The sequence below is a fragment of the Quercus suber genome, unplaced genomic scaffold, assembly GCF_002906115.3.
Source record: "Quercus suber isolate HL8 unplaced genomic scaffold, Cork oak 2.0 scaffold_455, whole genome shotgun sequence".
Taxonomy (NCBI): Eukaryota; Viridiplantae; Streptophyta; class Magnoliopsida; order Fagales; family Fagaceae; genus Quercus; species Quercus suber.
In genome coordinates, this window is record NW_027069906.1 from 439,439 (window position 1) to 511,527 (window position 72,089).

At 33.9% G+C, this 72,089-nt stretch overlaps 5 protein-coding genes across 5 annotated transcripts; 3 read left to right on the plus strand and 2 right to left on the minus strand.

Moving 5' to 3' along the window:
* The first annotated feature begins 10,435 nt into the window (after window positions 1–10,435).
* LOC111989242 (alpha-dioxygenase PIOX) lies at window positions 10,436–40,943 on the plus strand. The gene is made up of 11 exons (XM_065762370.1): window positions 10,436–10,611; window positions 10,733–10,996; window positions 12,879–13,028; window positions 13,134–13,268; window positions 37,722–37,934; window positions 38,080–38,225; window positions 38,558–38,785; window positions 38,897–39,099; window positions 39,195–39,438; window positions 39,959–40,128; window positions 40,897–40,943. Exons 1-11 carry the CDS (start codon window positions 10,489–10,491, stop codon window positions 40,941–40,943), a joined length of 1,923 nt encoding a protein of 640 aa, XP_065618442.1. The 5' UTR covers window positions 10,436–10,488.
* Window positions 40,944–47,281: 6,338 nt separating this feature from the next.
* On the plus strand, window positions 47,282–48,709 carry LOC111989241 (uncharacterized). The gene has a single exon (XM_024021027.2). It carries the CDS (start codon window positions 47,966–47,968, stop codon window positions 48,515–48,517), a length of 552 nt encoding a protein of 183 aa, XP_023876795.1. The 5' UTR covers window positions 47,282–47,965; the 3' UTR covers window positions 48,518–48,709.
* Window positions 48,710–50,165: 1,456 nt separating this feature from the next.
* On the plus strand, window positions 50,166–51,474 carry LOC136062807 (uncharacterized). Its single transcript, XM_065762374.1, has one exon. It carries the CDS (start codon window positions 50,731–50,733, stop codon window positions 51,280–51,282), a length of 552 nt encoding a protein of 183 aa, XP_065618446.1. The 5' UTR covers window positions 50,166–50,730; the 3' UTR covers window positions 51,283–51,474.
* Window positions 51,475–56,452: 4,978 nt separating this feature from the next.
* On the minus strand, window positions 56,453–59,521 carry LOC111989213 (xyloglucan O-acetyltransferase 4). The gene is given in 4 exon segments (XM_024021003.2): window positions 56,453–56,927; window positions 56,929–57,134; window positions 58,833–59,119; window positions 59,236–59,521. Coding segments are annotated over 4 exon segments (1,254 nt in total).
* An 8,772-nt stretch (window positions 59,522–68,293) lies between these two features.
* Window positions 68,294–71,295, minus strand: LOC112031892 (xyloglucan O-acetyltransferase 4). Its single transcript, XM_024064601.2, has 3 exons — window positions 70,696–71,295; window positions 70,261–70,547; window positions 68,294–69,353 (listed from the first exon to the last, which is right to left on the minus strand). The coding sequence occupies exons 1-3, from the start codon at window positions 70,967–70,969 to the stop codon at window positions 68,571–68,573; spliced, it is 1,344 nt and encodes a 447-aa protein (XP_023920369.2). The 5' UTR covers window positions 70,970–71,295; the 3' UTR covers window positions 68,294–68,570.
* Window positions 71,296–72,089: the final 794 nt, after the last annotated feature.

Consider the following 72,089-nt stretch of genomic DNA (forward strand, 5'->3'; position numbering starts at 1 on the left):
AACACATGAAAATATTTTCCACACCAATTTTCATAATACAACCAAACACTTAAAAATATTTTCCTTTTCCGGAAAATATGTATTTTCCAGAAAATATTTTACGGGAACCAAACGGACCCTTAAAGAAGGAGATACATAAGCTTGGGGTCATGTGCAACACACATGACCCATTTAGGTGTAGAGCTATTAACCCTAACAGCGTTAGCCACACTTTCTTCTCAAACAAACACACAGCCTCACCCCTCTCTCTCATATCCTCCACATTTGTTTTTTGAGCAAACTCAGACCGACAAGGGACAACTGGATAGCCCCTCTCTCTCTCTCTCTCCTCAAACTCCTCAAACCCGCATCTCAACCTGAGCTTGTTTTTTGAGCAAACTCAAACCGACAAATTCTAAGAAAATTACTATTCATAAAAATAAAATAACATTCTCAAACTTCCTCTCACTAAATTTCGGTTTCTCTTCCTATCTCTCTCTCAGCCACCCACTGCCACTGTCCATAACCATCATCGATTAACCAAATCGCACCACCTACCACTGCCGAGCAATTCAAACTCAATATCAATACCCAATACCCAAACAAAAGCCAATACCCAAACCCAAAACACCCACAACCACCACCAATCAACCAAATCACACCACCCACCACCACCGAGCAATTCAAACCCAAAGAAAACCTAATACACAAACCCAATTTGAACCGCTGGACCACCCACCTCAGAGAAAGCTTTTCTGACCGAGTTGGACTTTGATGTCTGAACTATGTTGGCTCAAAGTTCAAGCTTCCCAAACCCTTTTGCTCTCACCAACTCTTCCTCATCATTATCATCATCATCATCATCATCTTCACCGTAGCAAGCACTGAAACTCACCACCAAACAGACCCAGCAAACACCGAAACCAACCACCAAACCCATCGGAACAAATCACAACCATCGGACATAAATCTAACCACCCAATCTCCACCTAAATGCTGACCCAAACGTCACCCAAATCCGACCCAAACACTGACCCAAATCCACCAAACAACAACCACAACCAAACTGTTTTCTATTACAATGAGCAAAATGATTTATATGGGAGATGATTTGAGAGAGGAGAGATTCGGTCATGAGAGGGGCTGAAGGAGAAGAGAGAAGGGAGAAGGGAGAGAGAATGCAGTTTGAGGAATTTGAGGAGAGAGAGGGAGAGAGAGAGGGGCTTTCCAGTTGTCCCTTGTCAGTCTGAGTTTGCTCAGAAAACAAATGTGGAGGAGATGAGAGAGAGGCATGAGGCTGTGTGTTTGTTAGAGAAGAAAGTGTGGCTAATGCTATTAGGGTTAACAGCTCCACACCTAAATGGGTCATGTGCAACCTTATGTGTCTCCTTCTTTAAGTGACAGGTGCCCCTATTTGTAGGATTTCGTCCAAACCTGTTTGGAGGAAATCCGTGTCCTATAATTTTCTTCTACCAATTTTCAAAAGTTGAAATTGTTACATAATCTATATTTATACTATATATAAGAGGCTTCTCATCTTTCAACTAGACTTTTATATGATTCAAAATATATTCATTAATGAAGAATAACTTTATTCAGAAATAGGGTTATAAATGTCAAATAACAAATTTCATTTTGAATTAAAAAAAAAAACTCCTAAAATTTTGGATTTTTTTCCATTGATGTTAAAAAAAATTATAGTTACTGCATATCTATAAAGTTTATCCTTTTATTTATTTGAAAAAAAATATATATATATATATATTTATAAATTATAATAGATGCAAATTATTAACTTTTACCCAAAAAAATAAAAGAGCTTGAGCACGCACTAATGCGCGTGCTTAAAAACTAGTTATATATAAAAGGATTCCTCTCTTTTAACTGGACTTTTATTTGATTTTAAAATATCCTCATTAATGAAAGATAACTTCATTTAGAAATATGATCATAAATGTCTAATAAAAAATTTTATTTTGAATTCAAACAAAGAATTCCTAAAATTTATGATCTTTTTCCTTCACGTTTAAAAAAGAAATTACTGGTTATCTCTTAAGTTTATCATTTTTATTTGTTTGAAAAATTTTAAAAAAAAATTCTAAATTATTATAGATGCAAATTATTAACCTTTATCCAAAAAAAATTGAAAAACCTATATATATATATATATAAGAGGATTCCACTCTTTCAACTGGATTTTTATTTGATTTAAAAATATCCTAATTAATGAAGGGTAACTTTATTTAGAAATAGAGTCATAAATGTCAAATAAAAAAATTTCATTTTGGATTCAAAAATAGAATTCCTAAAATTTATGATTTTATTCCTTCACATTCAAAAAAGAAATTACGGCTTGTCTTTAAAGTTTATCATTTTTATTTGTTTGAAATATATATATATATATATATATTTCTAAATAATAAATTCAAATTATTAACCTTTACCCAAAAAAAAAAAAAAAAAAACCTCTAAGCACGCACATGAGTAATACTATAATAGAGTGTAGCATCACCCTTATATATATATATATATATAGAGAGAGAGAGAGAGAGAGAGAGAGAGAGAGAGAGAGAGAGAGAGAGAGAGAATGAATTCAAGTTCTATCTAATGTAATAATGTTACATCACTCAGTATTTCTTTATTGGATGCAAATTTTAATAAATCCACCAATGGATTAGATTATCTTCTTATACTCTATATGCTTGCAAAATTTCATGATGATCTAAAATTGATAACTATGTCATTGATCATATGTTTAAATCATAAGTTTTTTAATTTAAAATTCTTCATAAAATATAGGCTTTTAGATCGAATAGTAAATGACATCTGATTAGTATAAAACTTGATGTGCGTGTTAAAAATATAAAGAACATATAATCTGATGGTGTGATTTTTGAAATATTAAAATAATAAAAGATATTAGGTGGTGTATTATTACATAGTGTTACACTAGGTATAACTTGATTCCAATTATATTGTATATATATATATATATATATATATATTAAATTTGTGCTTATAAGCCAATAAATAATTTTCAAGTATATTTTATCCTTTGAAAAATGTGCTGTGGGAGGACGAGAATCCGAGAACAAGGACAAGTAAAAGAAGGCCAATATCAGAAGAATAGACCTCGAAAAGCACTAATAGCAAATCCTTGGGAAAATATAAAGAATACATCACAAGTACAAGGAGACTACAATATCCGAGGACCTCGAGGATATTGAAGTGTCCTTGGAAGGGCCGAGGACTAATTCTGAAGACCATCAGGCACAAACTGAGGAAGAAGAGAAAGATTTGTCATCAAGCAAGAAAGAGAAGAAGGTAGATAAAACACCCATTACCTTCACATTCAATACTCTGAACCCACTTAGCTGACCGCATTAATGAAGAAATGACCCTTGAATAGTATCATCACAGCTCATAGCCTGGTGTAGAAACCTTCTACTGAAGCTCTGATTTGACAAGTATCAAGGGAAATGAACCCTAACCCTACAAGTGGAAGCCCAAGATACAACCTAGAAGACTATATAAGGTAGAGAGGCCACTGTGAAGACGGGAGAAAAAAGATTTGAGAAAAGAGAGAAATAGAGAATCATCATTGTACTCTTAGAACAAGTGTAATTTGTATCTCGGACCAATTCCGAAGAACATAATATAAGCAACCCGAGGATATTTTTAACCAATTCTCATGTCTCATACTTGTACTTAGCATTTATCATTTCATTTGTAGCTTAGTTAACTTAAATAAGAGTATCAAATGTTGATTGACATCTCATCTCTATAAATTAATTGTGCGAGGATAAAAAAGTTTGACTTAATTTATCCCGCCACATGTGCTTTACAAACAATGATTGGATATCCATTAAATATTAGAAGAAGATCCGTGTATCACATGAGATAGAGAAAAAGAGATGGGTTTGAACTTTGATTTGACCGTTGAGAGGGGAAAGGTTGCTTTCATAGTAAGATGTGGATGCAAAATCGTGTATAATAGAAAAAGACACAACTTTTACACATTTTGCCTAAAAAATACTCCACATTAGTGCTTCTAAAAATGTGTAAAGATGTGTATATTTATTCACGTGCTATAGTAACCGTGTAAATTTACATGGTTACTGTAGCTCGTCCATATATTATTTTATTAATTTCACGTTTGCACATTTTTTTCTCTCTCTTCTCCGTGTGTAACGAACTTAGTAACTTCTCCTCTCTCATCTTCTTTTTCCTCAAATGCTTACAAACACACCCACACACAAACACAAACACATCCACATAGACAAATCAACATAGAGATACACAAACACACCCACACACAAACAAACCCACACGGACAAACCAACAAAGAGACAGATCGGTGCTTGATTGGTGCTTGACTGGAACGATTGGAGCTCGTGGGTCTTCCTTGATCGGAGCTTGTGGATCTTGTCTAATCAAAGCTAAGGAGATCTGACCGAGATGGGCCTTTCCTGATCAAAGCTAGGGAGATCTGAACGAGCTTGATTAGTGCTTGACTGAGTTTGATCAGAGAGTTGATCTGTGTTTGAGAGTTTGATCGGTGCTTAACCGAGTTTGATCGGAGAGTTGATTTGTGTTTGAGAGTTTGATCAGAGAGTTGATCTGTGTTCGAGAGTTTCACTAGGAATAAAGCATGGCTTGATCGGTGCTTGACCGAGTTTGATCGGTGCTTGACCGACCTAGGGAGAGTTGATTTGTGTTCAGAAATGGGTATAGAGATGGGTAGAGAGATGGACATAGAGAGAGAGAGAGCAACAAATCAGAAAAATGGGTAGAGAGAGAGAGAGAGAGAGCGCACGTATGTAAAGGGGGTAGTTGAGAGAAATAATAAAAAAAATTGAAAAAATTTATTATTTAAATAAAAGAGATGATAGAATAGATAAACTGATGTGAGTGTTTTGTAAAAATGGATGTGTAAAATAGAAAAACTAGATTTTTAGTTTAAAAGTGGATGTGTAAAATACACTAATTGATGTGGTTGCTCTAAGTCTAATTAAACCTTGCAAAGCAACAAAGGTGAACCCAAAAATCAAGAAAGCCGTTTACCAAAAAAAAAAAAAAAAATCAAGAAAGCCTTATTTGTAATAATTGATTCTCATAATGATATATTTTTATCCAGCTATTTCTTGTGCAGAACTCATAGATTCAACGTTTTATTGGGCATGTACTAGGCATAATCTAAAACATGCAACACATTTACGTGGAATTTGATTGGTCATTAAAACTGGTTTCATGATTTAAAAACAAAACTGGTGTTGGATCAATCCCTNGCGCACGTATGTAAAGGGGGTAGTTGATAGAAATAATAAAAAAAATTGAAAAAATTTATTATTTAAATAAAAGAGATGATAGAATAGATAAACTGATGTGAGTGTTTTGTAAAAATGGATGTGTAAAATAGAAAAACTAGATTTTTAGTTTAAAAGTGGATGTGTAAAATACACTAATTGATGTGGTTGCTCTAAGTCTAATTAAACCTTGCAAAGCAACAAAGGTGAACCCAAAAATCAAGAAAGCCGTTTACCAAAAAAAAAAAAAAAAATCAAGAAAGCCTTATTTGTAATAATTGATTCTCATAATGATATATTTTTATCCAGCTATTTCTTGTGCAGAACTCATAGATTCAACGTTTTATTGGGCATGTACTAGGCATAATCTAAAACATGCAACACATTTACGTGGAATTTGATTGGTCATTAAAACTGGTTTCATGATTTAAAAACAAAATGTGGTGGTGATGGATGGATCCCACTTTAAATTATTCGATTGAATTTGAAAATCAAATCTCATCCTATTTTAAGCCATTATTGTCCCACTTTAATATAACGCTCTTGATCACCACCCTTCGAAATCAGTAATGGGAAAAGGAAAATTTATCAGCGTTTTAACAAAGTGATGGTTATTAGAGCATTCCCATCAGGACTGCTATTAAAGTCCAAAAACCAACTAACATTTGAACTTGTAAACCCAAAAAAATTTACAATTATGCTCCAATACCATCACAAATTTGTGATAGTACTATAGCACAATTGTAAAAGTAAATAATACTTTTTTAATCCTCATCTTCCCTCACTCTCTCTCTTCTGATAGATCAGTCCTCAAAGTTCCCCCTCTATCACATCTCTCTCTCTCTCTCTCTCTCTCTCTCTCTCTCTCTCTCTCTCATGTTCAAAGCTTAACACCAGATTATCAAAAAAAAAAAAAAAGAGCTTGACACCAGAGCTGGGTTGGGCTATGGCGTGGATCGGTGGGTGACGAGATCGGTGGATCAGGTTTTGATTTTGCTATGAATTTTGGGTTTTGATTTTGCTATGAATTTTGAGTTTTGATTTTGCTATTGATTTTGGTTGGATGGCGAGACTGGGTTTTGATTTTGCTTGGAGAGAGTGACACCGGGTTTTGTTTGGTTATTTTTTAATGGGTTTGTGGTTGGCTTATGGGTAGGTATTTGTTGGGATTGTGGTGGGTTTAGGGTCATGGTGGTGGATGTCTGGAGGTGGTGTGGTTGAGACGATGGTTGCTGTGTGGTGCTATGGTTGAGAGAGTGATAGAGAGACAGAAATTAGAAAGGAGAGAGATATAATTTGTTTATTATTTTATTGTATAATTTATATTATTTTAATGTGTGGTATTGTAAAATAAAAGTTAGGATGTTAGGAGTACTGTAAAATAGTATGGTATAATTGATAAAGTAGTTTTTTGAGATGGTAAAATAGAATAAAATACAATTTTTGGATGGAAATACTCTTAAACTAAGAATTGAGAAATAGAATCTTCTCAAAAAAAAAAAAAAAAATCCTGAGAAATAGAAATGATTTTTAAAATGTTTCCTCTTAGGCGAATGTTCGACTCAAAGGATAAGGGCAATCCGGTGAGTACATTGCAAGTGCAATACAGTTTCCAAAGCAATCTTTTAAGATCGCTTCGCCATTTTATTTGGGATAATATGGTCCTCTCCTTTGATCTCTTATGATCCAATGAACTATTTTTCCTAGGGAAAAAAAAAAGGGAACAAATATACGTATATGAAATGAAACATAAATATTACACATTATGATATTCATATTCTTTTTACCAGACACATTTAATGAAACAACCTCATATACATATACATATACATATATATATATACACACACACACGTGTGTGGTTATTCTTATATATATATATAGAGAGAATAAGAATTTTTTAAAAAAAATTGGGGTTTGGGGGGGGGGGGGGGGGGAGGCACATTGCCCTCCACGTCCAACAATAGCTCTGTCCCTGCATATATATACACACACATTTTTTTTAGGGAAAAACCACATACATATATGAAACAACAACATTACATTTAATGATATATTATACATTTGGGTCATGTTAATAAATCATATTAGGAACGTTTTAACACCACTGTCACTGGAAATATAAAAATTTATTAAAAAAATTAATTGCTTTATAATTTTCCCATAAAATGTTTTTAAAAATAGTTTCTAAACTAATGCCTTTAGGTTATTCGTTAACATTTTCCTATACATGTAAGAAACACTCTTTTTCCTAGACAATTTAATCATTGCAATATTATTTTTGCATAAGACAGACAAAAAAATAATTTTTCTATTGTATACAAATCACAGTTTTTCATCTCAGCTATTAAGGAGAAAGTATGAAATTTATTGAATCACACTTATTATGTGAAATGTGTGTAAGAAGGGGAGGTAGTGAGTAAAAGTACTACTGCTTCTTTATCTTATACTTTTTTGAATATTACACAATGATATTTTATTTTATTTTATTTTATTTTATAATTCAATAATGAGGGATGGATTGATCACTCAATGTTTTCGGTAAAAGTATCAAAAAGTACCACAAGTTAAACTACAATATATACTCTTGGGCAAAGATATTCTAAGTGCAACCTTCCAATTTGATATTAGTTTTACTATTTTTTATGATTAACATTTTTTGAATGGTACATGGAATGATCCAATTGGGTAATCTTTCAACTTTATATTAGCTATGTTAGATTTTTAGACCCTTGGAAAACATAGTTTGTTGAACCTAATTTAAAGCCAAGATGTTACTTAGGTCAATTAAACAGATATAGGTTAAATATACATCAATAATATCATAATTAGCGAAAAAGTAAAGAACAAAACAATATGATAATTCAGAAAAATTAATAAAACAATCCTGTTTCAAGGTAAAAAAACTTGGGGCGGATTTAACCTAAACAATCCATAAGGTAACAATTCACTAATAAAATGAAAGTTTTTTACAATAGACTTAACCCTAAATCTACTATTACCTTATGCAGTACTTACTCACGTGACCACACGCAGTTTTGAATTCACAGACTCTTCCATTATGGATTCGTTGCACACAAACACTTCGGGCAGTTTGTAACTCTGAGAACTCTACTCAAAGGTTTAGATCATCAACTGTAGTTGATTTAATTATGGCAATTTCTACAACACCGGATCTTGAGTTTCTTCAAAGAATAACACTGGTAGAAAATTTAAGAGAGGTTTGAGTACAAAAACCCTAGATCTACAATGGGAGGCACAAGAAGCACTCTACTCTTTTTTTTTTCCTTAGGGTTTCCTTTAAATACTATGTAAATTAAATCTGAAACCCTAATCACTTAATGAGCTTAGCGGTTGGGCTTTAATTAAATTATGTAAATTTGTGTTTTGATCGGTCGAACCATAGTCTTGATCAGTCGAACCTAACATGCTTCGAATTTCCTAAACATGTAGCTTCCTTACTCTTGTATTCTGACTTGCAACACCTTAAGTATTGTCCAATCATGCCTATAGACTTAGGAATCTATATCTAGACAATTTTGTACTCACGGTTTGCTAATTGTTTTAAACTTTTAAAACCTAACAAGCTAGTAAGGGCCTAATTAGGGGTTACGTAAGTTATTTATCAATTTATCAAATGGTCTATCTCTCAGAGTCCAAGGACTCCATTTCTCAAGCTTTCAACATCTATTGTCTACCGCCAAACTATATGTTGTAAATTACAGGCATCAATTTATTAATGATATCTCAATTGATCCGTGCAGCAAATCCCACATGCCAAAGCACTACTACATTCACATAAACTTTTAAGGGTTTTACTAACGCATGATCTAAGGGCACATGTTAGTAAAATATTTGAGAACTTTTTATAGAAAAATGAAAAAAGTAACTAACTGATTTGATAGCTTTTCTAATTTTCCAAAAAAAGTTTCTTAAAATTTTACATAAAAAATTTCCTAAAAATATATGCCCTTAAGGCATACTAACTGGACCCAAACTTTAAAGTGTATCAATAGGAATATTAATCCAATGGATTATTTATTTATTATTATGTCAGAATCCATGTTCTTACAATCTAAGGACCCCAAAACATATAAAACAATTTTATTAGGCCATTTTATCAGTCGGATGATGGTATCTATAAAAATAGTTGTTTGGTTAAATAAGGAAAATGTTAGGAATAATAACCAATTAACACAACAACGTACAGCGGAATCATTTTCCTTTCTTTGTGCAAATTCAATTAGTATTCCTAATAAGCTATACAAGGACAATATAGACTCAAACAAAAAATTCAGTAATAACACACAATCAACTATCAAGACATCGCTTCCTCACCCCCAAAAAAAAAAAATATATATATATATATATNTTTTTTTTTTTTTTTTTTTTCAAGTTTATTTATATTAAAAATTAATAAAATTTCACATGAATAAGTTTTATAAAAAAAAGAAAATAAAGAAATTGCTACATCATGACTTTTCCATGAAGTGACTCTGCAAATATTTACGCTGACTTTTGTTAAAGGATTAAAATTGTTACAACTTACATACAAACTATTTTTAAAATTACTCACATTTCTAAAAGTATTATAAATCGTGACTTTCAAATAAGAGAGATGCTACGTTTACAATAATTTTACAACATTTTTATAACAAATCATTGGTGGTTAGTTGTTATTGGTTCAAATTTGAAACTAACATTAAGATTATTTTTTTGCCCTAACAATAACAATCAGTAATAACCTGCCATTTAGAATTTGTTGTAAAAATTTTGTAGACATATCATTTCTCTTCAAATAAACACTATTCTTCTATTAGTTACATCAATTACCGCAAAAAATCAAGATGATACACCATAAGTTTTGATTAAGCAAACAAATAGAAGGACTTCATTACAACGTTTGATTGTAACGCTACTTTCAGGGATATCTTGAAATTCAATGTACCTTTGGAATTTGGACCTTGAACCTTGAAGGAATAATTCAAACAAACGGTTTTTATATTTAGAATAGGCTGTCACTTATGGTGTCACTTCACATGCACGAATGTTCCCATTATTCTTGGTTTTCTGCTCATATCTTAAGGCAAACTCTATGGCATGTCATGTGGCCCTTTCTTTCTCTTTTAGAGTTGCTCTCCATGATATATAGATGCCCAAGTTCTGATTAATAATAAACGAGTAACAGGGAAAGATAGACTATATGTTGTCTGTAATAATGGCGTCACTTAAGGCTCTCCTATCTGCACCTTTCCATCAATTCATCCACAAAGACTTCCATGAAGCTGTTGCTAAGATGACTTTCACAGATGCTTCCCTCTTCCTTGTAAAATCCCATGCTCCTTGTCAAGCTTATTATGACTTATCTCTACTGCCATGTTATTGTTTCAAGCACACCTTAATTTAGTGAACTTTTCTTGTTATCATTCATATTTTCATGCATGCAGATTGTGCACTCCATTGACAAGTCGGGCATATGGCCTCGGTTACCAGTGATCTTTGGTATCTTGTATCTGGCTATTCGCCGGCACCTTCACAATGAGTACAACTTGTTCAACGTCGGTACATCTCGGGTCGGCGTTCGGTTTAACCCCGTGGATCATCCATTCAGGACAGCTGATGGAGAATTTAACGATCCCTTCAATGAAGGTGCAGGCAGTGAAGGATCTTTCTTCGGCAGAAATGTTCTGCCCGTTGATCAAAAGGATAAGGTATATATTTCTCTCTTGGGATATAATTTCTTTTTTTTTTTTGTGCTGAATATGGGATATAATTTCATGTATCATATCATTTCTAATCTAATATATTATATAATGTTTCAATTATCTCAATTAGTAAAGTTTAAAGAGTTATTATTAAAAGCGGACACTCTAAGTTAAAACTTTCTAAAAATCTAATATATTATAAGCTAAGCCTATAAAAAAATGTAATCTAATTATTCTTTTTTGGTTTTAAATCTAATCTAATTATGATAGATATAATAAAAAGTTTGGTTCTACATACGTACATGTACTGCTACTGGCCTAGTGCTCGTCAATGGCTGAGCTAAGATTTAGTGCAAGAGCCCAAGATTAAAAAATTGAAACTAAAATTAACTCTTAAAAAAAGTAATTGTTTAAATGACCAAAAAAAAAAAAAAAACCAGAAATTTAATTGGCATACAAAATTTCTACTTTTTATTGTCCATATTTTGATTGCATGATTTCTTCATTCCTAATATTTTTGAATATATCATTATTAATTAATGTGCGTATGTATATTATTAATAAAATAATCCTTCATTTTTTTTATTTGTGGGCCGAGCGGCCCGAGCTAGAAGAAAGGAGACTCCGTAGGAAAAGGATTATAACATGAGAAAACTAAGGAAGAAGTACAAAATAAGCACCTTAATTTATTTTAAAAATACAATATAAATCATGAGCTGACCTTTCTTTCAAATCCCAAAATAATAAGCATGAAAGAAGAGTTGTATAGATTCTAGGTAATAAAAAATAATTCGATAAATAAAAGAAGTGAAAATTCACAACTTAATTAGCATAACCTAAATTTTCATATTAAAAAAAAATCATCAAATCAGTTTTATATAATTTATATTAAAATATAGTTTTTTCATTAAATCATGTGAAATTATAATATAATTTAAATTAAAATTTTTAAAAGTTTTAAATCAATTTTTTTCTTAAATAAATTAAATTATACGTTAGAGTATAATAGGCTTAAAAATACAAAATGGTCTCAATAATCAGTATAGAACCAACTCAATACATTTTAAGACTTAAGACAAAAAAACTTCAGTGTATTTTTTAAAAAATATTTAAATATTAATTAAATATAATTTATTTAACTTTCTATATTATTATTATTATTTTATATGAAAAATTGCTAATTAAATTTTTGTGTTTAAGTTTTATTAACATATCTTTTACAAGTTGTTAAATTAATTATTAATAATTATTTAGCATAGTCATAACATTTTTTGTAAAATAATTTAATATATATTTTGGACATTTTTAGAGATGGGGAAAGAATGTAAAACCCACTCATAGTTTTTCTTAAAAATAATTATTATTCTAAAATTTTGGCAGCTTTTATTTATTTATTTATTTTTTACATTTTTTAAGGCCTCTTATTTATTTAATAGGGCCTTAGATACCTTTGTAAATTTTGGGACAAGTGGGGTTTTAGACCCCGGCTCTGGATCAACACTTTTTGCTTTTTTCATTAGTTGAAACTTGAAACTTGAAAAAGCTTTGTTTCCATATAAATATATATATTAGATAAAAATAAACATCTAAGAGTATAACTTATGTAAAATGCCCTACTGTAAAATGTTAAAAAAAATGGTTTCTAACACTTGGGTGGATCAGGAACCCATTTCCCCCACTTTTTTAATTTTTTTTTTTTATTTTTTATAATAATAATAATTAAGCTCAATACAATTTTAAATTATTTTCATAACTACATTTGCAACCGGTACAAAATTTATAACTCCATTTTCAGAATGCATTTCTTAGGCAAAGTGATTAGCATATTTTATTCTGCGATTTTATTTATGTTTTGATTCCGATAACAATTTAGTTGCAATATGTGCAGCTATTGAAACCAGATCCTGTGGTGGTGGCCACCAAACTTCTTGCTCGAAGAAAATTCAAAGACACTGGAAAACAATTCAACATGATAGCAGCCTCTTGGATTCAATTTATGATACATGATTGGATAGATCACTTGGAGGATACCAAGCAGGTCTGCTGTATTTACAACACAATTATAACAATTTCTTTACTTTTTGGAAAAATTGACAATGCTTAAATGTGTGAATGTTTAATCTATTGGGTAAAACCATCATAGATTGAGTTGACTGCACCTAAAGAAGTTGCAAACCAGTGTCCCCTTAAGTCTTTCAAGTTCTACAAGACAAAGGAGGTTCCAACGGGCTTTTATGAGATCCAGACTGGTGCACTAAACATTCGTACACCATGGTGGTAAGAAACTAGTTTACTTTTTTTAACTTAGGGTGTACCAAATTTTAAACAAAAAGGCCTAAATTAAATTAGTTGATTTGAATTTTGACTCTTGTCCCCCACTGATTTCACAAGAATTTTGTACTTGTGAAACGACTATTAAGTCAAAAGTGCATAGTAGTCAAAGGTGCACAATGGTCAACTTCAAAGTACTATCGAAATATTTGTGATTAGTGAGAAGAGACAAGAGAGGAGAGGAAAGTGGTAGATTAATTAATTTTTACACTATTATCTATAAACCCACAAGAGGCTAAGCCTTGGTATGGTGGAAAATGTCCCCTACCTAAATGAGGAGTCTTATGGTGTGGTTGGTAGGTGTGAAAATAGAGAGGGAAGAAAATTTGGGTAGGTGGGGGGCAGTTCACCCGAACTCACCATTTTTTCCTTCCCAATTGGAGAGAAAATAATATAGAAAATGTCTATGAATATGAAATTAAAAAATTACCCTTATTTTCCAATTGTTTCAAACTATAGTAATTTGATTTATTTACCAAAAAAAAAAATAATGATAATAATTTGATTTTTATCCTTCAACCTTTCTATCCTTTATACCAATAGACATGATAGAAAATAAAAATATTTATATTCTCCCACTTTTTGATCCTCCCAACTAAATAAAACCTCAAGTTCAAATTCGAGTATTAACTTTTTTAAAATAGAAAGTGCTAAAGTTACTACAAGCTTTCCTACAAAATGTTTACAAACTTATGCGGCAATAAATGTGATTGATGGATTTCAATATCCTAATAAATGAATTCAAACATCAATTTGCAAATTTTATGTAGTAAAATTTGTAGTATCTCTACTTCACTCTTTTAAAACTAAGAGTAAGATGACCTATCACCATCTCTCCTAGACCTCATAGAAACACAATCTTTTCTATTGCGTTTGATATTTTTTTATTAGTAAACACAAAGCAAAAACTTAAGTTTAGTTGTTGCTAGCATAGTTATCAAAATTTCAAAACCATATAGAACTGACGCTTAAACTATCAAACCAATGGTGAATTGTAGAAAATTCTGGGTCGAAAAAAAAAAAAACTTATATTTTAACACATCAGAAATGTGGGCCTTGTGGGGTAGTGGGCTGGAGTTTAAATCCACTTAGGCTTATCTCTTTAGTCTCCAAGAGGCCCATAGAATATCTTTCTCTTTTCTTTTTATTTATTTTAATTGCCTCACTAAATTGTATGCACTAAAACTTTAATTTTCTCACCTATTTGTAGCACCACAAAATTGTCTACTCCCATCTTACTATGCACACACATACAATACCTCAACTCTATATTAAAATTGACAAGGTACAGTGATAATCATAAAATCAAAATTGGGGTATTACACTTACCATTGGCATTTTCCTCCAAACTTAAATCAAGTTTGTTTGTTTGTTTGTTTGTTTTTTTTTTTTCACAAAATCTCTTTGCTATTTGTGTGTCAAGGACTTTTAAGGGTCCATTTGGTACGTGTGTTTAAATAATAATTTTTAGTTTTTTTGGAAATACGTATAAGTGAAAATATGTGTGAAAATGCGTGCAATATTGTTTAAAAATTAAAAACATGTGTTTAAATACATGTACCAAACAGCCTCTAAATGTTAGCGTTTTTGACCAAAAACGCCAACATTTTATTTTGGACAAAATTCTTGGCTGGTAGCATTTTGTACAAAATTAACTGAGTTTTTTTTCCCCCACAAATATCTTTGCTCTTTGCTATTTGGTGAATTTGTCAAAATTCATTTCCAATAAAAAAAGATATTGAACAAGGTTATAGTCTAAGGTTACAACTAATTTTGTAACTAAATTTTGTCATTTTAAAAATAACTTCACAACTCTCATTAAAAAAAAAAAATCATAACATGAGAACCTCTCCTTAAAACTAAAAAAAAAAAAAAAAAAATACAACTATTTACTAGTTGGAGGAAGGAAAATTTCAACCAATTAAGCTACAAGTAAAATTCTAGCTTCACAAGCTCTTGTATTTTTTTTCTTTTTTTGGTTAACGATAATAATTTGCATTAATTATAATTTGATATTACTACACTTACCATATTAAAAAAATAAAATAAAAATAAACCTAAAGTGTGCGTTTGCCTAGCATTTGCGTTTAAGCTGCATTTGCGTTTTTTGGTTGGTCCCATGCATGGCACTGTTTATGAACTAATCAAAGCACAAAAACACATTCACAGTGTTCGTAAACAGTGTTTTGCCTTTTAAAAAATATTTTGCTACAATGTTTTTTTTTCCTCCTCTATTTCGGCAATACCATTGCCACAAACCAATTGCAACAAAAAAAAATTTTCCCTCCTATTTCGGCAATGCCATTGCCACAAATTCATTCCCACAATTTTGTTTCCCTTCTATTTCGGCAATGCCATTATCACAAAAAAGTAATATCAGTGTCAAATTCAAATTTGAACTAATAACAGCTAATTACATGTGATTTGTTGTGAAAATGCTGTAAAAATATTTTGGACGTAGCATTTTTTTTAATTCCTCCCCAGATTTCGGCAACCACTTTTTTTTTCTCTCCCATTTTTGGCAACTTGGTTGCCACAATTCATATTTTCTCTCTCCTCAATTCCCTACAATTTCGACAACTTGGTTGCCACAATTGGTAAATCATTCGGGCATTGGGGCAGTTCATGGGCAGAGGTTGGGCAGTGGAATGAATTTCGGTAATCACATCACTCAACTTTCTTCTCTCTCATACTTTTCTTACAATTTCGGCAATGGTATTGCCGAAATTCAGTCTCTCTTCTCATTTTGCTAAATAACTTTGAACAGTATTTATAACAATAATAAACTCCGTTTTTTACAATATTTAGCCAAAAGACTCAAATATATCCACAAAATTAATAAGACACACAACAGACAAAACTAAAAAAAAAGAAAAAGTTTTTAAAAAGGCAACCCTCAAAACCCTCGAATTTAATGCGTTTTCTTCCATTTTAAGCAGTATTTTTTATAATTACAAATTAAGTTCCCAATTTAACCATGTGTGCGTTTGGATACAACTTATTTTGCTTAAAACTAAAAACAATAAAAAAAATATTTGTAGATTACTGTTCACAAGAAAATTACTATTCACTTGCCTTCTTGCACTGTTCATGGGAGGACATGAATAGTGCAAGAGGTGCTAGATAAGTAAAATAAAAGGGGGCTGAAACGCAGACGCCAATCCTAACCAACCCTATTGCGTTTGGATACCGTTTATTTTACTGAAAATTGAAAATAATAAAAAAAATATTTTTTTTCCAATTTATTACTGTTTAGCATTGTTTATTGGCCTAAATACACTGGTTAAAAAAAAGAAGCCAAAAACGTGAGATAGGTCTATATGCGGACGCAAACATTCAAATCCAAACGGAGTTTATCCACAAAATTAATAAAACACACAACAGACAAAACTAAAAAAAAAAAAAAAAAGTTTTTAAAAAGGCAACCCTCATCGTCTCTACCTATATTCCGCCTCCTTCCAAACAAACCCCGATAACCCCAAGAAAATATCTCAAAACACTATGCGCAGTGAAACGCCGTCGCTGCCAGCACCGCCACCCACGGCGTTGGCACCTGGGTTCAGGTTCCACCCCACGGACGAAGAGCTTGTCATATACTACCTTAAACGCAAGGTTTGCGGCAAACCCTTTCGAAACAATGCTATTTCCAAGGTCGACATCTACAAGAGCGAGCCTTATCCCTATTGGCAAACCCTTTTGAGTCATTTTGATTTTAAAAAATAAAATAAAATGCTAAATTTTAGAGAAATTTAAAAGATTAACGTGGGGAATTGATGTGACCCTATCCTTATTTAAAAGTTTATAAAAAAGAAAAACTACACGTTTAAAAATTTCAAATTAAAATTTTTTTTTTTTTAAATCCCACGTTCTATCCAAAAAACACTACCCGGCAACCCATTTTTTTCAAATTCAAAGTTTAAAAACAATACACATTTGTAGATAACTACATGTACTGTTATAATCCTAAAAGTTGGCTACTTACTACTAATCCGTAACAAAAGTGAAAAAGAGTTTAAATTTCAAATATATTTATTTTACGGTATAAATGATCAAATTTAGTCTTAAAATATAGTGTTTTAATCATAATAGTTAGCCACTTAGTGCACATCCATAAAAAAGTTAAAAAGAGTTTAAATTTCAAAGAGATCAACTACCCTTAAAACTGAGAAAAGGTACGTAACATTTTTTTATGGAGTAGTAAATTAATAATTATAAAAAAGAAAATGTATATTGAATTTCACATAGAATTATACAAATGATAAATATAATTTATGTTACAAAAGAAATTTTTTTACAACAATTTCTTAGATAACAACCACTTCATGTGATGTTTAAATAGGATAACCATTATCATGATACATCAAAAATATTATAATACCTTTTTAAAGAAAAGTAGCGTAAATTACATTAAAAAAAAAAAAGTAGAGTAAATTAAATGGAAAAACTTGTTTACATAATACCCCCTAAAAAAAATAGCGTAAATTACATTAAAAAGAAAGCATAAATTACCACCCCTAAAACCCAACACCTAATTGACCAATCATGCTCACATCCGCTCTGGCCTGCAATGCCTTCATAAATTCCTTGGTCCTAGACCTTGCAATTGTACCCAAATTGTTCACCAAATCTCTAACCCAAAAACCAGAAAAAGTGTTAGCAATCTAAATCACTTTAAATTTTAAGTTCTTGGACCAAAACAGAGAAGAATAATATATAAGTACCTGCACACATAAATAGAGAGAGTCTTGTTGACTTTGTTTGTGAGGCTCTCAAATCGATTCTTATCCAATACCTCAAGGATTTTGGCTGTTTTTCTCCGTTTCCATGCCGGATTCTCGCCGTTTTCCAGATTTCCGACCCCAACCAACCCACCCGGGTCCTGCTGAAGTTCCAACCCACCCAAACTGATCATCCTCTTAGTCGGCTGCGGGTTGAGATTCCGTCCACCCAATCTAGTCGGGTCGAATGCAGGTTGAGCACAAATCCGTTGTAGGAAAGTAGGAGCTCCTTAATTGAGTTTTTGGCAAAATTGCCCTGTAAAAGTACAAGCTCGTCAATCAGCTTTTGTAGAGGATGTAGACTCTAGTTATGTTAACCGGACTTAATAAAAATCTAAAAACCACATTTAATGAAATATAATATTTTTTTTTCCAAATACGGTGAGTGAGAAGTGAGCATTGGATTCGATAGGTTCCTATATACCCTTCTTTCTTTTCTTTTCTTTTTCTTTTTGTTTAAAATTCTCAAAAGTGTGTTCAAACTCACTTGCCAAAAACCCCCCTTCACTTTTAAGAAAAAAAAAATATAGGGCCACTACATTCCTAATCCTTGGATTTTATTTCTCAAATTATATTATTTATTTATTTACTAAAATAAGCTGATTGGGATTTGCCACATGTTTGTAGGGAAAAAATTAATAATACTGTATTGTTAGAGAAAATTTTTTTGTTTTTGTTTTTGTGGGGATGTACTATTTAATAGTAAAAAGAAAAGAAATGGAAAGCCACTATGACCTGAGGATGGGAAATTTACTGGCTCCCACCAAAGGGTCATGTCACTATCTATAGAGCTAGGACAAGCCTTGGGTCACATGACTCTAATACCAGCCAAAATGTACATTTGGGCTTTTTGGGTATTTGATCCAAAATTGGGTTTGTAAGCAAATTTTTGAGGTTAGCTTTATTTTTTACTTTTTGAATTATCCTTCTAAAAAATTCTAATTATGCTTTATAAAATCATAAAATATTTACCTTAACCAAATTAGCCTATGAACTTTAGGGGTCAGGCATGTGGTCAAGTTTGGGGGAAAAATTCTTACCGTTGGCATTTTCCACCAAACTTAAATCGAGTTTGTTTGTTTGTTTGTTTGTTTGTTTTTTTTTTTTTTCACAAAATCTCTTTGCTATTTGTGTGTCAAGGACTTTTAAGGGTCCATTTGGTATGTGTGTTTAAATACGTATAAATGAAAAAATGTGTGAAAATGCGTGCAATATTGTTTAAAAATTAAAAACATATGTTTAAATACATATACCAAACAGCCCCTAAATGTTAGCGTTTTTGAGCAGAAACGCCAACATTTTATTTTGGACAAAATTCTTGGCTGGTAGCATTTTGTACAAAATTAACTGAGTTTTTTTTTTCCCCCACAAATATCTTTGCTCTTTGCTATTTGGTGAATTTGTCAAAATTCATTTCCAATAAAAAAAGATATTGAACAAGGTTATAGTCTAAGGTTACAACTAATTTTGTAACTAAATTTTGTCATTTTAAAAATAACTTCAAAACTCTCATTAAAAAAAAAAAAAAAAATTCATAACATGAGAACCACTCCTAAAAAAAAAAAAATTACAACTATTTATTAGTTGTAGGAAGGAAAATTTCAACCAATTAAGCTACAAGTAAAATTCTAGCTTCACAAGCTCTTGTATTTTTTTTCTTTTTTTGGTTAACGATAATAATTTGCATTAATTATAATTTGATATTACTACATTTACCACATTAAAAAAATAAAATAAAAATAAACCTAAAGTGTGCGTTTGCCTAGCATTTGTGTTTAAGCTGCATTTGCGTTTTTTGGTTGGTCCCATGCATGGCACTGTTTATGAACTAGTCAAAGCACAAAATCACATTAACAGTGTTCGTAAACAGTGTTTTGCCTTTTAAAAAATATTCTGCTACAAATTTTTTTTTTTCCTCCTCTATTTTGGCAATGCCATTGCCACAAACCAATTGCAACAAAATTTTTTTTCCCTCCTATTTCGGCAATGCCATTGCCACAAATTCATTCCCACAATTTTGTTTCCCCTCTATTTCGGCAATGCCATTACCACAAAAAAGTAATCTCAATGTTAAATTCAAATTTGAACTAATAACAGCTAATCACATGTGATTTGTTGTGAAAATGCTATAAAAATATTGTGGACATAGCATTTTTTTTAATTCCTCCCCAGATTTCGGCAACCAATTTTTTTTTCTCACCCATTTTTGAAAACTTGGTTGCCACAATTCATATTTTCTCTCTCCTCAATTCCCTACAATTTCGACAACTTGTTTGCCACAATTGGTAAATCATTCGGGTATTGGGGCACTTCATGGGTAGAGGTTGGCTAGTGGAATGAATTTCGGTAATCACATCACTCAACTTTCTTTTCTCTCACACTTTTCTTACAATTTCGGCAACGATGTTGCCGAAATTCAGTCTCTCTTCTCATTTTGCTAAATAACTTTGAACAGTACCTATAACGACAATAACCTCCGTTTTTTACAATATTTAGCCAAAAGACTCAAATATATCCACAAAATTAATAAAACACACAACAGACAAAACTAAAAAAAAAAAAAAAGTTTTTAAAAAGGCCACCCTCATGACCCTCGAATTTAATGCATTTTCTTCCATTTTAAGTAGTATTTTTTATAATTACAAATTAAGTTCCAAATTTAACCACGTGTGCGTTTGGATACAACTTATTTTGCTGAAAACTAAAAACAATAAAAAAAAAATATTTGTAAATTACTATTCACAAGAAAATTAGTATTCACTTGCCTTCTTGTACTATTCATGTCCCATGAACAGTGCAAGAGGCGCTAGATAAGTAAAATAAAAGGGGGCTGAAACGCAGACACCAATCCAAACCAACCCTATTGCGTTTGGATACCGCTTATTTTACTGAAAATTGAAAATAATAAAAACATATTTTTTTTCTTGTTTATTACTGTTTAGCATTGTTTATTGGCCTACATACGCTGGTTAAAAAAAAGAAGCCAAAAACGTGAGATAGGTCTAGATGCAGACGCAAACATTCAAATCCAAACGGAGCTGATCCACAAAATTAATAAAACACACAACAGACAAAACTAAAAAAAAAAAAAAAGTTTTTAAAAAGGCAACCCTCATCTTCTCTACCTATATTCCTCCTCCTTCCAAACAAACCCCAGTAACCCCAAGAAAATATCTCAAAACACTATGCGCCGTGAAACGCCGTCGCTGCCAGCACCACCACCCACGGCGTTGGCACCTGGGTTCAGGTTCCACCCCACGAACGAAGAGCTTGTCATATACTACTTTAAACGAAAGGTTTGCGGCAAACCCTTTCGAAACAATGCTATTTCCGAGGTCGACATCTACAAGAGCGAGTCTTATCCCTATCGACAAACCCTTTTGAGTCATTTTGATTTAAAAAATAAAAATAAAATTCGAAATTTTAGAGAAATTTAAAAGATTAACGTGAGGAATTGATGTGCCCTATCCTTATTTAAAAGTTTATAAAAAAGAAAAACCACACGTTTAAAAATTTCGAATTAAATTTTTATTTTTTTTTAAATCCCAAGTTCTATCCAAAAAACACTACCCGACCACCCATTTTTTTCAAATTCAAAGTTTAAAAACAATACACATTTGTAGATAACTACATGTACTGTTATAATCCTAAAAGTTGGCTACTTACTACTAATTCGTAACAAAAGTGAAAAAGAGTTTAAATTTCAAATATATTTATTTTACGGTAAAAATGATCAAATTTAATCTTAAAATATAGTGTTTTAATCATAATAGTTAGCCACTTAGTGCACATCCATAAAAAAAAGTTAAAAAGAGTTTAAATTTCAAAGAGATCAACTACCCTTAAAACTGAGAAAAGGTATGTAACATTTTTTTATGGAGTAGTAAATTAATAATTATAATAAAAAAAATGTATATTGAATTTCACATAGAATTATACAAATGATAAATATAATTTATGTTACAAAAGAAATTTTTTTACAACAATTTCTTAGATAACAACCACTTCATGTGATGTTTAAATTAGATAACCATTATCATGATACTTCAAAAATATTATAATACCTTTTTAAAAAAAGTAGCATAAATTACATTAAAAAAAAAAGTAGCGTAAATTACATGGAAAAACTTGTTTACATAATACCCCCTAAAAAAAATAGCGTAAATTACATTAAAAAGAAAGCGTAAATTACCACCCCTTAAACCCAACACCTAATTGACCAATCATGCTTACGTCCGCTCCGGCCTGCAATGCCTTCATATATTCCTTGGTCCCAGACCTTGCAATTGTACCCAAATTGTTCACCAAATCTCTAACCCAAAAACCAGAAAAAGTGTTAGCAATCTAAATCACTTTAAATTTTAAGTTCTTGGACCAAAACAGAGAAGAATAATATATAAGTACCTGCACACATAAATAGAGAGAGTCTTGTTGACTTTGTTTGTGAGGCTCTCAAATCGATTCTTATCCAATACCTCAAGGATTTTGGCTGTTTTTCTCCGTTTTCATGTCGGATTCTCGTCGTTTTCCAGATTTTCGACCCCGACCAACCCACCCAGGTCCTGCTGAAGTTCCAAACCACCCAATCCGATCATCCTCTTAGTCGGCTGCGGGTTGAGATTCCATCCACCCGATCTAGTCGGGTCGGATGCAGGTTGAGCACAAATCCGATGTAGGAAAGTAGGAGCTCCTTAATTGAGTTTTTGGCAAAATTGCCCTGTAAAAGTACAAGCTCATCAATCAGCTGTTGTAGAGGATGTAGACTCTAGTTATGTTAACCGGACTTAATAAAAATCTAAAAACAACATTTAATGAAATATAATATAATTTTTTTTCCAAATACGATGAGTGAGAAGTGAGCATTGGATTCGATAGGTTCCTATATACCCTTCTTTCTTTCTTTCTTTCTTTTCTTTTTCTTTTTGTTTAAAATTCTCAAAAGTGTGTTCAAACTCACTTGCAAAAAACCCCCCTTCACTTTTAAGAAAAAAAAATATAGGGCCACTACATTCCTAATCCTTGGATTTTATTTCTCAAATTATATTATTTATTTATTTACTAAAATAAGCTGATTGGGATTAGCCACATGTTTGTAGGAAAAAAATTAATAATACTGTATTGTTAGAGAAAAATTTTTTGTTTTTGTTTTTGTGGGGATGTACTATTTAATAGTAAAAAGAAAAGAAATGGAAAGCCATTATGACCTGAGGATGGGAAATTTACTGGCTCCCACCAAAGGGTCATGTCACTATCTATAGAGCTAGGACAGGCCTCGGGTCACATGACTCTAATACCAACCAAAATGTACATTTGGGCTTTTTGGGTATCTGATCCAAAATTTGGTTTTGTAAGCAAATTTTTGACGTCAGCTTTATTTTTCACTTTTTGAATTATCCTTCTAAAAAATTCTAATTATGCTTTATAAAATCATAAAATATTTACCTTAACCAAATTAGCCTATGATCTTTAGGGGTCAGGCATGTGGTCAGGTTTGGGGGCAAAATTCTTACCGTTGGCATTTTCCTCCAAACTTAAATCGAGTTTGTTTGTTTGTTTTTTTTTTTTTTTTTTTTTTTTTTTTTTTTTTTTTTTTTTTTATAACGTTGAACCTTCAGTTGGTGTTCAGTTTGACCCCAAGGATCATCCATATCGGACAGTAGACGGAAAATACAACGATCCCTCCAATGCTAATGCAGGCAGTGTAGAAACTTTGTTTGGCAGAAATGTTCTCCCAGTTGATCAAAAGGATAAGGTATTAAAAAACCAAAAGGATAGAGTATTTCTTTGTTGGACTATATGAATAAGGAACTTTTTTTTCTTGATTGGAATTAAGAACTTGAGTTCAAATTCCAATTAAATCAAAAACCAATTGATATCTTAATTTTATTACAATAAAATGATAATTATTTTAACGTTGATGATTGAGACCAAAAGTTCAAATCCACTGTATTTAATTTTTTTTTTTTTTTTAAATTAGTCAAAGGTTCAAATTTATCCTTTTTTTTATAGAAAAAAAAAAATTTCTACCCATGGTTTATGTCATGTCTCATTGTATATTACAACTAGTGGTGGAGCCAAGAATTTGTATTTAAGGGACCAGATAAAAAAAAAATGATTAATATTTTTTCTCAATATATGTTATAGAGTTCAATTAATGACGCCTTAATGCATTGCTTAAGGTTAATGTTAAGTACTTTATAAGTTATAACTTATAACTCAATAAAGTTTACCTTGTCCATAAACCTTGATTTTAAGATTGAATTATAAACCATTAAATATAATAATTAAGATTATAAATGACTAATAAGTTAAAAAAATTTAAAAATTAGAATAACAATCAATGAAAGCATAAAAAAAATCCAATAACAAATAAGATATTACATTAATATATTACTTATTTTTATGAAGGTAATAGCAATAAACGATTTATATGTTAGGTAATATAATATATATATATATATATAATTTAATAAAAGAATAAGAATAAAGAATAAAAGAAGAGTCACATACCTTGGGAGTAGATAGGATAGTGGTTGCTAATATCAATTAAAATAATGTTTGCTTTTGAAGTGGATAGTGTGTTCATTAATCACACACTGTTCCTCTTGAAATTGGAGAGTAAAGCCTTTACCACTTAGCTCTAAAGATGAGCCAAACAAAACAAATTAAATCAAAGAATTGAAGAAGAAAGAAAAAGCACAGCAAGAGTGGTGCAGTTTTTTGAGGATCAAGAAGAAGTGTGGACAGCAATACAATCTTCTTCCATGATTAAAACAGAAGTAAGCCAGAGAAGTTATTTTTGTTTGAGGAAGAGGGAAATTTAAAACCCTTTTTTGTCTCCTTTTTGTTAATTTTTTCCTTTTTTGTCTCCTCTTTTTTGTGATATAGTTGTTAAAATTATGTGTATGTTTTAGATTTTCTTATAAAATTACTACATTTTTTGAAAAGATAATACTTTTTAGGGATATTTAACAAATTTAATAGGGAGATTGGGGGGCCAAAGAGCTTATTTACTTTGATTTTGTTTTTAAATTTTCTGGAACTCATATATAGGATCATATACTTTATTTTTTTCAAAAAATTTGGGGGGACCCAAGGCCCCCTTCAGCCCCAACATGGCTTCGCTACTGATTACAACTCATTAATATGCTTTTAAAAAAACTAATAAAAATTATTAGTAAGACAATTTATATATTTAAGGCAATTTTTTTAAATAAAATTAAGAGAGATTTAAAAGACCATTCTAAATGAAATTCTGCTTCTATGGTTCTACCACTGTTATTTCTTTTATTTTGAGATATGCACCAAGTTATTCAACACATGACAATGGTAGGTTTTTTTTTCCCCTCCTTTGTTTTCATTTTCAAAATTTATTCATTTAAATTATTAAGATAATTCACTTCGTATTGAACTTGTAGGGACTCAAGTTGGAAAAGCCTCCTAAAATGAAAAGGAAAAACGGTCCAACAAGCCCAAACAATAAATTTTTAGAGAGTGGGTGAAAGAACTAACTCTAAATGATAGGAAAAGCCTCTCCTTCTCTACAATGTCGTTCCTTTTCATGTTATATACTATGTTCCTCCCCTTGCTTTCGCTGTACACGTGTAGGTTCTATCCTTAGAAGCGTGCCTCATTAAATTATGGCGGCCTCTCTGTCCCCCACGTTCAACGACAAGATGCTAATCCTACGGTGGAGGGTTTTTGGTATTTATGAGCGGGATTTTTCCCGCTCGCAATTTCTGCACCACTATAAATAGCTTTTTAAATCGCCCTTCTTTCCAATTACAACCATCATATTATCACAACGCACATCCACTGAACCTGTCACTTTCTTTCGCCTCATCGTGCGTTCATAAATACCACAACCCTGTCCGAGGATCTCCTTTTTAAACCTGTAAGTCTCCTGGAACCTTTTTAGTTATCATTCCTTTTTTATTAGCTTTTCTTCATAACTTTTAGAGAATAGGTAGGTTTAAACATTTAGTTGAGTCCGAGGAAAAAATAGAGGCATTTAGATCGAAGTATGGGATTCCCCCAACTGTGGGTATGAGATATGCTTTTCCAGAAACATGGGTGAAAGATAGGAAGACCGGAGAAGTGGTCATCCCTATGATTGTCTTTGTGGAGGGAGGGATGACCATTCCTATGGGTAATCTCACTAGAAACTACCTTAGATTTTTTAGGCTATCTCCTACTCAGTGCACCCCTAACATGTTTAGGGTATTAGGGAGTATTGAAGTCCTAAATGAGAAGATGAATCTAGGCTTGACCCTTCACGATGTGAACTGGTTGTATAACCTTAATCATCTAAAAGGTCAGGGTTACTACTTTAAGTCGAGGCACCCTGAAGTCAGGTTAATTCAATGTCTCCCCACATCGAATAAGGGCTTAAAGGGTGACTTTTTAATCTTTTCTGGGGAGTGGCATGACGGTTTACCCTGCCCGACTAGAGAAGGAAAACCAGGTGGGGTCTTTGGCAATAAGCTTATATAATTTGGTTTGTGCTTTTCAGTTCAAATTATTTTTGTTCCTAATAAAACTTTCTTTTTATTTTAATGACCTTGCAGATAAGCGCGCTACCAGGCCTCAGTTCGGACTAGTTAATAGGAAAAACTTGGATAGACTCCTGCGGTCTGAGGTATATGTGAACCCATCTGACGGCCAACTTAGAGCTGCACATATCATCCTCGGATACAAGCCTATCTCCTTGGCATTTTAAGCCCCAAAGTGTGTGATAAAAGCTAAGGACCCTCGATTTCATCGTATCAGTGTAGCCTTTGAAGGGTTCATTGTCCCTGAAGGCGTTCCGATCCCTGAAGGGACCCCTTTCACCGAGCCGTTACACGTGGCCACACCCTCTGTAAGGGCTTCTTCGTCGCTCCTTGTTCATCAGGAAGGAAGAGAGGAAGAAGAAGGAGAAGAAGAAGAAGAAGAGGAAGAAGAAGAAAATTCAGAGGGGTTTGTACAACTGTTGGACTTGGAGGACGAATTTGAATTGTTCAATCAACCCCCTTCTCCCGAGGTAACTTCTAAAGAAATGGGCATCCAGAGGAAGAATCAGAGGAGTTTGCTGGACGTGATTGAAGGCCAGCCTGGTAAGGGTGCACCGGGGAAGTCAACTCAATCTAGGCTTCCCCCTCCTCCCAAATCTCTTCTTCCCTCTCATCAACCACACCAACCACCAGCGATCGAGCCTACTAATTTGAAGAGGAGGAGAGATTCCAAAGACAAGGAAGTGGTGGAAGCCAGGAGGTCCCGATCGACTCTCGAAGATGAGGCTCAACGAGTTGCAAAGCAGCAAAAGGTTAGCCACGGGTTTCAACGAGTAGCGGGAAAGACATCCATCTCATCCTCGGAGCCCGAGGCCTGGCTTTCTGCACCCATGCTCGGCGGTGAGCCCCTAAGGGAGGATGCATCCCTTAGGAATTTCAACGGTGGAATTGGGTGCCACATCGCCTCAGCCCTTAAGGAAACCCTTCTGCTTCCCGAAGATATGACAGAGCTGAGAGGTATAAGGAGGAATGAAGTTTTCCTGAACGCCAAGAGATACTTAGGCATGGTATGACATCTTACTTGCTCTGCCTCTTTAATTATGAATGTTCTGCACATGACTTTATTCATTGCATCTTTAACTCCCTTTCTTCTAGGTCGTCCAAGCCACTTTCAAGATGGAAGAGATCACTAATTCTTACAGCCAACAGCTGGATGAAGAGAGGAAGATGCGAGCCGCAGCTGTGTAAACACTTACCATTTCTGAACAAAGCAATGCACAACTAAAGAAGAAGCTGGCTGAGGAAGAGCACGCTCGGAAGAGTGTCGACTCGGCTCTGGATAGCGCTTACAGGCAGGCCAAGGATCAGAGGAAGTGTCTTTGCGATGCTACTGACCAACTGGCAACCTCCCAGGAGCAGATAGCAAGTTTAAAGAAACAATTGGAGGAAGCCCAGAGGCTTAGAAGCCAGGCTGAGAAGGCAAAAGCCGAGGTAGAGACTGCAAAGGAAAAGGCTGAGCAGGACGGGTACGACACCTGTGTAGTTGAGACGGAGGAGAAATTTAGAACAGAGGCGCCAGTTGTCTGTCGAGTATATTGTGCCCAGACTTGGACAGAAGCTCTCAACCGAGCCGGTGTTGACCCTTCTTCTGAGCTAAGGAGACCAGACAGCGTTTATTTCCCCCCAGTTATACGAGCCTCAGGCCCCTCTTCTCAGCCACAAGATGCGCCTTCCACAGTTGCTGATTCGGTCAAAGAAACCTAAATTCAGAATCTTCCCTCTCTCAACCAGCAAGAGCAACCCAAAGTGCCTGAAGTGACCAAAGACATATCCTCGGCCCAGGCAGGTGAGAAGCCCAAAGATGGAGCAGCTTCTCAAAGCTTTGAACAAGCCTTAGCTTCCACCATTTTGCCTGCTGGAGGAGTTCAAACAGAGAAGGAAAAGCATGTTCCTCCACCAATAACTGGCAAAGCTCCCCAATCCAAGCTCCAAATAAAGTTAAAACCATAGTTGATCTAGCTAAATTCTAGTTATTTTTCAGTTTATTTATTTTTAAAAGACATTTGGAGTGTGATGCATATATTTATTTTATTACATTTATAAAGAATGCTATGGCTTTATTTGTCACTTACGCAATTTTGTGTGTGAATATTTTTTGTTTTTATATGATTGCATGAGAAGCAAACCTGATACTATAAAGGAAGATTCATCATTAGGTATACTAGTTAGAGAACAGAGTAGACCTTAATCATAAGCTTCACTACCTTATTGAGGCTTACTTCTAATTTATTACAAAGTGTTCAAACCTGAGAATACGTTCTAAAGATACTTCAACCAGCTAGATACTGGGCACCCTAAAATGCTTTAAGCGATGCTCATGCGATTTACTTTGATACACTATTTTAATTGCACGGATCCCAGCTAAGAAGCACTGACTTCTACTAAGTTTGCTGTCTGGACGATCTGTTGCGCTTTCTCTTCTGCTTTACACCTCTATAGATGTCATAGTGTATTAATTTTCATTAAGTTTCTGGTCCGAGGACCTGACATAACTTAGTTTCTGTTTAATACTTCAATAGATGTCATAGTGTATTAATTTTCACTAAGTTTGTGGTCCGAGGACCTGACTGTGGTTCGAGGACCTGACATAACTTAGTTTCTGTTTAATACTTCAATAGTTGTCATAGTGTATTAATTTTCACTAAGTTTGTGGTCCGAGGACCTAACATAACTTAGTTTCTATTTAATATTTTAATAGATGTTATAGTGTATTAATTTTCACTAAGTTTGTGGTCCGAGGACCTGACATAACTTAGTTTCTGTTTAATACTTCAATAGATGTCATAGTGTATTAATTTTCACTAAGTTTGTGGTCCGAAGACCTGACATAACTTAGTTTCTGTTTAATACTTCAATAGATGTTATAGTGTATTAATTTTCACTAAGTTTGTGGTTCGAGAACCTGACATAACTTAGTTTCTGTTTAATACTTCAATAGATGTTATAAAGTATTAATTTTCACTAAGTTTGTGGTCCGAGGACCTGACATAACTTAGTTTATGTTTAATACTTCAATAGACTCAAAAGCATCAGTTGGAGAATTAGGAAAAATTGTAAGTAGAAGTAAAATAGAATTGCTCTTATTAATAGTAATATCTCTTTAAGTTACTTACATTCCAGGGATGGGGTACAGTTTTTTCGTCCAAATCTTTTAAGTAATAAACACCTATCCCCGCTACAGAAGTGATACGATACGGTCCTTCCCAGTTGGGCCCCAACTTTCTCCAGGCTGGATTTTTAGTGGTTCCCAAGACTGTTCTCAATACCAGGTCTCCTGGGACTAACGGTCTCAACCTGACATTCGCATCATAGCCTTGTTTCAGCTTGTGTTGGTAGTAGGCCAATTGAACCATCGCATTCTCTCGTCGCTCATCTATCAAGTCTAGATTCTTCTTCAGCAGTTCATCATTTCCATCCGAGGTAAAAGTACTGGTCCTTAGGGTGGGAAAACCTGCTTCGAGAGGAATCACAACCTCAGCCCCACAAGTCATTGAGAATGGGGTTTCTCCTGTCGACCGTCTAGGTGTCGTTCAATATGTCTAGAGGACATGCGACAACTCTTCCACCCATCTTCTCTTTGCATCATCTAATCTTTTTTTAAACCCACCAACTATAACCTTGTTGACAGCCTCGACCTGCCCATTTCCCTGCAGATAGGCTGGAGTGGAATATCTGTTCTTTATCCCCAGATTGGAGCAATACTTTCTGAAAGTCTTGCTATCAAATTGAAGACCATTATCTGAGACGAGAGATTGAGGAATCCCGAATCAAGTAATGATATTTTTCCAGACAAATTTCTTGACATCCACGTCTCTGATATTGGCCAAAGGCTCAGTTTCGACCCACTTCGTAAAATAGTCCGTGCCAACTAACAGATATTTATTATTTCCAACCGCTTTAGGGAAAGGACCCACGATGTCTAAGCCCCACTGAGCAAAAGGCCAAGGACTAGAAAGCGGATTAAGGACTCCCCCTGACTGATGGATATTCGGTGCAAATCTTTGACATTGGTCACACTTCCTAACAAATTTATGCGCTTCTTTTTGCATACTTGGCCACCAATACCCTTGGATAATCACTCGATGAGATAAAGACCTCCCTCCAGTGTGACTACCACAAATTCCTTCATGTAGCTCTTCTAATAACGCCTCTGATGCTTTGGGATGTACACAAAGCAAATATGGCCCAGAGAAAGAGCGTTTATATAGGTTTTTGTCCTCGGATAGCCAGAACCGAGGAGCTTTCCTTCGTATCTTTTCAGCTTCTGACTTGTCTTCGGGTAGTATATCCTTCTCAAGGAATAGCAACAGAGGATCCATCCAACTGCGTGCCGAATTTACTTGATTGACTTGGAGCGAGTCTCCCGTTATTGGGGTGGGTGTGTTTAAATTTTCGACCGTTATCACTCTGGGTAAATCTTTCGCCGAGGAGGTAGCAAGGGTAGCCAAAGAGTCTGCATGGGCATTTTCGCTCCTAGGAACATGGGTTACTTCAAAACATTCAAAATTTACTTGCATACGTCTAACCTGGCCCAAGTACTCCTGCATTTTGGTGTCCCGAGCCTTCAACTCACCTCTAACTTGACCCACGACCAGCCTCGAATCCGAGAAAATCTCCATTGCTTTTCCACTTAATTTCCTGACCATTGCCATCCCATTCAATAAAGCTTCATACTCTGCTTCGTTATTAGTAGCTGAAAATCCCAACCTTAAAGACTTCTCGATAACAACCTTTTCAGGAGACATCAGAACTAGCTCCACTCCTGAGCCCCGCTGGTTTGCTACTCCGTCCACATACACTTTCCAGGGCGAAGCATGCTGCACGGAGATAAGGCCAACCGATTTTTCATCCATGTATGGTGGACTTGTTTTTATTTCTTCAGGGCCTTCAACAAACTCTGCCACCAGATCGGCGAGAATCTAGCCCTTTACAGAGGTGTGAGGCATGTATTTAATATCAAAAGCCCCCAAAATTATGCCCCACTCGGCAATCCTACTTGTGTAATTTGCACTTTGAAGTACTGCCTTGAGCGGATATTGGGTGAGGACGACCACAGTGTGCGCTTGAAAATAATGGAGAAGTTTCCTCGTAGCATGTACCACTGCCAAAATGGCCTTTTCCAATAGTAGATAATGCACCTCAGCCTCATGAAGCGACTTGCTCACGTAATAGACTGGCCGTTGCATGCCATTATCTACCAGTATCAGAACAAAACTAATCGCATAAGTGGCTATCACGAGGTAGGAAAAAAGGACCTCGTCCACCTCGGGGCTAGACATAATTGGTGGCCGAGATAGATATTCCTTAAGCTGCTGAAATGCTCGAGCGCACTCCTCTATCCACTCGAATCCCTTCCACTTGTGGAGTAAAAGGAAAAAAGGCCTGCACCTATCTGCCGACCTGGAAATGAATCTATTTAGAGCAGCGGTCATCCCAGTCAACCTTTGGACCTCCTTGGGATTCCGAGGTGCTTGCAAGCTACTTATGGCCTTGATTTGATCGGGGTTTACCTCAATTCCTCAGTGAGTCACCATGTAACCCAAAAATTTTCCCGAGCCCACTCCAAATGCACACTTGGATGCGTTTAGCCTCAACTTGTGTTTCCTTAAAATCTCAAAAGTATTGGTAAGGTCTGCCACATGCTCAGTCACAACTTTGCTCTTCACAACCATATCATCAATATAGATTTCGATGCTTCTGCCTAACTGTGGCTCAAACATCTTTGTCATCATCCGTTGGTAAGTAGACCCTGCATTCTTCAGGCCAAAAGACATTACCTTGTAGTGGTAATTTCCAGTGGGATCTGATGATAGCCCTGGAAGGCGTTCAGAAAACTCATCCGAGGGTGGCCGACCGTTGCGTCCACCAGTTGATCTATACGGGGCATAGGGAAAGGATCTTTTAGACAGGCCTTATTAAGGTCCGTAAAATCTACACACACGCACCATTTTCCATTTTTCTTTTTTACTACAACTGTGTTAGCCAACCATTGAGGGTAAAATACCTCCTTGATAGCCCCTGCCTGTTTGAGCTTGGTTACCTCATCCTTGATTGCCTCGGCGTGTGCTTTGGATGGACGCCAAGGTGGTTGTTTTTTCGGAATAACAGAGGGGTTAACATTCAGATGATGACAAATGAAATCTAGATCCACCCCTGGTGCTTCATAAGCATTCCATGCAAACACATCAATGTTTTTCCTAAGGACTTCAACTAATTGTTCCTTCTCCACCATAGGCAATTGCGCTCCGACCTGAAAGAACTTATCTGGGTCATCCTCAACACTCACCCTTTCCAAACTTTCACACTCCACTCCCCCAACGGACATGCAGGAAAGGGTCGTTGGAGACTTTGATTGCTATAAATCATTCTCGGCCGTGGTTGAAATGTCTGCCTCTAGCTGATGTTGAATAGCTGTTACCAAGCATTGCCTAGCCATGGTTTGATTCCCCAATATCTCTAACACCTAGCCTCCCGATGGATACTTCACCTTCTGATGAAGTGTAGAAGAGACAGCCCCCAAAGTATGCAGCCAAGGCCTACCCAAAATAGCAGTGTACGGAGAGAAAGCATCTACTACAATAAAATCTACCTCTACCACATCTGAGCCAGTCTGCACAGGCAATCTAATCATGCCCATCGGAATGACCGACCTACCCTCAAAACACACCAATGGGGAACTATAAGCTGTCAAGTCTTGGGGTCTTAAATTTAACCCCTTATACAAGTCGGGATACATCACCTCGGCTGCGCTACCCTTGTCAATCATCACCCTCTTGACATCATACCCCCCAATCCTTAGTGTAACCACCAAAGCATCATCATGTGGTTGTATGGTTCCTTTCTTATCCTCCTCTAAAAAGACCAACACCAGCGATGTCTCCGATTTGGCTCTCTTCGACATTGAACCGGATCCTTCATCCAAACAATGAGACACATACATTACCCTAGAGGGGCAGGATCCGGTTCTACTCGAGGCAGCGAATATAATGTGTATCGTACCTAGGGGGGTCCTGAAGAAGCAGCTCCCCGAAATGTCGAACCTGCCTAACTTCCTCGGCCACTGGAATTGTGCAGAAGTTAGGTCAACTTTCCTTCTCAGACCAGTTGATCCAAATGATCCCACAAATTTCTGCAATCCTCAATAGTGTGCCCATAATTCTGGTGATATTGGCAGTAGAGGTTTCGATTACGTTTCGCAGGATCCCCTGCCATTCTATTGGGCCATCTGAAAAATGACTCATCTTTTATCTTCCCCAGAACCCATTGCACCGGTTCTCGAAACACCGCGTTAACCACCTAAGAATTGGTTGATCCTGATTGCCCCACAAAATCCTTCCAAAGCTGATTATTGTTATACCGATTTGACTTGAAATCCCTCCTTTCCTGAGGGATTACCTTGGATTTGCCTCTACCCTGTATCTGATCCTTCTCTACCCTTCTATACTTGTCAATCCGATCCATAAGCTGGCGCACACTGGTAACAGGTTTGCCAGTCAAGGATATCCTCAGATCATGCTCGGTTGGCAGGCCAGCCGTAAAAGTATTAATGGCCACATCATCGTAGGCCCCATCTACTTCGTTGAACATTTCCCAGTACTATCAGAATAGGCCTTCAGGATCTCCCCCTTGCGCATAGACATGGACAGTAACGAACCCAAAGGTTGTGAGACTCTCCTGCAGGTGATAAAGTGAGCCCCAAAAGTCTGGGTAAGCTTCTCAAAGGAGCTAATGGAATTTGCTCTCAGATCGTTAAATCATCTCATCGCCACTGGGCCCAGACTAGATGGGAAAACCTTACACATCAAGGCCTCGTCCTTAGCATGAACAACCATTCTTTGACTATAATGGCTGACATGCTCCACTGGATCCGTCCTACCATTATAAATGGTGAACGTGGGTTGGCAGAATCGCCGAGGAAGATCTGCATCCTCGATTCGTCGCGTGAAGGGTGATTTTGAAACCTGACTCAAAGCTTTGTTCAAAGCGTCATTCCCCAACCCCCGGCGAGGTGGACTCTTGTCCCCCTGCCCATGGTGGTGCTCCTCATCGTAGGAAAAAGATTCACTGGGCAGAGTTCTCGACCTCTGCCTATAACGGGTGTCATCGGACTCTTCAGAAGATTGCCTGGAGTGGTGAGACCTACGCTTTCATCGTTCGTGTCGCAATTCCCTTTTTAGTTTGTTTATCTCACATTGCATGTCCTCGTTGTTCTTTACATGGGAAATATGGCTTCTGCCCTGAGAATGACTTCTCTCAGTATGGGTTGTTCGCACACTTCCCTCACGATCCCCCCTTTGTTCATGGACTACCAACGAATTATCATGCTGGGACACCCTGGACTCTGCCTGGTGGGGGTTAACATCTGTCTGTTATGGGTTCACTACTGGTTGTTGCGATGCTCCCTCTTCCATTTTAACTGCGCACTGACCTTTCCCTAAAAATAGATCAAGTTCTTCTCACAGACGGCGCCAATTGTAGGGACTCAAGTTGGAAAAGCCTCCTAAAATGAAAAGGAAAAACGGTCCAACAAGCCCAAATAATAAATTTTTAGAGAGTGGATGAAAGAACTAATTCTAAATGATAGGAAAAGCCTCTTCTTCTCTACAATGTCGTTCCTTTTCATGTCATATACTACGTTCCTCCCTTTACTTTCGCCGTACACATATAGGTTCCACCCTGGGAACTCCTTTCTATCCCATCTCCCTCTCTCTAGAATTCTCATCCAGCCATCATAAGGCTGCTTGATCACTGTTCAGGCATCACCTCCATATTAATGCGGTCAGAGAGTTAGCTGGGAAGCATTTAATGTGGAGGTAGCAACATCAGAAGATATTTGTTGCCTCCACTATCCCATATCCGTTTCTCAATTATAATACAACCTTATGGACTACCTAGGGTAATCAGATAGTTACGTCCACCTCGGACTATCGTTCTGAGGTGAATCTTCTCCTCGGACACATTTTGGATTCTCATGTGCAACCCTTAGCTCTTCTTCTTATATTAGTCGTATCATGCTTTTATTAAATCATCCTCGGACGGATTGCTGTCCTCGGATTGGGCTATTGGGCCGCAGGCCCATTCCCTACAAACTTACCAATACCATCTTATATAGCTGGCCCCACAGAACTCTAATACCAAAATTCCTAGGAAATCTAAAGATTTTTCATTATCTATTTTTAAATAAATTTACAATCTAAAATAAATATTTATTTCGTTAAAACTTATATATGTGCATATATATATATATATATAGACACACGCAACACGCCATCACATAAAAAATAAAAATAAAAGATTTTGGTTACGAAGTATATGTAATGCCCCTCTTACATACGGTTGAAATTCACCTATGTAAGAGTGAGATTATATGTACTCGGTAAACAATATATGCTCTTTACACATAGTTCACAATGATTATTATATGTCCATTTCACAAGACTGATGATGTTCTTTGTTGTTTAAAAAAATTTGTTATTTTCTTATTTTTGTAAGTGATTTCACAAATATTTTAAGGATTTTAAAAGAAATTTTGTTGTATAATTTTTAACGAAAATTTTTGTATTGTAAAAAAAAAAAGAGTTAATTCTAAAATCTGTTTTTTGGTTTTCATTTTCAATGCATGTGAGCCCCCAACAAAAAACAAAAGTCTTTGTAGTGGATGGGGTTGATGGCTCGTTGAAGGGTGGGGCCGGGGTACCTTTTGTAGGGGGGAAAGTCAATTTCAAGTTCAAATAAAGCTAGTGATACCATTAAAGTTTACAACAATTTCATAGTATTATTAATTTAACCTACCATCACAAATAAGCTCATTACAATTTTCAATTTGAATTTTTTAAAGGTAGGCGGTAAGCTAACATGATGAAATTATTTTTCGTAATGTCCCTAGAAGGATTCTTTCATGGTTAAAATTTTAATATATGGATTTAATAGAGTATTATATTATTTAAAATTTTAAATAGTGTGACACTTGAGACTTGACACGACTTTAAATTTAATTTAACCTAAATAATGAAATAGAACCATTTTAAATGAAAATAATAATTTTTCTTGTCTCTTGAGTTATAGAGAAACTTTAGCAACATATATTATATATTCCATTACATAAAATTTATAAAAAGATAGAAAATTCTTTTAAATCTCTCTCTCTCTCTCTCTCTCACACACACACATATATACTATTTAACCTTCAAATTTTATACTATATTCTTATAAAATAATCATATTACATTTTTCCACACATATTGTGTAGATTTGCGACTAGTTATAATTAACTTGGCTGGGACAACATGTAGTTAATGAAACCAGATCCAATGGTGGTGGCCACAAAACTTCTTGCTCGGAGAAAATTCAAAGACACAGGAAAGCAATTCAACATGATAGCAGTTTCTTGGATTCAGCTTATGATACATGATTGGGTCGATCACTTGGAGGATACCAATCAGGTATACTTTATAGACAACACAATTTAGAACAATTTGTTTAATTTTTGAAGGAAAAAAAAGCACAATGCTTAAATGTGTAAATATATATTTTATCTTTTGGATAAAACCATCGTAGATTGAGTTGATTGCACCTAGAGAAGTTGCAAACCAATGCCCCCTCAAGTCTTTCAAATTTTACAAGACAAAAGAGGTTGCAACTGGCTTTGATGAAATCAAGACCGGTACACCGAACACTCGTACGCCATGGTGGTAAGAAACTAGTTTACAATTTACACTTTACATTTCTATTATTTAAAGTGTGCCAATTCCAAACAAAAAACCATAAATAAAAGAGTCTTAAAGTACAAAGTAGAGCCCTCTATAACAAGCTGAATGTAGTGATTAATTAGTCATTATAGCATAATACAAGAAGTTACTCGACCCCATCCAAATATAGGCTTAGTATCTTTGCATCAATTTCCAATTATAACTATTTTACTTTGCTATATTATTTGTTAACACTTTGCACAATAAAACAAAAAAATAGTGACCATGACAAAACACTAATTATGTAATTAATTTTTAGTTCTCACTTTTTTTCCTTTTTTTTTTTAAATTTCCTAAACTTCACATGAATGACGGTGAATATGATGGAAGTGTTATATATGGGAGCAATGTAAAAACGTTGAAAAAAGTGAGAACACTCAAAGATGGGAAGCTCAAAATATCACCAGATGGTCTTCTTCTCCATGACCAAGATGGCATTGCTGTGTCAGGAGATGTTCGTAATAGTTGGATTGGTGTCTCAACATTACAGGCCCTCTTTATTAAAGAACACAATGCAGTCTGCGACGCCCTCAAGGTAGGTAGTACTTTATGATCCAAAAAACGAAAAATGGGATTCAATTACTTGTTTTTGGGATTTGATGAGCCGTGGCATGTGAATATTGACCACTTTTCAATTGAATTAGTTGAACTCGACTACTTCATTTTCACGATGTTTTTAGAAAGAATATCCAAGCCTGGATGATGAAGAATTATATCGCTATGCAAGGCTAGTGACATCCGCAGTGATTGCTAAGATCCATACCATAGATTGGACTGTAGAGCTCCTTAAAACTGATATGTTGCTTGCAGGGATGCGTGGTAACTGGTAATCTTTATTTTTCAGCAAAGATAATTACATAGTTAATTTATTGGATTGATCACATTCTCTGTCTATACTCTATATATTTACATAGGAAGAAAATTGAAAGCAAAAGGGGCGATTTTTGTGGTTTATTTTCAAGAATTGAAAATGAAATTTTGTGCACAAACTTACACGCATCATCTATAATTTCATCTTTTGCATTGCTAAAAGATGAAATTTTCACATATAATACTTTTAATTAGTATATTATCTCAACTATAGAATGACTATAACACCTAAAGGATGATCAAAAGTTCAAGATTGATTGTTAATATGGTTTTTAAATTCTATTTCAGGTATGGATTGTTGGGAAAGAAATTCAAGGATACATTTGGGCATGTGGGAGGAGCAATCTTGGGAGGTTTGGTGGGCCAAAAGAAACCGAATAATCATGGTGTTCCCTACTCTTTGACTGAAGAGTTTGTTAGTGTTTATCGATTACATTCACTTTTACCCGATAATCTTCACCTAAGGGACATCTCGGTCACACCAGGACCCAACAAATCTCCACCATTGATTGAAGAGTATAACTCTCTTTCACTAAGCATCAAATTAGTCCATACAAGTTTCATGAAAATTGCTTGTACACTAGACAATTTGTCTTAATTATTATTATTGTTATTGTTGTTTTTTAGGGTTCCTATGCCAAATTTGATAGGTCGTAAAGGAGAAGAGGCCTTGGCGAAAATTGGGTTTGAAATGCTAATGGTTTCAATGGGCCACCAAGCTTCCGGGGCGTTAGAGCTTTGGAATTATCCTACATGGTTCAGAGATCTCATAACCCAAGATGTGGGTGGACAAGATAGGCCTGATCATGTGGACCTTGCGGCTCTTGAAGGTAGTCAGCTAGTAATAACTAATCTTCATGATCATTTATTTATATAATTGATTTACAATGTGGTGCTCATGTTTTATGCTCTATACATAATGTAGTCTATAGGGACAGGGAGAGGAAAATTGCAAGGTACAATGAGTTCCGTAGGGCTTTGCTTTTGATACCAATTTCGAAATGGGAAGATCTAACAGATGATAAAGAAGCAATTCAAACACTTAAGGAAGTGTACGGTGATGATGTTGAAGAACTCGATTTGCTTGTGGGTCTCATGGCAGAGAAGAAGATCAAAGGATTTGCTATTAGTGAGACAGCTTTTGTAATATTCCTAGTAATGGCAACAAGGTAATAAAGCAAAACCACAAATATGCAAGGAAGATAGAATAGTCTTTCTTGAATCCATTGTGAAAAAATTGAAAATGGATTCAATTAATTAATTTTTATTAGAAGAAAATTGGGGGAGGTGAAAAAAAATTGCCATAGTCTTGTCTAATAGTAATGGTATAGGTTCATGAAATTTGAAGACCCAAAAGGAAAATTAGAGGTAGATTAAGTGATATGATATGCAACAAATGGTTCATATTCCTTTATTTCAAAGTTACACTATTGTATGCAAATTAGATGTGGAACAAGTAGGTGGAATGTCATGTTCTTATAAGTAACATATTGAATTATATTAAAAATAATATTGTAGGAAAATTCTTAGTTTACATTGTACAAGTAATGTAAGATTTATATTGTAGAGTTAACAAATGTGTACAATGTTGTACACATTTGCAAAAAGTGTGCAACATAAACCTATAATGACCCAATATTGAATTTTGGGTTATGTGTGCTATAATATGCAATTTTGGGTTGGATGCAGGAGATTGGAAGCAGATAGGTTTTTTACAAGCTATTTCAATGAAGAGACATATACCAAAAAAGGACTCGAATGGGTTAATAGTACAGAGAGTTTGAAGGATGTGCTAGACCGTCATTACCCAATAATGGTGATGAAATGGATAAACTCTACAAGTGCTTTCTCAGTGTGGGATTCACTGTTGGAAAATATGGCTAAATAAACAAGTTTTGATTTAACAATACAAACCCTAAAAAAATTAGCAATGACAAAAATAAATAGATAGAGTTAGAAAGATCTCACAAACTATAGAATCACGCAAATGCGTTGTCTTTAAAGGTTGATTCGTGCCACCCGGAGTAGAACTCGGTGTGAATGGCTCTCTTGGCCGAACAACCCCCCAAGATTAGACTATAGTAATTTCTTCAAGTTGATCAAACACTCAAACAAGAAGAACTAGGAACAACCTTACTTGCCTTTCCTTTCCTTAAAAAAAATGAAGCTGAAATTTTTTCTTTGTAGCTGAAATTTTTTCTGTGAAGCTGAAATTTTCTGTGCAGCAAAAAACAGAGGGGATTTGTGGCTGGAAAAGAGGAGAAAAATGTGATGATTGAATAGTGTGTGTTGTAGTGTTTATAAGCTAATGTAGTGAGGGTTGATGGGTTGAACCAACAGACACTGTGCAGCCAACGGGCAGCACAATAAATGCCCCAACGGGCTGCTATTTAATGCCCAACGGGCAGAACCTAAATGGGCTAAAACCAAAAGAAATGAGAAAAGAATCAGGCCCAAGAGAGATAGAGACTATCTTAACTTTAACCCAAGCCCAACCCTTAGCCCATTGTCTTTCAAGCTTACCACTTAAGATGTGCAAAGCCTTATAAACTCATAACAAGATTCATTCCTAACCAATGTGGGACACAAACATACATTAAGTGTTTGAAACACACACATACTCCAACATTCACCTCCAAATTCTCACAATTCTCGTCTATTTTCGTGTTCCTAAGTGAATGCCATTTATTATGACAACATTGTACTTGGAGTTAAGTTATTATTATCTCTATTTTATGTTCTACGGAAGGAAAAATATGGAACTAACCATAAGCCTTTAAGATGTTTATTCTTGTTCTTAATAAGGGATAAGCTACTCATAATTGTTGCTGTACTATACTAATCTCTCTATGTGTATGTGAATGCGAAAAATTTATGGGAGAAAACTAAGGCTGCTTGCTTTAAATATTGGAGATAAAATTTCTTTAAAAAGAAAGTTTTTTTTTTATTAGTAATTTTGATTAGAAGAAGAAGAGGGATGGATAAGAATCATAAGATCTATTAAACTTGAATTTTAAATTAGAAAAAAAAATCATAAAATGAATTATGTTTCCATGAAAACTTCCATCATTTTGTGGTTAAATTATTATATTTGGTCCACAACTGTTGACATTCGTTTCAAAATCGTCTATATATACTTCAAACTGTTGTATAAAGATGTTTGTCTTCATTTGTTGGATGAAAGATGCTGATGTAACAAATAAAATCCATGAAATCGAAGTCACTTTAATGATGCGAAATGAATTTTATTTGCCACACATGGAAGCATTTTCTATCAATTAGATGAGAGTAAGGACCTTTTTGAAATATTTTTTTAAAGTATAGGTACTAAAATAAAATAGTTTAAAATATAAGGACAATTTTGAAACATATGTCAAAGGCTAAGAACCAAATATGCCATTTAACATAATTAATTATTATTAATATAATAAATATATTTTTTATGAAATGGACATTTTTCTTCCAAAGAATGAAAGAGTATGCATCACATGTATAGCGGAAATAAAGAATTACAACATAGGTAAATTGGAGGTAACACAATATCGAAGAAACTGTGGACAATCTTCCATCCAAATTTGATGGGAAACTACATAACTAGCTAAAAGGAGTTGGGATTGATGTTGTAACTATTGCAAAAACTAACTGAAGTAGATCAAAAAGTACCCAAGATATCAAGTTGAACAATATTATCAAGTTTTGTTTTTTGATACCAAAGAATCATGTATATATAAATGATAAGAGACAACAAAGTATAGCCCCTTGGCTTACATAGGTGTCGGATATAGCCTACAGTGGTGTACAGGAAAATTAGTGGCTAGGGTAGCTAGTTCAATTGCAGGTAAGACCACTGATTTAGGGACAAAAATGGAGTGCATGACCATTCCTTGTTGCTGTAGATTGTTTAGATCAGACATCATGGTTTGTTCCTGCCATGAAGGTGTTCTGAGCTTGTTATAGACCTGTTCTAATCTTTTTCTGTTGCTAAGGATTAAAACATGGTTGAATCCTAATTCTTTAACTTTAAGAATGGCCTCTACCAGAGCATCTTGGATTGCAAGGGACTATGGCTTCCTTCCACTGTTAGCGCCACCTGTGAATATAGTACTGCCATCCAGAGTTTTGGCGTCATAGGCTTAACCACTTCTCTTGGAGCTTCTTTTTCTATAGCATGCCACTTTGATGAGAATCTGCCAGTCATTATGTATAATTTGCTGTGGTGGATGATTTCTCTGACCTAAGTTGCTCAAAACTCTCAAAGATAATATCCTTCAATACCAAATTTATTCCAAGCATAATAGCCTATGTAATCCCATCAACCATAGTACAAATATGAGCCACTCGAGTTGGTATTTGCATTGCCATAGCCCATAGCAACAATAACTTGGCTAGAAAACAGGACCAGCTCAACAACTTTGGGGGCTCTAGGCAAAAACTTTAAACAGGACATTTTATTATATTTAATTATAAATTCACAGTCTTCTAGAAAATACTAAACTTGATCCACTAAGACCAGCCAACTATCCATCCATACCACTAAATCTAATTTCTCAAAAAAAAAAAAAAAAAAAAAAGTGTAGGACTAGGATCAATGCTTTAAGTGGGTTCATTCCATAGTTTTCTAGAGAATACTAAAGAAATCAAAATTTAAGAGCAAAAAAAAAAAAGAATAAAGACTAGATAGTACAACAAAAGTTAAGCAAAAAATGATAATAAAAACCTAGTAGCAAACCAAGAAGAAAACCAAATAGGCTAAGGGAAGATTGATGAGAAAACAAAAAACGAACCTGAAATGAAGATCTGTGAACACACCAAGTCTATTGCCAACACCAATTGATGAGTAAGTCAACTAAAAAGAGTTTTTTTTTTTTTTTTTTTTTTTTTAGAATCAAGATGGAGAGAGTGAGTGTTTTTTTTTTTTTTTTCCTTTTTCTTTTTTTTTTTTCTTTTTTTCTGCCTTTTGTTATTTGTATATTGAGAAAATGAGTGTCTCTCTTTCTCTCCCTCTCTACATTTCAAGTAATAAACATGGGTTTTCTTAATGAAATGTGGTACAAAGGCTTGATCCAAAGGATAATTGGATGCGGTGATTTTTTTTTTTTTTTTTTTTGAGAAAGCTAAAGATTTGGTGATTTGATTAGACTTCATGTCTTTTCAGCCATTTTGCTTTGTGAGAAACGGTTAGAAATAACTTGTTTCTTCTCAATTTTCAATTAAGAGCTTAAATAATTTATGTGTGTCTTAAATCTTTTGGGTGGGCCTTACTTTTTTTTTTTTTTTTTTTCACAACATTATATAATATATTAGTAATATTGGGGCCCTCTTATAAGTAGGGGCCTTAGGCGGTAGCTTAAATGGCCTATAATTTTAGTTGGCAAAAAAAGCGCAAACTAAAATACCTAGGACCATTGATGATGAAGTGTTTGAGCTACTACCAAAGGCTAAGTTAATTCTAAAGATATTCTATGGGTTTTTTTGGGGGGGGGGGGGGGGGGTGGTGTGGGTGTATTCATTTAGAAGATTTGGGCATCATGATCTAAGGGGGAGCAGACATGGGCTTGTTTGGTTGGAGATTTCTAGTATTGTTGTTTAAAATGATATCAAAATTGTGGTTTAAAAAGTGTTATTAAAACACGTATTTACAGTATTCATAAAACAAAAAAATATGTTTAGTACCATGTTTCAAATAACATGTTTCAGTGTGTGAAAAAACATAATTGTGTGTTTGGTATGTGTGTGTATGTGTGGTTTTTTTTTTTTTTTTTTTTAATCTGACAAGTACAATACAATTTAAATTTTTTTTTTAATTTGAGAGAGAGAGAGAAGTCAGTTTATGTGTTGTCTAATCAAGTGGTCTCTATGGTTTTCAACATATTTACAAAAGTGTCATTGAGCAATGTTGTTTGAAAACTAAAAATTGGTAAGAGAAGTTTTCTAAATTTAGTGTTTAAACACCTTAAAATAAGTAACGTAACTCAAATACTCCAATAAAAAACACCCTTACTAAACGTGTTGTTTGTTTTTAGCTCACAGTTTTCAATGTTTAAACACTAAAAATTATTGTTCAAACACTCTAACCAAACAGACCCATAACCTTTTTGCATTATGCCAAATAGTAAAGGGCTGAACTAAAGTAATACACTTGGATCATTCCAATATCCACCAACTCAATAGCATTCGATTATTTCACAAAGTCCAAGCCACAATTCAGAATTTTGCTATCTCAAAATGGGAGAAGATATATAAAGCAACCTCAAATAAATTTCTGAAAAAGATTGTGAGCAACTAAAATACCTTTTCCAATGGTAGAGGACATCCACTCCAAACAAGAGCAACCATCCTGCAATTCCATTTCCACCCTACAATTCCAAAGTACATCTAGTTTGGTCTATAGCTCCACTCACAAAGTTCACATAGAATTAGATGAAGACTCTCTTTTAACAGCATGTTGTTCCTACATAACAAAGATGGCAATGGAGTGGGGTGGAGTTAGATCATGGGTGCCTCATCCCCTCTTTGAGGCTGGTTGAGATATTTTACTAAACCTAATGAAGTTGATGAGATAAAGATAAAATATAAAGGATGCATTTGTTTCGCCTGAAAATGATTACAGGAAATTATTTTACACCTTTGCGGGTGTTTGGTACCTACGAAAAATTCGGTCAACGGAAAACACACCCACGTTGACCGAAAAATAAGAACCTCAAGAGTGTAAAATCTTTTACACTCTTATTTTACCTTCAATGTGTTTCCGGAAAACACACCCAAAGAGAGAGAGAGTGTGTGAGAGCGCACTCCACCTGAAGTGATTCTACGCCGGTCAGATTGCCGTCCACGCAGACTCACACACCCGAAGAGAGAGAGAGAGAGAGAGAGAGAGAGAGAGAGAGAGAGAAACGGCGAGCAAGAACATACCAAGCTCCAGTCCGACGACCACAGACCAAGCTTCGATCCACCCACAGTGAGTTTCCTTCACTCCGATCCACCCTTCAGTCCAATCCACCCGCCAAGATCGCACCCCTCTAGATCGCACCAGACCGTCATCGTCATCGCCGTCACCTCCTTCAGACCCACTCACCCATCTCGCCTTCTTCAGACCCACTCACCGATCTGTGGTCTTGTACCAATATTTTCTCTCAATCTATCTCTCCCTCTCCCTCTCTTACGATCGGTGCTGGTGAAAAGAGAAAGACTGAATTTTTTTGGTTATGTTTTATGGTTGATTTGGTTTATATATTTAGATTTCCAATTATACTATTTGTTTGGAAGTTGAGAAACCATAAGAAAATGTGTTTTCTAGGGAATTTTCAGAAACACATCCAAACACCTTAAAATATTTTCCAAAATATTTTTTGTGATGGGACCAAACACCTGAAATCATTTTCATTTCCGAAGAATATTTTTAGTTTTACATCTTGAAGTCATTTTACATTGAAGCAAACGCACCCAAAGAAACAAAACGGCCATAAGTGTACTAAGAGAGAATTAGAGACAAGTTTTTTTTGGAAATGATATTAAAATATGTATAAAATAAGAGAAGTGTTGCGTCCACAACAGTTTCACAATATTTTTACAACAAATCACATGTATTAAGTTGTTATCAGTTCAAATTTGAATTCACAACTTAAATTACTTTTTTGTCCACATATAATAACCAATAACAACCTACCACTTAGGATTTGTTGTGAAAATGTTATAAAAATATTGTAGACATAGCATTTTTCATAATAAAATAAATAAATTATAACTAAGATATGTACAAAAATGATAATATTATATGTATAATAATTTAAATATTTATCAAATAAAATAACTTATATACATTCAGGACAGGTTGGGACAAGTTAAGGCAGGATGAGCAAAACTCGTTCCAACCTTTTTATCTCTTTAGGGTGGGGAAAATCCGTGCAGGGTAGAGGTGGGTCAAGCAGGGCAGGATATTTGTCATCCCTAATAATAAGAAGATAGTAAGGACTATGGACCATAAAGATTTGAAATTTGTTACCCACTCAAATAAGGCAATAGTGAGGAACTCTAGCACTTAAAGGAATATTCTTGATCATATGAGCTTTATAAGGGAGAAAGATATTATCCACCAAATTGGTCTGCATCTATGAGATTTTTTATTTTATTTTTATTTTTTATGATAGGACCATCTATGAGATTGTGTGTGCGTTTGGCATCTGTCTTTCCAAATATTTATTTTAGTTTCATCTTCAACTCTCCATTTCACTCCTAAATTAAGAACAGAACGAGCCTCCAAGATACTACACCAAGCATTGGAGGCTCTACCTGGAGTCATCACCTTCCAAAAAAAAAAAAAAAAGGAAGATAATATTTAGACTTTAGCAAACGAAAAGAAAGTGAGGATGTATTATTTAAGAGGGAAAATTGCATAAACACCCCCCCTAGGTTGCGGTTTTGTTCACATACATCTCTGTGTTATCAATTTAAAATTTTAAACCTTTCAAGTATTGTAATGGACAAAAGTGAACCGTCTGTTTCATTTTGTATATTTTGAATGACATAATTAATAATAAAAAATTCATTCTTACATAAATTTTTATCAAAAATATATATTTGGAATTATAATAAATTTTAAATATTCATTGTACATGGATCTCAATTAGTTTATCTAGTTAAATTTTTCATTCTCAACTAATATAAGACATTGTGTCAAGAGTCTTATAGCTAATTTGACTTTTTTGTTGTTTTCAACAAATATGTTGAGAGTTTAAATTTTATTCTCACTTCTTGTAACAATTTAAAAAAAGAAAAAGAAAAAAGGGAGGCATTATATTTTCATTATTGTTTTTATAAAATATTATTTATTTATTTATTTATTTGGTTCTTCTAGAATTAGAAACGCTGTTTCTTATAGCCCTTTTATTTATGTACCTCTAAACCTACCTTAGAAACGTCATTAAGAAACAACGTTTCTAGATAAATGAACAGGAACCCGGAACATCCTAACCTTTGATATTTGGACAAGATCCTAAACTCTCCTGTTCGCGGGCACACCTAAAAGCTTCTCTGTGTGTCCAACTCTCTCTCTGCTGTGTACTGACTACTGTGGTAAATAACCGAAGGCAAATCTTGTTGGTAAGGTAAAGCCTCGCAGAAACACAGTTCCTCTCACTCAAAAAAAAAAAAAAAGCTTTTATTGATTTTGGTTTCCCTTTATTCCTTCTGTCTCTTTCTGATTGAAACTTTTCTCCCACCGTTTCACATGTAATTGTATCTCTTTCGTTACCTGTTCCCATTATCAATACCCCCCCTCTGAACTCCCTCTGTCTCGCACTCACCCTCTTTTCCCTTTTCTCCATTTGCGCTTTTCTTATCAAGCTTTCAATTTTTCTTGTTCCTTTAGCTTCTTTTACCTTTAATTTCATCTGGGTATTTCTTATTCCTCGTGCTTTTGCAATAAAATCTCTAGGGTTTTGATGTTCACCTCTCTTGGCTACCTTGATTTTCAATCATTTTTCTTCAATTTCATCTGGGTGTCTCTTATTTTTTATTATTGTTGACTAAAACTTGTAGGATTTTGATTTTAACTTCGTCGGCAGCTTTGATAATTTCACATATTGTTCAATTCCCTTTGTTGGGTCACTCTTAAGATCTCAATTTTGGATCTTGGGTTGTGTTCCTTTCTCGTTGACTCACTCTTTTTCCACACTGAATTGCAATTCCATTAAAGCAATGTCAAGTGGCTATGCTATTGAGCTTTACTTCGATCCCGCCCTTGAAAACCAGGTCTTGAAGGCCTGGAATGTACTAGCTCGTCGCCAAATCAGCACCCAGCTCATCGAAATGGAATCACGCCCACATATCACACTCTTCTCAAGCCCCTCACTCGAACCCTCAAGGCTTGAGAACATTGTCAAGAGCTTTGCTTCAAAGCAGGAACCTTTGCCTCTATCTTTCTCCTCAATTGGGTGCCTCTCCAATGACAACAATGTGCTCTTTCTCACGCCGACACCTACATTGTCGCTCCTTCAGTTCCAGTCTCAATTGTGTGATGCAATGAAGAAGGAAGGGATTGATATTGGGGATGATTATCGCCAGGACTCGTGGATTCCTTACTGTGCAGTTGCTCAGGATGTGCCAAGGGCTCGGTTTTGCGAGGCATTATGTGTCTTGCGGGATTTGAAGTTGCCTGTTAATGGTTATGCTATGGATATCGGGTTGGTGGAATTTTCGCCTGTGCGCGAACTCTTCTCCTTTGTGTTTGGTAATTCAGTAGATGCATGAGGTTTTCAGAACCATTGTTATGTCTTAATCTGAAATTTAGCTTTTTTTTATTATCAATGTGGTGCCCTTGTTGTTAATGCAGATTGATAGAAATGGTACTGTTTAGAGCATAGTTACAGAATTTTCAGTTTATGTTTTTGTATGACTTTTTCCTTTTGCTTCTTTTATAATTAATAATTTATTTTGCTCAAATTGATAACATTGTTGGATAGTAGGCATTTCTTTGCGTTGCTCTGGATGTTCAGAGTATATAGCAGATGCGATGATATAATCTTAAAGATATTGCTAATGGTTCTCTGGGGATCAAAAAGTTTAATTTTGGTTTAAAATTTTGTATTGGGGGTCTTTCAGGACATGCTACCTTTTGATTGTATGTTAATTTTTTCATTTGCCACCACATTCCTATATATTTTTTTTGTTATGAACGTAATCTGATCTGATCATTTTTGGTTCAATAATTTGAGAATCTTACTTGCTGCAGCAGAGCTTAGCTTTGTGAATCTTATACCCATGTGGGTTGGCTTTGTGAATTCTGTTTCATCAGTCCTTTCTTTTCTTTTTGTCACCTTTAACTGTTTCTTTGTCCATCAGTTTACCAATTTGTTCTCTTATCTTCATCGTCTTAGCACTCAAGTACTTTACAATGCTTAATTATTGCTAGTGTTATTCTAATGAACTCTACCTCACCATGATTCTTAGATTTTTATCAGTTGTAGCCTCTTAATTTCAATATTGCAGCCCATGTTACAGAACTTTTGCGTCTCCACCTAAATAACCAAGTTCTCATATATGGTAAAAATACTACCTAGGTTGTTGACTGTTCCACATTTTGTGACTAGGCTCTTCCTCTTCTAGTATCATTCACCGAGGATAGCGGAATCTTTTGCTTTATTGTGTGTATCTCAGGTTTTATAATTTTGTGAAAACCTTTTTCTCTGTTTGTACCAAGTAGCAGATATGTCACATATGCTGGCATTGCTGTGACATTTTTCTGTATCACTGCTCAAATGAAGTTACATTTTGTATGCATATTTCTGCTCTGACTCAATTGAATATATTGAATAATGGATGCCACTTGTTGTTTTGTCAATCAACATTGAGGAACTGTATATAAGCAGTTAGTTCATCTATATACATTAAAGAAAAATATGGGTTTGTGGAGTTTCTTGTTCATGTGATAATGACATTCTAGCCATAATTTACATCTTTTTGGGATAATAAGAAACATGTACTTCTTCCATGAGTAAAAACTGGCTGAGTATTACTTTTTGTTACATATTAGAAGATACATATCAATATCTTAAAATTTTTTTAATCTACATAATGAATTTTCATTAAGTTTGGGTTTGAGGTGGGATGAAGGTGAGATAGCATAAAGAATAGAAACTGGTCCAACGATACTTTCTTGATTTTTTACCTTAGAGATCTGTTGTAGTTAATTTTAGATTCTGTGTGTTGTGGGGCTTTTTAATGCTCAAATCCTTCCACTGGCCTTTAGATCTCCATTCATCAACTATCAATTGTTACTTTAATGTATGAGGAGCTTAGCCAAGTTTAGGCTTGTTGCAGTTTGTGTACAAATTTAGTACCTAGTGAACGGGTGGTACATAAAAGTCAACTTTTGAACTGACAATTTGTTCAAGTTCCTCTCACTCAAAAAAAAAAAAAAAGCTTTTATTGATTTTGGTTTCCCTTTATTCCTTCTGTCTCTTTCTGATTGAAACTTTTCTCCCACCGTTTCACATGTAATTGTATCTCTTTCGTTACCTGTTCCCATTATCAATACCCCCCCTCTGAACTCCCTCTGTCTCGCACTCACCCTCTTTTCCCTTTTCTCCATTTGCGCTTTTCTTATCAAGCTTTCAATTTTTCTTGTTCCTTTAGCTTCTTTTACCTTTAATTTCATCTGGGTATTTCTTATTCCTCGTGCTTTTGCAATAAAATCTCTAGGGTTTTGATGTTCACCTCTCTTGGCTACCTTGATTTTCAATCATTTTTCTTCAATTTCATCTGGGTGTCTCTTATTTTTTATTATTGTTGACTAAAACTTGTAGGATTTTGATTTTAACTTCGTCGGCAGCTTTGATAATTTCACATATTGTTCAATTCCCTTTGTTGGGTCACTCTTAAGATCTCAATTTTGGATCTTGGGTTGTGTTCCTTTCTCGTTGACTCACTCTTTTTCCACACTGAATTGCAATTCCATTAAAGCAATGTCAAGTGGCTATGCTATTGAGCTTTACTTCGATCCCGCCCTTGAAAACCAGGTCTTGAAGGCCTGGAATGTACTAGCTCGTCGCCAAATCAGCACCCAGCTCATCGAAATGGAATCACGCCCACATATCACACTCTTCTCAAGCCCCTCACTCGAACCCTCAAGGCTTGAGAACATTGTCAAGAGCTTTGCTTCAAAGCAGGAACCTTTGCCTCTATCTTTCTCCTCAATTGGGTGCCTCTCCAATGACAACAATGTGCTCTTTCTCACGCCGACACCTACATTGTCGCTTCTTCAGTTCCAGTCTCAGTTGTGTGATGCAATGAAGAAGGAAGGGATTGATATTGGGGATGATTATCGCCAGGACTCGTGGATTCCTTACTGTGCAGTTGCTCAGGATGTGCCAAGGGCTCGGTTTTGCGAGGCATTATGTGTCTTGCGGGATTTGAAGTTGCCTGTTAATGGTTATGCTATGGATATCGGGTTGGTGGAATTTTCGCCTGTGCGCGAACTCTTCTCCTTTGTGTTTGGTAATTCAGTAGATGCATGAGGTTTTCAGAACCATTGTTATGTCTTAATCTGAAATTTAGCTTTTTTTTATTATCAATGTGGTGCCCTTGTTGTTAATGCAGATTGATAGAAATGGTACTGTTTAGAGCATAGTTACAGAATTTTCAGTTTATGTTTTTGTATGACTTTTTCCTTTTGCTTCTTTTATAATTAATAATTTATTTTGCTCAAATTGATAACATTGTTGGATAGTAGGCATTTCTTTGCGTTGCTCTGGATGTTCAGAGTATATAGCAGATGCGATGATATAATCTTAAAGATATTGCTAATGGTTCTCTGGGGATCAAAAAGTTTAATTTTGGTTTAAAATTTTGTATTGGGGGTCTTTCAGGACATGCTACCTTTTGATTGTATGTTAATTTTTTCATTTGCCACCACATTCCTATATATTTTTTTTGTTATGAACGTAATCTGATCTGATCATTTTTGGTTCAATAATTTGAGAATCTTACTTGCTGCAGCAGAGCTTAGCTTTGTGAATCTTATACCCATGTGGGTTGGCTTTGTGAATTCTGTTTCATCAGTCCTTTCTTTTCTTTTTGTCACCTTTAACTGTTTCTTTGTCCATCAGTTTACCAATTTGTTCTCTTATCTTCATCGTCTTAGCACTCAAGTACTTTACAATGCTTAATTATTGCTAGTGTTATTCTAATGAACTCTACCTCACCATGATTCTTAGATTTTTATCAGTTGTAGCCTCTTAATTTCAATATTGCAGCCCATGTTACAGAACTTTTGCGTCTCCACCTAAATAACCAAGTTCTCATATATGGTAAAAATACTACCTAGGTTGTTGACTGTTCCACATTTTGTGACTGGGCTCTTCCTCTTCTAGTATCATTCACTGAGGATAGCGGAATCTTTTGCTTTATTGTGTGTATCTCAGGTTTTATAATTTTGTGAAAACCTTTTTCTCTGTTTGTACCAAGTAGCAGATATGTCACATATGCTGGCATTGCTGTGACATTTTTCTGTATCACTGCTCAAATGAAGTTACATTTTGTATGCATATTTCTGCTCTGACTCAATTGAATATATTGAATAATGGATGCCACTTGTTGTTTTGTCAATCAACATTGAGGAACTGTATATAAGCAGTTAGTTCATCTATATACATTAAAGAAAAATATGGGTTTGTGGAGTTTCTTGTTCATGTGATAATGACATTCTAGCCATAATTTACATCTTTTTGGGATAATAAGAAACATGTACTTCTTCCATGAGTAAAAACTGGCTGAGTATTACTTTTTGTTACATATTAGAAGATACATATCAATATCTTAAAATTTTTTTAATCTACATAATGAATTTTCATTAAGTTTGGGTTTGAGGTGGGATGAAGGTGAGATAGCATAAAGAATAGAAACTGGTCCAACGATACTTTCTTGATTTTTTACCTTAGAGATCTGTTGTAGTTAATTTTAGATTCTGTGTGTTGTGGGGCTTTTTAATGCTCAAATCCTTCCACTGGCCTTTAGATCTCCATTCATCAACTATCAATTGTTACTTTAATGTATGAGGAGCTTAGCCAAGTTTAGGCTTGTTGCAGTTTGTGTACAAATTTAGTACCTAGTGAACGGGTGGTACATAAAAGTCAACTTTTGAACTGACAATTTGTTCTATCTCTCTAGATTTATAGTGTGGCATTGATGTCTTTTTATATTGCAGTGGAGTCCTCTTTTCTACCTTTCTTGTTCAACTCTATCTAGGGTGAAAAACATTATCTGGCTTGGCTTCATCTGTCCTTTATTTTCATTTCAGGGTTTATATTTATATTTGGACGATTATATGATTCATACACCTGGCTGGTCCATTACATCACTATCAATTTCCTGGCATCCAGCTAGAAACCCTATTTGTCTTGTCCAGTATTATATGATCTGGCTGCCTGAATTACAAGAGCAGGCTAACCTATGGTGACTATATTATAGAAGTTCCTTTTCTACATAGAAAAAACCGGGACTTCTGTTAGAGCTGAAATTAGTTTTTCCACTTGCAGTGGTGCATCTCCCCATCAGTTTTTGGCAGCCACAATGAGGATTAGCCTTATTTATGCAAAGAAATGGCCTTTTAGGATGTTAATGCAGGATGAGTTAATTAACATGTGTACTGCTAGATTACATACAATTAATTGAAATAAGTCATTTTTTTCATATTTATTTATCTATTTGTTTTTAACTTTAAAGAGTAGAAGAGCCTCATGTTTGATTCTTCTTCTCATCAATTGCGCTATATTGCCTTTTGCTTTGCACCCTCAATGTTTCTACTTTTCAGGTACTAATCCTTGTTGATATCATGTCCTATCGTTTGTCCCATTCTAGAAAGTTTGTTGGGTGGAGCCTGTTCTTCAATGACACTAACCCCCTATATGTCATTTTTGTCTTGCTTCTTGATTAAGTAATGCCAACAATGATGATGGACTCTGAGTTGCCTATTGTTTGCCTCATTTGTTTATATCTTTTTCGAAGTACTAGGAGTCTAAGAATTGGTTAAGAAGTTCATTTATGAAAAATGATTTTCTTCCTTTGGGCACTTATTACAAATTTGAAGTGTTTTATCTGTTTCCCATTTTGTCTTGTCTGAATTAAGAACGAAAAATGAGATAAAACCAGGCCCTACTCTTTTTTTTGGGGGGCTGAATAAGAGAATTTTTATTGAAGAAAGAAAGGGGAAGACGTACCTTCCCCATCTACCTTAGGCTTGCAAAAGAAATAATAAGAGAGAAGATGAAAATGGTTTCCCTCAGTTTAAAAAAGTCACATCCAGATAGGCAGTGGAAAGCTTTGTTATTTGAGGTGGTATTTTATGTCATGGATGCATGGAACTTGATTGTTAGTTGTTACATGTAGGTGGGATATAATCCAACTTCTTGTATGTGGGCACATACAAATACAAGGTGATTGTTACTGTATATCTTATATGAGGTGTTTGTTTTCTTTTCTTTAGCCTACCAAAAAAATCTGGATATATTTACATGAGAAGGGTAGCCAATGTATGACACGGCATGGTTTTTTACCGTTTGTGTTCAATGTAAAAGGAGTTTTGTTAGAACGGGTTGACCCACTTTGACATAATAAGGGTATGTTTGGTAGGTTGTAATAAACATTGTAATGTAAAAGTTATTTTTATCGTTTAATTATTCAGTAGTTTGGTTATGTTTTTATTACAGGGAATACTCATTCCTTATGAATAGCTATTATTTAAAATAAGTAATAACTATTCTTTAAAATGGATGTAATAGTTATTCCTTAGGGTACGTTTGGTACACTGAATGTTTTGGTACACTGAATGTAGATTACATTAGGAATAGTAATCTTTATTACTAGGAATAGAAGACATTATAATGTAATAATTATTACTATTTATAAGTTTGGTTGTTACACACGGAAAACTTGTAAAAGAAGATGTATACGGAAATTTTACATTTTTTGAAAATATTTTAATTTTAAAACCTATTATATACACTAAAGAATAGCTATTACATCCATTTTAAAGAGGAATAGCTATTCTTCAATTTAAAGAATAGTTATTCCAATGTAATAATTAATCCATGTAGTAAAGATGCAACCAAATGACCGAATTGATATTACTCATGAATAGCTATTCCATTACAGGAGCTATTACAGCATACCAAACGTACCCTTAGTAAATACTCATTCCTTATGAATAGCTATTATTTAAAATGAGTAATAATTATTCTCTAAAATGAATGTAATAGTTATTCCTTAGTAAGTGTATTAATTTCTACAATTAATATATTTCTAAATAAACAAACTTTTGATATGCACATAACAATTATGAAAATAAAAAATCATAAAAAAAAAAAAAACTAATCTCTCTTTTAATTTTTTGTTTTTTAGAAATATAATTATATAAGTAAGATATTTCCTAAAATATATCTTAAGTTTTATTTTAAATGCTTTCGTTTCATTATCTTTAGGGTTTTATTATTGTGTTGTCATCAAAAAAAAAAAAATAGTAATAAGTATTATATTACAGCATTTTGTATTCTTTATAATATCTATTTCTATTCTTATGTAATTACTATTACAGTTTACTAAACGTATTTTAAGTAAATGAGTTAATTTTGTTCTAACCTGCCTAACTTGCAATCATTTTTTTTTATTTAATAATTTTGTTATTGGGATAAACTTGCAATCATTTTGAAATGGTATTTTTATTATTTGTATCAAGAGGGTTGACTTATTTTTGCCAAACTCGTTTATTCAAATAAATAAATGTATATTTTAGCCAACATAAATTTGAATTGTAAATATGGAATTGAATAACTGAAATAATTTTAATGGTTATATTATTAAATCCTTCATTTTATATTTCTTAGGGTTGCGTAATTCTATATTTTGATGGAACTTCATTGAATTGAAATAAGAATTTTTAGATAATGTGCTTTTAGTACTTTAATAATATTATTCTGAAATAGAATTTATATGAAATTTATTGGTTTTAATTACTATAATCCATCTGCTGGCAAAATATACAAATATATTAATAATTTTGGGTCATATTTTTTAAACAGATTCAAATGGGTAAGTTGTAAATGGGCCAAGCCTATTATAAATAGCTCAAGCTTGGTTTAGGAAAAAATTTATTCATATTTATATATATAAAATAGGAATGGGGAAGAAAGAAATGGGAAGACAAGACTTATAACACTAGAATTTATATAATAACTTAATATTTGTAAATTCTAGCGAAACTTATAAACCGAAGACTTACTCATTAACTGACCGATGTGATACTTTAGATCACTTATTTATTTATTTATTATTATTATTTATATATATATATATATATATATATATTTTTTGGAGACAATATAGATAGAAGACATAGGAGATGGGGAATGAGAGAGTGAGAAAACAACACTTACAAAAGGGCTTAACTTTTGTAAGTACTAAGGAGGCTTATAAATCGAAGACTCACTCACTACGTAAGTATCAATTTGATTGATTTTTAGGAAAACTTCTAAACAGACATTTTTCCTGACTATTTGTCTCAATAGCATGCTTATATATTTCAAGCTCAAACAACTATGTGCCTGTATGACAATAATGAAGACCTTATTGTAAGGAAGAATATGTTCTATATTACTGCTATAATGTTCCTAACTAGTTAGCCGCAACCTTTTATCAAGAACTCAGCCCTGCTTGGTCTCTAAGAACTGCCATAAAAATTTCACTCCATGTATCAATCGGGCCTGGCATGCACCAATGAACACAATCCTTGGCACCTCCTTGCCATTTTTCGCCATAATGCTCTCCAGGGTGCCCATCAGGTCTCATCAGCATGGCCCTTGTAACATCTAAAACGCCAAATCTCTTCCCTTGGTTTTTCCCTACTTTTCTTGCTCTTTCAACCTCTTCTATCTGAGCATTCCTCACTTTCCATTCGGAACTCGCAATGTCTATCTCATGAGTCTCATTGAAAGGTCCTGTTCTGTTGCAGTAGCCTCCGGTATTCCATGCCCCATGCTCAAAGTGGGCTGGTGCAAATGTCCTTAACAAAGTTACTAGGCCACTGCAATTCTTGCAGTCATTGATGTAGTTAAACGTAGCTCGAAACGACATTTGAACAGCAAACTCAACGTGGTGACCAGTAACATTTACCTGGAAGGTGTTTAGCCCATCCATCATCAACCTTGTCAAGTTGCAAGTCATAAATACCGGAAGCTGTACCGTTATTGATCATTCTTTCCTCACCTGCTATGAGGAATTTAGTCCACAGCACCTTAAGGGTGAAGTCACTACGAGGAAAGTACCATGTCCGGAATCTATCTTCTGAATCCTTGTAAATGTCTTCTGGAATTTCCTCCTACAATATTAGTAAAATTACAAGCTTCAATGCAATGGCTGTTTTCACACACAGACTAATGAATATTTGCAATAAAATTCCTCATTCAAAACGTTGTGTTTGGGTTTGATTGGTGACCACGAAAGATAGCATGGCCCATTAGTATTGAAAACACACCGATCTATTTCTTCAATATCTTTCTTATTGGATATGAATTTTGAAAATCTAATTATTGGATTCATATTCATATTATATTTTTTATGCTTGCAAAATTTAAAAAAAAAAAAAAAAAATCAATATGTCAAGAATGTAGTAAGAAATTATGAAGGAAAAATAAGTTTATTAATCAAATAGTAAATAACATTCGATTTGAATGAAATTTGACATGCATGTTAAGAATGTAAATAACATATAATCTAACAGTTATATTTTCAAAATTCACAATCAATTAAAAGATATAGAACAAGTTTATAGGGTCTTGAAACCCTATAAACTTATCATATATCTTTTAATTGAAACAAGTATATAGGGTTTCAAGACCCTATAAACTTGTCTTATATCTTTTAATTGAATATGAATTTTGAGATTCTCAAATTAAAAAAAAAAAAAGAATTTTGAAAATATAACTGTTGGATTCCAATCTTATTGACTTTGCCAAATTGTTGATTCAAATCCTACCACAAAACAAAACAAAAAAAACACACTCTAATTAGCTCATACAAACATTATTGCTTTCTTGTGTGGGTTTGTTTCTTTAAAAAAAAAAAAAATACTAAAACGTATTACTTAGGGGGAGAAGAATCTACAAAGATTTGCACCTAAAATTTAGTACTTTTTAGGGGGAAAAATAAATTAGATTTGCAAACTGACCTGTGACAATAGGCACAGAAGGGATTCCATATGGTTCCTAGCAACAGAGTCACCAATAAATGCCACTGTCTTTCCTTGCACAATTTGCAGAAATGACTTGGCATCAAACCGTGGCAGTTCACATTGGTCAGGTTTCCATCTCCAATTGAGAAAATCCTTGTCCATCCTCCCTTGCTTGAAACAATTATTTAAAAATCTAATTATTAGATTTATATTTATAATATATTTTTTATGCTTGCAAAATTTAAAAAAAAAAAAAATCAATATGTCAAGAATGTAGTAAGAAATTATGAAGAAAAAATAAGTTTATTAATCAAATAGTAAATAACATTCGATTTGAATAAAATTTGACATGTATGTTAAGAATGTAAATAACATGTAATTTACGGTTATATTTTCAAAATTCACATTCAATTAAAAGATATAGAACAAGTTTATAGGGTCTTGAAACCCTATAAACTTGTCATATATCTTTTAATTGAAACAAGTATATAGGGTTTCAAGACCCTATAAACTTATCTTATATCTTTTAATTGAATATGAATTTTGAGATTCTCAAAAAAATATATATATATATACGAATTTTGAAAATATAATTGTTGGATTCCAATCTGATTGACTTTGCCAAATTGTTGATTCAAATCCTACCACAAAACAAAACAAAAAAAAACACACTCTAATTAGCTCATACAAACATTATTGCTTTCTTGTGTGGGTTTGTTTCTTAAAAAAAAAAAAATACTAAAACATATTACTTAAATTTTATATCAAAGAGAAGAATCTACAAAGATTTGCACCTAAAATTTAGTACTTTTTAGGGGGAAAAATAAATTAGATTTGCAAGCTGACCTGTGACAATAGGCACAGAAGGGATTCCATATGGTTCCTAGCAACAGAGTCACCAATAAATGCCACTGTCTTTCCTTGCACAATTTGCAGAAATGACTTGGCATCAAACCGTGGCAGTTCACATTGGTCAGGTTTCCATCTCCAATTGAGAAAATCCTTGTCCATCCTCCCTTGCTTGAAACAATTCTTTGAATTAGGGATTGTTGCACAGCTTGAATTGGTATAGAAGTGTGACCCTCTTGGTTCTCGAATCCAATGACCTTTAGACAAGTCACACTTCTCTTTTTCTACAAAACCAGTAACATATTTTTAACCCAAAAACAAGACTCACCTAAAAAAAAAAAAAAAAGAGAGAGAGAAAAATTCAGGATTATGTAAGTTAAAAAAAAAAAAAAAAAATTACTTTGAAAGTTACTCTTATGGGGTTTGTCTTGATCAAGTTGTTTTTGAACAGAATCATGGCCTTGCATGGGTGATGATGTTTCTTTTTGTTGAAGGATAGGATCAAGGCCGTTTTTGGATATGACAATTAAGGGTTTTGGAGAATAGAGGAGGAAGATGCTGAAAATGGTGGCTATGAACAAAGAGGATAACATGAAATGTACGGGTCTTCCCATGTTGATGCAGCTCTCCACTTTGCCCAAGTGATTTTTCTCTTTGAAAACAGTACTAGAAGACTTCATATTCATTCCTGTACAAGTCAGGGAGGAAATGAGAGAGAGACAGAGAGAAGGGTTTTATAGTGAAAGAATTTCCTAATAAAACTGAAATATTATCAGGCTTTGCCTCATCCATCCTCTATTTCCATTTCAGGGTTTACATTAACCAGCTATAAACCCTGGCCTGTTTGTCTTGTCCAGTATTATATGATCTGCCTGCTTGCATAAAGAGAGCAGGCTAACCTATGGTGACTATATGATAGAAGTTCCTTTTCTACGTATAAAAAATTGGGACTTCTGTTAGTTCGCGAGGGGATGAAACAAGTTTTTTTTTTTTTTTTTAACTGTAATAAACACTGTAATGTAATAGTTATTTTTATAGTTTAACTATTTGGTAGTTTGGTTATATTTTTATTATAGGGAATAGTCATTTCTTATAAATAGTTACTCTTTAAAATGATAAATATCTATTCATATCTATAGGGGTTGTAATAGCTATTCCTTATTAGGTGTATTAATTTTTAAAATTAATATATTTCTAAATAAATAAACTTTCCATATGCACGTAACAATTATGAAAATAAAAAGTTGTAAAAAAACAACTAATCTCTCTTTTAAATTTAAAAATATTATTTTTTAGGAAATATAATTATATGAGTAAGATATTTTCTAAAATATATCTTAAGTTTGATTTAAAATGTTTTCATTCAATTGTCTTAAAGATTCTATTATTGTATTGTCACCAAACAAATGGATAGCAATAAGTATTACATTACATCATCTTATATTCCTTGTAATACCTATTCCTATTCCGATGTAATTACTATTACAGTCTACTAAGTGTGTCCTAAGGGCACGTTTGGTAGACAGTAATAAATACTGTAATGTAATAGATATTCCTATGGTATAATTATTCGGTTGTTTGTTATATTTTTATTATAATAAATGGCTATTCTTTAAAATGAGGAATAACTATTCCTTATCAAAAGTACTTAATATCTATTCCTTCACCTTATGTAATAACTTTAAAAAAAAAAAAAAATCCTAAAAAGTCATTAGTTGCCACATCTTCAAAATGAAAGAAAATAAATTTTCCTTATTGTTAATTATTAGCTCTATTTTGAACACCCTAAAATAAGTGTATTTTAGGAAATTTGACTTAAAAATGATTTAATTACACATTCTTTCTATACTATACTAAATTGTGGACGCATATTCAGAATTTTGTTCCTAAATGGTCACCAAACTAATGAATAATAATACTTATTATGTTCCAACTTAATGTATTCTTTGTAATACTTATTTCTATTCTCATGTAATAATCATTACAGTATACCAAACGTGCCCTAAGTAACGCCAACAATGATGATGGATTCTAAGTTGCCTATTGTTTGGCTTATTTGTTTTTACCTTTTTTGAGTACTAAGAATTTATTAAGTTGTTTAGCAAAAAAAAAAAAAAAAAAAATTATTAATTTCATCTATTAAAATAACTAGATGATGTCCCGTGCAATGCACAGAGTATTTTACAATTTAATTTGAAATCATTTTTATGTATATTAAGACCTACATATAATAGTTAATTTGTTGTATGATATTTATGTTTGCCCCACAATATTGTTGAATACTTTGAAACTTGATTTTCTTAATTCATATTTTATTAAAAAATATTGTACAACACTACAAGACTATAACATATTGTAATATTTACCATTAAAAATAGATTTAATTTTTTAAAACTAATTAAATGATTTTGAAATATATATATAAATAAGAATTTAAAGCATAAGATACTTGTACATCCTAAAATTACATAAATTTAAGCAATCTTCCAAACATTTCCTCAACCGCTCTATTCTCACAACCAAATATGAGGACCTCAATCCCAAACACTCAATTCATTATCTCAATGAAATTAAGGAAATTATTTGTAAGAATTAACATAAAGGGAACGTGATTAAATAAAAAAAAATTGGCTAAACACACATCCATTTATCATTGATTTTTATTTTTATTACAATGGCTTATACTGCACAAAATAGCAGTAAAAAAACTTACAAAGAAACCTACGAATTATGAGTTCTAACACAAAATAAATAAATAAATATATATATATATATGTGTGTGGGGGGGGTAAAAACCCAAAGCTACTTAATGGGCCTGGGGCACCATGTTGAGGAGTATTATATTTCCGAAGAGCAATAATTGGTTGGGACAGCCCATCTGAAGGCAGGAAGCCCAGAAGTAGAGGGGGAGTACCGTCCGAAGAGGTCAATACTGGCCCGAAGATGTCTTACTCCTCGGTCACAAATAGCCTTGACCAATCAGACGTATGGAAGGTTCGAATGATCTTCCTAGCAATCCCAATGATAATGATAAGTTCTGGGTAGGTCTAGAGTTGATCAGAACAAAGAAATATCTAAAGGAAAAGCTGCTACCACTGTATTTAATGCACTGCAACAGCTTTTCTGGCCGCAATTATGTGGAGAAGACCCCTGAACAGTGTAACCTCAACTACCGCCACTCACAAAGAACTAAAGTAGACACACGACGTGATATGTACTCAAGTAGATACATAAATGAAAGAACAGGTGGACGATGGAGATGATGGGAAAGGGTGCTATATAAAGAAGAAGGGTCCCTGATAAGGGAAAATAATGAGAGGAGAAAGAAGAAAGAAAAGTTTTACTGTAGCTCTGAATGTTGTAATTACTGTTCACTCAATAAAACATCTCTTCGGACATTCATTCATGGAGTTGTTCAAGCATTATTTCATGTTATCACCACCTCAAGTACCCTAGCCAACCATTGTTTAATTCATAACCAGCCCAGCTCTTTCGCCCACTCTCTGCAAATTCATTGTCCTGAATTCGTTGGGCCTTTAACCCATACCTTTTGGGCTTGGGCTACAAAAACAGACCCTACAATATATATAAAAACTAACTTCATAAATAACTAATTAGAATGTTTCCCTTTTAAAAAAAAAAATTATAAAACAAAATACATTTATGACATTCCCAAACCAAGATCCTAAACATCTAAAGACTCAAAGTGAATTAGAACCTTCACAAAATCCACAACATTCGACTTCAACATCAAAACCATAAATTATCGTCATTGAATAAAAAATGCAAGTCCCCTTCCTTGGTCATAGTCTACTCATATGGGTTATGATCAAATGGTACCACAATGTTGAGTTATGTAAGTGTCATTGAAAGGTTGAAGGTAATTGACATCGTTTTTTTTTTTTTTTTTTTTTTTTTTTNACATCCATTTGGTTCAATGTTTCAAGACTATTTTTTGTTAAATTTTTTATTCAATGTTTTAAGACTACTATTTATTTAATTTGGTTCAATGTTTCAAAATTTATTCTCTCCCACACACAAAAAACTTTTTGCATTTCCATCTATCATTTTCACTTTTACTCTTTTATATACACATGCCTATAGCCCTTCATGACATTCCATCTTAAATACCAAAAAAAAAAAAAAAACAAAACGATGTCAATTACCTTCAACCTTTCAATGACACCTACATAACTCAACATTGTGGTACCATTTGATCCTAACCCATATGAGTAGACTATGACCAAGGAAGGGGACTTGCTTTTTTTATTCAATGACGGTAACTTATGGTTTTGATGTTGAAGTCGAACGTTGTGAATTTTATGAAGGTTCTAATTCACTTTGAGTCTTTAGATGTTTAGAATTTTGGTTTGGGAATGTCATAAATGTATTTTGTTTTAGAATTTAAAAAAGAAAAAAAGAAAAAAGTGAAACATTCTAATTAGTTATTCATGAAGTTAGTTTTTTTTTTATATTTATTTTGTGTCAGAACTCATAATTCGTAGGTTTCTTTGTAAGTTTTTTTACTGCTATTTTGTGCAATATAAGCCATAGTAATAAAAATAAAAATCAATGATAAATGGATGTGTTTTTAGCCAATTTTTCTTTATTTAATCACGTTCCCTTTATGTTAATTCTTACAAATAATTTCCTTAATTTCATTGAGATAATGAATTGAGTGTTTGGGATTGAGGTCCCCATATTTGGTTGTGAGAATAGAGTGGTTGAGGAAATGTTTGGAAGATTGCTTAAATTTATGTAATTTTAGGATGTGCAAGTATTTTATGCTTTAAATTCTTATTTATATATTTCAAAATCATTTATTCAAAACACCTATACCAGTCTATCTTTTTAACACATTTATTTAATAAAATATTCATTCTTTTACCATTTTTTATTATTTTCTCACTCATGGCCTCTCTCTCTCTCAGACCCAACCACCATCATCATCACCCAGCCACCATCAAGCCGAAACCCACTCAATTCAAACAACACAACTTAAGTCATCTCATCTAAACCCAATTAGGTTTGCACAACACAACCCATTTTATTTTAGTTTCTATTTCTTTACCCAGACCTGTTTACTTGCTTTGTTTTTTTTTTTTTTTTTTTTTTTTTTGTTTCTCATTCTCATGGTTTTTGATTTTTTACAAGAGAGACCAATTGCTTCAATATGGGTATTCAGACCCATTCAACCCAGAACCCACTCAATTTGAACACCCAGCTACCATCATCACCCACCCTGATCGGTGAACAGACCCATTCAAGACCCATTGAAGTTGTTGAGATCCAAAACCCCATCGCCTCGTCGCTTCAGGGCCATGGAGACGTGGGTTTCGACAAAATCAGTGGTGCCAATGACGAGGATAGTGAGGCTAGAGTCGGTGAGGCCGGTGATGAGGACGGCGAGGGTTGGAGCCAAAAGGAGAAGAGGGAAGGAAAAAGAAGCAGAGACAAGAGAGAGAAAAAATGAGAAAAACAGAGAGCAACTAGAGACAAAAGAGAGAAAAAATTAATAAAATAATAAATGAACAAGCTACAATAACCGTGCATATATGCATAATTACTGTAGCAATTGTGCATGAATGCATAATTTTACACCCATTGACATGGGTGTTTTTTTGGTCAAAATGTGTAAAATGGGTACCTTTTTCTATTTTAGAAAACTTTACACATGCTGATGTGGTTGCTCTAAAAGTATTTTAATTCTTATCATAGAATGCGCCACATAGTAAAACCTCATGCTCTCCCACATGAGGTCTCTGCTTTTATATGTATATATATATATATATATATATATTAATATTGATGATTGATATTCTTCCTTTGGGCACATATTACAAACTTGAAGTGTCCTTTTTTCTATTTGTTTCCTATTTTGTCTTGGCTGAATAAAGAATGAAAAATGAGATAAAATCAGGTCGTACTCTTTTTTTGGGTCTGAATATGAGATCTTTTTATTGAAGAGAGAAAGGGGATGAACCCTTCCCCATCTACCATATAGGCTTGCAAAAGAAATAATAAGAGAAGATGTAAATGGTTCCCTCAGTTTAGAAAATGTCACATCCAGATAGGCAGTGGAAAGCTTTGTTATTTGAAGTGGTACTTTATGTCATTACTAATTATTAGCTTAAATTTGTCACATCCAGATAGGCAGTGGAAAGCTTTGTTATTTGAAGTGGTACTTTATGTCATTACTAATTATTAGCTTAAATTTATGAGGGGATAAAAATTTTTAGTTGAGATGTTTACTTTGTGTGCATTTGAGATTAGATTTTAGTTTTTTTTTTCCCCTTATTGTTTGTGGGTCCAATATGGGTCCCCAATAAAAGTGTTTTTTATTGGTTGTTTTGGTAGCTTATTTTATGCAGGTCCACTATAATGTTTTTGGTCAAAAATTCAATCCAATTAACTAAATATGGTTTTTTTTCAAAATTTCAAGTACTTTTTGCCTATTACAGTTTTTTTTTTTTTTTAAACTTTTCAGTAGAAAGCTAATTTAACTCTTCTCAAATAAATATTATACATTGTAAAACAATAAGTTAATCAACTACTTGTGAACAAGTTCGAGCTTGTTCAACAATGAAATAAATCAAATTTGAACATATAATCTAGTTAATTTGTTAATAAATTCGAGTTAAATTTGTATTCGAAATAAAATTATATGAAAGTCCCCGATCTTTTAAAACTAAACTTGGTTAGACTTATTTACAACCTTAGAAATGGGCGGTATATGTCTTAACTTAACACCACCTATTTGTTAAGCAGTGTCATGTGGATCTTGCTAAGGTTGAGGGTTTGAATTGATTCATATGTTCAAATTTCCTTATCTGGACGCTAGGAAAGACCAATACCTCTATTGTTTAGTCCAAAGAGGATGGGCTAACTTCGTCAGGTTTGTATATCAATTTTGAATGCCCATTTTTGGAAACGACCCAACAACTTCAGTGGGCTTGGTTCTTGTGTGTAAACTTGAAGAAAATTGACATTTTAGAAACGACCTACCTGTAATTGTTTTTGTTTGCTTTGGGATTTGCAATAGCTAAATTGCCCACATAAACTATCGGGTTGACTGTCGAAAGCCAAGGGTTGTCACGTTGTGCCAACATGGTAATGTTCATGTTAATCCTGTTACTAACTATAGTTCTCATCTACAATGTGAACCTCTTATTTTAAAGCTTCCGTATAGAAAATTCCATTTTATAATACTAGGGAAAAGTCAATCTAGTAAAACACACTAATTTGCTTTGTCATTCACTATGCAACTGTCTTATAAACTGATTCATAACGAATAACCTTTTTTTATTTTTGATTGGAAAGTCTGCTTTCATTCAACTGAAAATGAAAGACAACAAGGTCCAAAAATCTGGTACAGCGCTGATACACGGTCCGAATACAAAGCTGATACACTAAGCATTAAGTCTTGTCAAGTTGGATAAGGTGTAGCACCATAGGGGGTGGAACTCCTTTCCAGACCTGATTAGTACCATTGCATATAGCAAACTGTGCTAGCTCATGAGCAACCCTGTTGCAGTGCCTTTTTTAGGTGGTTAATCTGCCAAGCATTGAAAGAGCTTAAGTTGTCACTGATCCCTTGGAGAAGATGGCCTAAGCAACCATCCTTGTCACTTGCTGCCAAACTTTGAACCACAGTGAGTGCATCAGTCTCTATCATGATCTGTTGCAGCCCCATCTCTTTGGCTAATAAAACTCCTTTCTCAAGGGCAATAGTTTCAATCTCTAAACTCATGTACTGACCAGGTAGGGGCATACACATAGCTGCAATGGTGTCACCTTTGATGACCATGCCTATGCTGGAGGGCTTGCCATCATCTGATGTAGCTCCATCCACATTGACTTTTTACAACCCCAAGGGAGGAACTCTCCACTTTGTTCCCATGGTAGTTTTGCCACAGTTAAATAAATTAGATGCCTCCTTGTAGTCCTGAATAAATCTTCTAGCAAAATTCCATACTTGGTCAGGGGTTTGAATGTTGGCTTCAAAAATTGTTTGGTTCCTACTGTACCAGAGGGACCAGGCAGTCACAAAAAAATTCTCAAGATCCTGGGAGGTGCCATATGCCAAAATTGTCAATGCTATATCTGAAATGTCCAAATAATCTGATTTGAGGTTCACTGGACACTCCTTCCAATTGTCCCAAACCTGTCTAGCTAAATCACAAAAGATTCGAGAGTGTATTATGGTTTCAATCCCCTGATCACAGATGGGGCATATGACACTTGTGTTAATTCCTCTCTTATACAATTTCTGTACAAGCTTTCCAGGAGAATATCCGAATCTTTGCTGGGATTTTTAGTTGCCGCATTTTTCTGTATAATAGGGTTCTGGGGTCCCCATTAGAGCTCTCTCCAGCCTCATCAAAAATCACTTTGAGAGCAACGTAATAGGCACTCTTCATAGTGTACTGATCACCCCTTCTATTGCCAATCCAAATAGGCACTCTTCAGGCAGATTGTAACTCAAAGAAATATTCAAAACTGTATTAGCCTCGAAGGGGAGAAACAGAGATCTGACTAAATCAGCTTTCTATCTTTTGCCCTCAGTATCTATACGCGTGCAAGACCTTTGATCCTGAACTGGTGCAAAGAGATATAAATCTTTTTTGGAGGAAAAAAAGATGTCTAGTATAAACCACTAATAAGAGAGGACCTGCTTAACTTTAAGGTTAAAGTTGAAATATGAAATTTTCAAGAAAAAGCTCTACCATGTTTTGTCCATTATTTTTAAATCCAAAAATTTAAAACACTATCCAATACAATCTGCCATTAGGGGCGGCTCCACTTGGAGCCCAGGGGTTCAAATGAACCCCCTAAACTGGCCCCCCAAAAAAATTATATATATATATATATATATATATATATATATTATATATTTGTTTTGATCCCTAAAATAAAATTTGAACACCTTAACTCTAGATTTTTTTTAAAGTCTGCTGAAATAAGTTTGAATATGATCATTTGAATAATATCTTAGACTTTCTAATCATACCAAAAAAAAAAAAAAACCCAATTTGATCTAAAATCTAGGGGGAAAAAATTAATATGCCCAACAACAAAAGTAGAAATTTGTTAATTTTAAACATTAGAAATGGCTCATTTAGATTTTAACAAATTTGAAGTAAATCAATCAAATAGGAGATCAATGATGAATGATTGTTTGGCTATGTACATTGAAAGAGATGTAATTTGCAGGATTGATAATAAAAATATGAAACATCATAGAAAGCAATTGTAAAAATTTATGTATTTCAGTTTTTGTTTTTGTTTTTGTTTTTTTTTTTTTTTTTTTTTTTTGTGATGTCAATATATTTAAGTTCTCTTTTGTTTTAAATTTTATATAATTTATGTTTTTTATTGACCACCCTAAACAATAATCCTGGAGCCGCTACTGCATTGCCATACATTCAAAACACCAAAGAGCTTTTATGTATAAACGCTATATCACAAAAGCTCTACCGTCATATATAACAGTCTTTCTTACAGTAATACTTGGACACTAATTGTGAACCTTTCATGTAGACATATGTATCAATTTGAATGAGTTTTAGGGAAACTTATAAAAATACATTTTTCATGACCATTTATCTCACTGGCATGCTTTTATTTTTCGACTCAAACAACTATTTCCCTGTATAAACAATAATGAGGACCTTATTATATGAAAGAATGCTTACTCTATTGCTATATTGTTCCTAACTAATTAGCCGCAACCCTTTATAAAGAACTCAACCCTGCTTCCTTTCTAAGAACAGCCATTAAAATTTCACTCCATGTATCAACCGGGCCTGGCATGCACCAATGAACACAATCCTTGGCACCGCCTTGCCATTTTTCGCCATAATGCTCTCCAGGGTGCCCATCAGGTCTCATCAGCATGGCCCTTGTAACATCTAAAACCCCAAATCTCTTCCCTTGGTTTTTCCCTGCTATTTTTCTTGCTCTTTCAATTTCTTCTATCTGAGCACTCTTCACTTTCCATTCAGAACTCTCTAAGTCTATCACATGAGTCTCATTGAAAGGTCCTGTTCTATTGCAGTAGCCTCCGGTACTCCAACCCCCATTCTCAAAGTGGGCTGGTGCAAATGTCCTTAACAAAGTTACTAGGCCACTGCAATTCTTGCAGTCATTGATGTAGTTAAACGTAGCTCGAAACGACATTTGAACAGCAAACTCAACGTTGTGACCAGTAACGTTTGGTTCGTTGCAATAAACACATTCTACTGCATTGTCACCTTCGTGTAGATACAATACTCGGAAAAACCAATGCCCGGCTGAAACAATAGCATAGTCCAAACCTGGAAGGTGTTTAGCCCATCCATCATCAACCTTGTCTAATTTCAAGTCATAAATACCTGAAGCTGTACCATTGATCATTCTTTCCTCACCCTCTATGAGGAATTTGGTCCAAAGCACCTTAAGGGTGAAGTTACTATGAGGAAAATACCATGTCCGGAATCTGTCTTCTGAATCCTTGTAAATGTCTTCTGGAATTTCCTCCTGCAATATTAGTAAAATTACAAGCTTCAATCCAATAGATGTCTTCACACACAGAATAATGAATTTTCAATAAAATTCCTCATTCAAAACTTTTTGTTTGGGTTTGACCGGTGATCACGAAAGATGGCATGGCCCATTGGCATTGAAAACACACTGAACAATTGTTTGACAAACTGCACTCACAAAGATATTCATGGCTATGACCATTTGTAAAGGGGAAAAGCGGAAAAGTTTTCTCTTCAAACTAATTTAAAGAGAAACCTTCAAACTCGTTTTATATTTTTTTAATTAGATATAAATTTTGTAAATCTAATTGTTGGATTCATGTTTTTCTTATATTTTTTATGCTTGTAAAATTTCAAAAAAATTAAAGATTAATAGATATGTCATTAATGACATGTTTAAATTTCAAGTTTTTGTGGTAAAAAATTATATAGAAAAAATAAGTTTATTAATCAAATATTACATAACATCTGAATTGAACTGAATTTGACATACATATTAAGAACATAAATAACATGTAATCTATTTGAAGAGAAACCTTATAAACTTGTCTTATATCTTTTAATTGAATGTAAATTTTGAAAATATAATCGTTGGATTACAATCTGATTGACTTTGTCGAATTATTGGTTCAAATCTTACCATAAAACAAAACAAAAAACACACTCAAATGAACGCATGGAAACATTACTACTTTCCTGTGCGTGTTTGTTTCTCACCAAAAAAATAAAATGAAAAAAATTATTTAAAAAAAAAAAAAACTGTGTCTACTTAAATTTCTATCAAAGAGAGGAATCTACAAGAATTTGCAACTAATTTTCTATCAAAGAGAGAATCTACAAAGATTTGCACCTAGACTTTAATACATTTTAGGGGGAAAAATAAATTAGATTTGCAAACTGACCTGTGACAATAGGCATAGAAGGGATTCGATATGGTTCCTGGCAACCGAGTCACCAATAAATGCCATTATCTTTCCTTGCACAATTTGCAGAAAAAACTTGGCATCAAACCGTGGCAGCTCACATTGGTCAGGTTTCCATCTCCAATTGAGAAAATCCTTGTCCATCCTCCCTTGCTTGAAACAATTCTTTGAATTAGGGATTGTTGCACAGCTTGAATTGGTATAGAAGTATGACCCTCTTGGTTCTCGAATCCAATGACCTTTAGACAAGTCACAATTCTCTTTTTCTACAAAACCAATAACATATTTTTAACCCAAAAAAAAGACTCACCTAAAAAATAAAAAAAAATAAAGTTATTTAAAAAAAAAAAATTCATGGGGTTTGTCTTGATCAAGATTATGTAAGTAAAAAAAAAAAGTTATTTTGAAAGTTACTCTTATGGGGTTTGTCTTGATCAAGTTGTTTTTGGACAGAATCATGGCCTTGCGTGGGTGATGATGCTTCTTGTTGTTTAAGGACAGGATCAAGGCCTTTTTTGGTCATGAGAATTAAAGGGTTTGGAGAATAGAGGAGGAAGATGCCGAAAATGGTGGCTATGAACAAAGAAGATAACATGAAATGTGCGGGTCTTCCCACGTTGATGCATCTCTCCACTTTGCCAAACTGATTTTTCTCCTTGGAAACAGTACTAGAAGACTGCATGTTCATTAATTCCTCTAGAAGTCAAAGAGGAAATGAGAGAGAGAGAGAGAGAGAGACAAAGAGAAGGGTTTTAAATTGAAAGAATTTCCTTCGAAATCCGAGATATTGTCTGGCTTTGCCTCATCCATCCTATATTTCCATTTCAGGGTTTACATTATCCAGCTTGAAACCCTGTTTGTCTTATCCAATATTATATTATCTGGCTGCTTGAATTAAGAGAGCAGGCTAACCTATGTCCTATGGTGACTATATGATAGAAGTTCCTTTTCTACATATAAAAAATTTGGGACTTCTATTAGAGCTGAAACGAGTTTTTTCCACTTGCAGTGGTGCTTCTCGATTAAGTAATGCCAATAAAGATGGTGGATTCTGAATTGCCTATTGTTTGAAAAGGGTAGCAAAAGTATGACACCACTTGAGAACGTGGCATGGTTTTTTACCATTTGTGTATAGCATAATAAGTAAATGGGCCAATTTCGTGTTGACGTACTTAATTTGCAGTAAAATTGAAATGGGGGGTCTTCATTATTCATGTCGAGATTAGTTGACCTATTTTTGCACAAACTCGTTTAGCTTATATAAATAAATTTATATTTTAGCCAACATAAATTAATAGAATTGTTTCTCCAAAAAAAAAAAATTAATAGAATTGAAAAAAAAAATTAAAGGTTATATTAGTAAATTTCTTACTGGAATTTTAAGGGGCCACATAGCATTTTCCCAAAACAAAGAAAAAACTTAGAATTCATTTTATATTTAATGGTTACGTTTTTCTCAATTTTGATGGAACTTCGTTTTGATTAAAAAAATATTTTTAGATGATATGCTTTTAGTACTTTAATTAATGTTATTTTTAATTGAATTTTTATGGAATTTATTTGTTTATAATTATTACAATTTATGTGCTTGCAAAACATACATATATGTTAATCTTTGGTCATAAAGTTTTTAAACAAATTGAAATGGATAAGTTGTAAATGAGCCAAGCCATTTATAAATAGTTTGGGATTGATTTGAGAAAAAGTTTGCTCATATTCATTTATTTAGCAAACAAGCTAAGAGTAAATATCCAATTTTAGGCTCAAACATTCAACAAGCTAAGATTGAACAATATAATGTATTTGTG

Excerpts from the sequence above, each read along its gene's own strand:
- LOC112031892 (XM_024064601.2), bottom strand. The coding sequence starts at position 70,969 with ATGAACATGCAGTCTTCTAGTACTGTTTCCAAGGAGAAAAATCAGTTT. Across the intron at positions 70,548-70,695 it reads TCAAGACAAACCCCATAAGA|AAAAAGAGAATTGTGACTTG; the intron begins GTAACTTTCAAA and ends TTGGTTTTGTAG. Across the intron at positions 69,354-70,260 it reads TTCTATGCCTATTGTCACAG|GAGGAAATTCCAGAAGACAT; the intron begins GTCAGTTTGCAA and ends CTAATATTGCAG.
- LOC136062807 (XM_065762374.1), top strand. The coding sequence starts at position 50,731 with ATGTCAAGTGGCTATGCTATTGAGCTTTACTTCGATCCCGCCCTTGAA.
- LOC111989242 (XM_065762370.1), top strand. The coding sequence starts at position 10,489 with ATGTTGTCTGTAATAATGGCGTCACTTAAGGCTCTCCTATCTGCACCT. Across the intron at positions 13,269-37,721 it reads ACATTCGTACACCATGGTGG|GATGGAAGTGTTATATATGG; the intron begins TAAGAAACTAGT and ends GACGGTGAATAT. Across the intron at positions 40,129-40,896 it reads AAGTGCTTTCTCAGTGTGGG|ATTCACCTCCAAATTCTCAC; the intron begins ATTCACTGTTGG and ends ACATACTCCAAC.
- LOC111989241 (XM_024021027.2), top strand. The coding sequence starts at position 47,966 with ATGTCAAGTGGCTATGCTATTGAGCTTTACTTCGATCCCGCCCTTGAA.